This window comes from Triticum dicoccoides, chromosome 4B, assembly GCF_002162155.2.
Source record: "Triticum dicoccoides isolate Atlit2015 ecotype Zavitan chromosome 4B, WEW_v2.0, whole genome shotgun sequence".
NCBI lineage: Eukaryota > Viridiplantae > Streptophyta > Magnoliopsida > Poales > Poaceae > Triticum > Triticum dicoccoides.
The window spans coordinates 12,703,962-12,774,901 of record NC_041387.1 but is presented as its reverse complement, the minus strand read 5'-3'; the positions used below and the strand labels follow the sequence as shown (position 1 = coordinate 12,774,901).

Here is a 70,940-nt window from a genome sequence, read left to right as displayed (position 1 = left end):
TCAACGGGTCTGCAGTATTCAGATCCGAATGTACTTCGCAATTCTCTATGTCATATTGTAAATGTTGCTTCCACGTTCCACTTGAAGCTATTCCAAATGGTTGCTCCACTATACGTATCCGGTTTGCTACTCAGAGTCATTCGGATAGGTGTTAAAGCTTGCATCGACGTAACCCTTTACGCTGAACTCTTTATCACCTCCATAATCGAGAAACATTTCATTATCCCTCTAAGGATAATTTTGACCGCTGTCCAATGATCCGTTCCTGGATCATTCTTGTACCCCTTGACTGATTCATGGCAAGGCACACTTCCGGTGCGGCACACAGCATAGCATACTATAGAGCCTACGTCTGAAGCGTAGGGGACGGCCTTCGTCCTTTGTCTCTCTTCTACCATGGTCGAGCTTTAACTCTTAACTTCATACCTTACAACTCAGGCAAGAACTCCTTCTTTGACTGATCCATCTTGAACACCTTCAAGATCATGTCAAGGTATGTGCTCAGTTGAAAGTATTATTAAGCATTTTGATCTATCTTATAGATCTTGATGCTTATTGTTCAAGTAGCCTAATCCGGGTTTTCCAGTGAAAAACACTTTTCAAATAACCCTATATGCTTTCTAGAAATTCTACATCATTTCTGATCAACAATATGTTAACAACATATACTCATCAGAAATTCTATAGTGCTCCCACTCACTTCTTTGGAAATACAAGTTTCTCATAAACCTTGTATAAACCTAAAATCTTTGATCATCTTATCAAAGTGTATATTCCAACTCCGAGATGCTTACTCCAGTCCATGGAAGGATCGCTGGAGCTAGCATACCTTTTAGCATCCTAAGGATCGACAATACCTTTCTGATCGTATCACATACAACCTTTCCTTACGAAAACTGGTAAGGAAACTCGTTTTGACATCCATCTGCCAGATTTCATAAATGCAGCTAATGCTAACATGATTCCGACGGACTTAAGCATCGCTACAGATGAGAAAATCTCATCATAGTCAACTCCTTGAACTTGTGAAAAACTCTTCGCCACAAGTCGAGCTTCATAGACGGTGACATTACCGTCCACGTCCGTCTTCTTCTTAAAGATCCATTTATCTCAATGGCTTGCCGATCATTGGGCAAGTCCACCAAAGTCCATGCTTTGTTCTGATACATGGATCCTATCTCGGATTTCATGGCTTCTAACCACTTGTCGGAATTTGGGCCCACCATCGCTTCTCCATAGCTCGTAGGTTCATTGTTGTCTAGCAACATGACCTTCAAGACAGGATCACCGTACCACTCCAAAGCAGTACGCGTCCTTGTCGTCCTACGAGGTTCGGTAGTGACTTGATCCGAAGCTTCATGATCAATATCATAAGCTTCCACTTCAATTGGTGTAGGTGCCACGGGAACAACTTCCTGTGCCCTGCTACACACTAGTTGAAGTGATGGTTCAATAACCTCATCAAGTCTCCACTATCCTCCCACTCAATTCTCGAGACAAACCTTTCCTCGAGAAAGGACCCGATTCAAGAAACAATCCCTATTGCTTTCGGATCTGAATTAGGAGGTATACCCAACTGTTTTGGGTGTCCTATGAAGATGCATTTTATCCGCTTTGGGTTCGAGCTTATCAACCTGAAACTTTTTCACATAAGCGTCGCAGCCCCAAACTTTTAAGGAACGACAACTTTGGTTTCTCCAAACGGTGTCGTCTCAACGGAATTACGTGGTACCCTATTAAAGTGAGTGTGGTTGTCTCTAATGCCTAACCCATGAACGATAGTGGTAATTCGATAAGAGGCATCATGGTACGCACCATATCCAATAGGGTGCAACTATGATGTTCGGACACACCATCACACTATGGCGTTCCAGGCAGTATTAATTGTGAAACAATTTCCACAATGTCTTAATTGCGTGCCAAAGCTCGTAACTCAGATACTCATCTCTATGATCATATCATAGACATTTTATCCTCTTGTCACAATGATCTTCAACTTCACTCTGAAATTACTTGAACCATTCAATAATTCAGACTTGTGTTTCATCAAGTAAATATACTCAACATCTACTCGAATCATCTGTGAAGTGAGAACATAACGATATTCACTGCATGCCTCAGCACTCATTGGACTGCACACATCAAAATGTGTTACTTCCAACAAGTTGCTATCTTGTTCCATCTCACTGAAAACAAGGCTTTTCAGTCATCTTGCCCATGTGGTATGATTTGCATATCTCAAGTGATTCAAAATCAAGTGAGTCCAAACGATCCATCTGCATGGAGTTTCTTCATGCGTATACACCAATAGACATGATTCGCATGTCTCAAAATTTTCAAAATTGAGTGAGTCCAAAGATCCATCAACATGGAGCTTCTTCATGCGTTTTATACCATTATGACTTACATGGCAGTGCCACAAGTAAGTGGTACTATCATTACTATCTTATATCTTTTGGCATGAAAATGTGTATCACTACTATCGAGATTCAATAAACCATTCCTTTAGGTGCAAGACCATTGAAGGTATTATTCAAATAAATAGAGTAACCATTATTCTCCTTAAATGAATAACCGTATTGCGATAGACATAATCCAATCATGTCTATGCTCAACGCAAACACCAAATGACAATTATTCAGGTTTAATACTAATCTTGATGGTAGAGGGAGCGTGCGATGTTTGATCACATCAAACTTGGAAACACTTCCAACACATATCGTCAGCTCACCCTTAGCTAGTCTCCGTTTATTCCGTAGCCTTTTATTTCGAGTTACTAACACTTAGCAACCGAACCGGTATCTTAATACACTGGTGCTACTAGGAGTACTAGTAAAGTACACATTAACATAATGTATATCCAATATACTTCTATCGACCTTGCCAGCCTTCTCATCTACCAAGTATCTAGGGTAATTCCGCTCTAGTGACTGTTCCCCTTATCATAGAAGCACTTAGTTTCAGGTTTGGGTTCAACCTTGGGTTTCTTCACTAGAGCAGCAGCTGATTTGCCAGTTCATGAAGTATCCCTTCTTGCCCTTGCCCCTTTTTGAAACTAGTGGTTTCACCAACCATCAAAATTGATGCTCCTTCTTGATTTCTACTTTCGCGGTGTCAAACATTGCGAATACCTCAAGGATCATCATATCTATCCTTGATATGCTATAGTTCATCACGAAGCTCTAGCAGCTTGATGGCAATGACTTTGGAGAAACATCACTATCTCATCTGGAAGATCAACTCCCACTTGATTCAAGTGATTGTTGCACTCAGACAATCTGAGCACAAGCTCAACGATTGGGCTTTTCTCCCTTAGTTTGTGGGCTAAGAAAATCGTCGGAGGTCTTATACCTCTTGACGTGGGCACGAGCCTGAAATCCCAATTTCAGCCCTCGAAACATCTCATATGTTCCGCGACGTTTCGAAAACGTCTTTGGTGCCTCTACTCCAAACCATTTAACTGAACTATCACGTAGTTATCAAAACGTGTATGTCCGATGTTCGCAACGTCCACAAACGATGTTTGGGGTTCAGCACACTGAGCGGTGCATTAAGGACATAAGCTTTCTACTATCCGCATAATCGCTACTTTCAACTTTCAACTATATTTTCTCTAGGAACATATCTAAACAGTGGAACTAAAGCACGAGCTAACGACATAATTTGCAAAGATCTTTTGACTATGTTTAGGATAATTAAGTTCATCTAATGAACTCCCACTCAAATAGACATCCCTCTAGTTATCTAAGTGATTACATGATCCGAGTCAACTAGGCCGTGTCCGATCATCACGTGAGACGGACTAGTCATCATCGGTGAACATCTTCATGTTGATCGTATCTACTATACGACTCATGCTCGACCTTTCGGTCTCTTGTGTTCCGAGGCCATGTCTGTACATGCTAGGCTCGTCAAGTCAACCTAAGTGTTTCGCGTGTGTAAATCTGGCTTACACCCGTTGTATGTGAACGTAAGAATCTATCACACCCGATCATCACGTGGTGCTTCGAAACGACGAACTTTCGCAATGGTGCACAGTTAGGGGGAACACTTTCTTTGAAATTTTAATGAGGGATCATCTTATTTACTACCGTCATTCTAAGCAAATAAGATGTATAAACATGATAAACATCACATGCAATCAAATAGTGACATGATATGGCCAATATCATATTGCTCCTTTTGATCTCCATCTTCGGGGCTCCATGATCATCATCGTCACCGGCATGACACCATGGTCTCCATCATCATGATCTCCATCATCATGTCTCCATGAAGTTGTCTCGCCAACTTCTTACTTCTACTACTATGGCTACCGGTTAGTAATAAAGTAAAGTAATTACATGGCGTTGTTCAATGACACGCAGGTCATACAATAAATAAAGACAACTCCTATGGCTCCTGCCGGTTGGCATACTCATCGACATACAAGTCGTGATTCCTATTACAAGAACATGATCAATCTCATACATCACATATCATTCATCACATTCTTCTTGGCCATATCACATCACATAGCATACCCTGCAAAAACAAGTTAGACGTCCTCTAATTGTTGTTTGCATGTTTTACGTGGCTGCTATGGGTTTCTAGCAAGAACGTTTCTTACCTACGCAAAACCACAACATGATATGCCAATTGCTATTTACCCTTCATAAGGACCCTTTTCATCGAATCCGTTCCGACTAAAGTGGGAGAGACTGCAACCGCTAGCCACCTTATGCACCAAGTGCATGTCAGTCGGTGGAACCTGTCTCACGTAAGAGTACGTGTAAGGTCGGTCCGGGCCGCTTCATCCCACAATACCGTTGAAACAAGATTGGACTAGTAACGGTAAGCATATTAAACAAAATCAACGCCCACAACTACTTTGTGTTTTACTCGTGCAAAGAATCTACGCAATAGACCTGGCTCATGATGCCACTGTTGGGGAACGTAGCAGAAATTCAAAATTTTCCTACGTGTCACCAAGATCTATCTATGGAGAAATCAGCAACGAGGGGAAGGAGAGTGCATCTACATACCCTTGTAGATCTCTAAGCGGAAGCATTCAAGAGAACGGGGTTGAAGGAGTCGTACTTGTCGTGATCCAAATCACCGGAGATCCTAGTGCCGAACGGACGGCACCTCCGCGTTCAACACACGTACAGCCCGGTGACGTCTCCCACGCCTTGATCCAGCAAGGAGAGAGGGAGAGGTTGAGGAAGACTCCGTCCAGCAGCAGCACAATGGCGTGGTGGTGATGGAGGAGCGTGGCAATCCCGCAGGGCTTCGCCAAGCACCGCGGGAGAGGAGAAGTACTTGGGAGAGGGGGAGGGCTGCGCCAGAACATGTGGTGCGGCTGCCCTCCCACCCCCCACATATATATAGGGGCAAGGGAGAGGGGGGCCGGCCCCCTCAGATCCAATCTGAGGAGGGGGCGGCGGCCAAGGGGGGGAGGAGTGCCTCCCAAGTCAAGTGGAGGCCCTCCCCCTTAGGGTTTTCCCCTTCCCATGCGCATGGGCCTTGGGGGGGCTGGTGCCCCTGGCCCATTAAGGCTAGGGCGCCCCTCTACAGCCCATGCTACTGTATTGGACGTGGTGGAACAATTTCCGGACCTCCGGACCCCTCCGGAATCCTCCGGAACCTTCTGGAAGCTTCCCGGTACAATATCGAAAAAACCCGGACTTTTTCCGGAACCCGAACAACAACTTTCCATATATAAATCTTTACCTCCGGACCATTCCGGAACTCCTCGTGACGTCCGGGATCTCATTCGGGACTCCGAACAACATTCGGTAACCACATACAAACTTCCTTTATAACCCTAGCGTCATCGAACCTTAAGTGTGTAGACCCTACGGGTTCGGGAGACTTGTAGACATGACCGAGACGTTCTCCGGTCAATAACCAACAGCGGGATCTGGATACCTATGTTGGCTCCCACATGTTCCACGATGATCTCATCGGATGAACCACGATGTCAAGGACTCAATCAATCCCGTATACAATTTCCTTTGTCTAGCGGTATAGTACTTGCCCGAGATTCGATCGTCGGTATACCGATACCTTGTTCAATCTCGTTACCGGCAAGTCTCTTTACTCGTTCCGTAACACATCATCCCGTGATCAACCCCTTGGTCACATTGTGCACATTATGATGATGTCCTACCGAGTGGGCCCAGAGATACCTCTCCATTTACACGGAGTGACAAATCCCAGTCTCGATTCATGCCAACCCAACAGACACTTTCGGAGATACCTGTAGTGCACCTTTGTAGCCACCCAGTTACGTTGTGACGTTTGGTACACCCAAAGCATTCCTACGGTATCCGGGAGTTGCACAATCTCATGGTCTAAGGAAAAGACACTTGACATTAGAAAAGCTTTAGCATACGAACTACGATCTTTGTGCTAGGCTTAGGATTGGGTCTTGTCCATCACATCATTCTCCTAATGATGTGATCCCGTTATCAACGACATCCAATGTCCATGGTCAGGAAACCGTGACCATCTGTTGATCAACAAGCTAGTCAATTAGAGGCTTACTAGGGACATGGTGTTGTCTATGTATCCACACATGTATCTGAGTTTCCTATCAATACAATTATAGCATGGATAATAAACGATTATCATGAACAAGGAAATATAATAATAACTAATTTATTATTGCCTCTAGGGCATATTTCCAACAATATATTGTAAAGCGTCGGCCAAGCTACGATAATGGGTTGGATTGGAGACAAGCTTGCCATCCTGAGAGGAGGACTTCGAACTGGTGTCAATGGGAGTGGATACTGGCTTACAGTTAAGCATCTTGGCGCGCTCGAGGACCTCAAGTGTGTATTGCTGTTGGCAAAGAAAGAGGCCGGAGGAGTTGTTGGTGACGTTGATGCCCAAAAAATGGTGAAGAGGGCCGAGATCAGTCATAGAGAACTCGGACTTGAGCGAGTGAATGATGGAGTGGAGGGTGGTGGAGGAGCTCGCCATGACAATGATGTCATCCGCGTACACCAACAAGTAGGCGACGGAGTGGCCATGATGCATGATGAACAAGGAGGAATCACTCTTAGAGGCCCGAAATCCCAATGACAAGAGGAATGCCTGAAACCGAAGAAACCAAGTCCGTGGTGCTTGCTTGAGACCATATAATGACTTGCGAAGAAGGCAGACATGATCCGGCCTTGATGAATCCACAAAACCTGCCGGTTGTGAGCAATAAACTGTCTCATTAAGATCCCCATGGAGAACTGCATTCTTGACATCAAGTTGGTGAATTGGCCAAGACTGAGAGGTAGCAATACTGAGCACCACACGAATAGTTGTCGGCTTCACAACAGGACTGAAGGTTTCATCATAATCAACGCCAGCCTGTTGAGTGAACCCATGCACAACCCAGCGAGCTTTGTACCGTGCCAAGGAGCCATCAGTGTTGATCTTATGACGAAAGATCCACTTGCCCATGACAATGTTGACACCTGCAGGCTTAGGCACCAAAGACCACGTGAAATTATTCATTAAAGCATGATATTCATCTAACATGGCCTTGTGCCAATGGGGGTCTTTGAGGGCAGATTTGTAGGTGGGTGGGATGGGGAAAATAGAGGAGGAGTTGGCGTCCGCAAGAAACAAACGTTTGGGCATGAGATATCCTGTTTTGGCACGGGTGGACATTTTGTGTGCGTTCTGGGGTGGCTGAACGGGAACTGCATGCGGGGGTAGAGGTGGCGCGGGCGGAGTGGATGGCGCGGAGCGCGAGGAGGATCAGGTGGGGCTGGCTGGGTCACCGTCAGGCATATCGGGTGGGGATCCAAGGAAGATGCGGTCGAGGTAGGTGTGGCAGGGGAATCGAGATGGGTTGGTGGGGTTGGCGGTGATTGCGAGGAGATGGACTGGTTGCGGTTGGGAGACGGGGCCGGTATGGGGACCGAGGAGGATGGGGTGTGGGGTTGTTGCGGCGAATCTGGTGGTGGTGGGTGGGGCCCGTACGAGGTAGGCAGCGGTGGTGGATCCGAGAGATGCGATCGGGGAGATGTGGCTGCATGGGGATCGGTTGTGGACGTGTTGGCGGTGTGGCCCGTGGTGGGTGGCTGGTAGGGAAAAATTGTTTCGTCAAAAACAACGTGTCGAGAAACGATAACGCGGCGTGTGGATGGATCGTAGCACCTGTATCCTTTGTGTTCAAGTGGGTAGCCGAGGAAAACGCAAGGAGAGGAGCGAGGAGAGAGCTTATGGTCCATGGTGGCATATAGATTTGGAAAACAGAGGCAACCGACACACGCGTAGGTGAGTGTAGTCGGGATGGACGCGGTGTAGTAGGAAGAAGGGTGTGTTGGGTGAGGTTGCACTGGAGGGACGCCTGTTGAGGAGGTATGTGGCCGTATGGAGAGCTTCAACCCAAAAGGGGGTGGTAAGGTGGCTTGGATGAGAAGAGTGCACATTATGTCATTTGTGGTGCCGATGAGACGTTCCGCCTTGCCATTTTGAGGGGATGTGTGAGGGCATGAGAACCGGTAAGCAACGTCGTTGTTGGAGAAGAATGAGCGTAGAGAGGAGTTGATGAATTCGCCGCCATTATCACATTGCATGCTTTTGATGACTACATGGAATTGGGTGTGAACAAAGGTGAAGAAGCGTTGTAAAACCATGGAGGTTTCGGACTTTTGGCGCAAGGGGAAGGTCCAGGAGTAGTGGGTGTAGTCATCCAATATAACAAGATAGTATTGAAAACCGGAAAAAGCTTACAACAGGGGATGTCCACAAATCACAATGGATTAAATCAAAGGGAGCATATGTTTTGCTATGAGAGGATGAAAAAGGAAGGCATGGCTGACGCCCTAGTTGGCAAGCACTACATGGTACATGAGGAGCCTTATTACAATCACTAAGAAAATCACGAGAAATAGTGGATAGAGTGTGAGCGCCGGGATGCCCGAGACGACGATGCCATAAGTCCGAGGTGGTGGTGAGGAGTGCGGACACCCTGGTTGGATTATTGCCATAGAATGGGTAGAGGTCGCCGGTGCTAGCGGAGATCATGAGAACTTTCCGAGTGCGAAGATCCTTCACAAGAAAACCACACGGATAAAATTCAACAGAGCATGAATTATTTTTGGTAAATTTGCGATGGGTAGAGGTCGCCGGTGCTAGCGGAGATCATGAGAACTTTCCGAGTGCGAAGATCCTTCACAAGAAAACCACACGGATAAAATTCAACAGAGCATGAATTATTTTTGGTAAATTTGCGAACGGAAATAAGGCTAGTGACAACATGAGGAGAAACAAGAATATCCGTGAGGCGAAAATCGTGAGGATGGAGTGTGGTGGAACCAGTGTCCGTGACGGGAATGTGTTGCCCATTACCAACAAGTATGCTAGAAGGAACATGCTTTAATGAATGACTAGACATGGTGAAGGTACCTTGGGTGCCGGTCACGTGCGAAGAGGCTCCACTGTCCAAGTACCACTCGGGAGCAGGCTGGTTGGGGATGCCGGAGTTGCTGTAGGCGGCGTGGATCATGGCCAAGTGCTCCCAGGACGGTGGCGCGGGAGGGTAGTATGGCGTCGACGGCGGCGACGGAGGCTGGTACATGGGGTACGCCTGGGCATGCGCACCGGGGCACGGGCCAAGCACGCCAGTAGCATTGGGGGGCACCCAGCCGGCACACGGGGAGGGTAACGCCATGCCGTATGGCGCAAAGTAGCCGGTGAACGGCGACTGCAGGGGCTGGGAGGGCGAGCCATGCCCAGCGTAGTCACCGCGCCCGCGGCCACGTCCACGGCCACGGCCACGACCGCGATCACCCTCAGCGAAGCGGTCACCACGACCACGGCCAGAGGGCTGCTGGTGTTGATGAGGAGGAGCCGGGGTGCGGTCGGAGGAGCCACTGTTGTGGCCGCGGTCACCAGAGCCGCGAGCGCCTGTGCCGGAGCTGCCGCCTTGGCCACGGTCACCACCGGGGAAGGAGGCACTCTCCTTGGCGGCGCGTTGCGCCTGTGATTCCTCCGCCAGGATGACCCGGGAGAGGACCGTGTCGAAGGGGAGCCCTTGGTCGCCGAGGACGACACGAATGGTCTCGAGGCGCTTGTCGAGGCTATGTAGGAATTGGGTGGAGAGGCCAGTCTCGGTGACGGCGTGATCGATGTCGGCGAGGGCGTCGGTCTCGTAACGTATCATCTTTTACAATCGAACGGAAACACCCGAGCTTGAGAAGCGGGAGATGGCGAATCGTTGAAGAAAGAGTAGCAAGAGAGCCAAAGCAAAGGTGGTGCATGCATGGGAGAGAGGGAGTGGAGCATGGACCATGCATACCCGAGGGGTGAAGCGAAGGGCAATAGGCTCGCCCTGTCTCTGTCTCGAGGACTGGCATTCATTTCATTTGCCCGGACGCACGCATAATTTAGTACGGGTACAATCATCCACTGTTGGCCTCGAACTCGGCGCCCCGGCGCTCCCTCCCTGCGTGGCCACGAACACCCAACACCACACCAGCAGCGCCCCTGCCTCATCCGCAGTGGCCTCCCTCCCTCTCTGGCTAGATTCTACAGCACGCACGGGCACTGCGCCTGCGCGCGAGTAAAAGAGGAGGAGACCTTCTGCACGCTTGGCTCCCGCGCTGCCTCGTTCCCACCCGACACGCCTGCTAGCTACTGCGCCGCGACCAACCAAGAGTCGCAAATCGCCGGCGACGAACGAGGCCGCTCGTCGCACTCACTGGGCTCGGTCCGGACCGACGCAGGCGAGACGCAGCGTACGGCATGGGCACCACGCTAAGCCAACGCGCCGCGCCCACTTCGTCAGCGTGCCTACTGCTAGGCGGGTCCGTCCTAACACATATTGGAGACCCGATATCTCCATGAACTGTTTCGGCGTTGAAACTTCAAACTTGCTCCATCCGTGCACCGGCGTTGGCGTTGCCCAGCGTAAACAAGGATTCAAGGAAGGAAAGCACGGCGCCTACGCGTACGTGCCTCTGCGTCAGTACGATAAATGTGATGGCCAAGGCATCATCGGCCTCCTCCGATCCGAAATGGACGAGACTTGACTGCTCCCTTCCCATGCCCCATCCCCTAAAAATCGGGAGGGGAGGGGGGATGATTAGATTAGAAAAGAAAAAGGAAAAAGGACAGCCGTAGGATGAAGTGGGAGCACGGATGGGAGCATGGAAAGGGAGCAGGCAAGCCGGATCCATCCGAAATGACCTCCCGCGTGGCGTACGAATTCACTAGCACGCGACTATTATTTGCTTCCATTATTATCAGGCCAGATCACTGTCCTGCTACTTATGATGGCGGGACGACGATGAAATGACCCAAAAGAGAAACGTGATTGTTCAACATTTTTTTTTAAAAAAACTACTGTATCTATATCGATATAAAAAGACCAAGAGAGGTAGACCCAATTAATCAATCCAATGACCTAGATTGCTTCAATGGTGAGCTCTCAACATGTTGGGCGTGTAATTGATAGCATATCAACTATCAACGTCTATACTAATATCATAATTAACATGTAATTGATATCCTACCTAATATCGACGTGCACTTAATTTCATCCCTAAAATCAACGTGCATTGCACGTGCTCATCTACTAATCTAACTGAAAGGAGAGAGGGTACAAAATTCAAGCAAAACGAAATGGTGAATGCACCTACAAATTCTTTTATGTAAGGCACTCAAGATTGACATCTTTTTGAATTGTTTGGATTGCTTACCACATGCATCATGTGGTCACTCAAGATTGAGATTGTCAATATGACACCGCCTCCATTTTAAATTTACTCTGTATGAATGAGACACACATTTAATCAACGAAATAAGTAGGAGTGTATTTGATTTGCACCACCGTAAAAGAAAATCGAGGTACAGCCATCATTCCTACCTATCGAACCAATGATGGCTGGTTCTCTAATGTTATTTATTCTAGATGAGAATACATATACATAAATAACAAAAAAGGCTCATGAAAAACACATAAATAACAAATATAATCGTAAATGAGAAATACTTGATTTTTATGTCTAGTCAAATGGTTGCACAATTTGACAAAATATATACATTTCCACTTCAAACTAGTAAACTTGCACGCGGAATGCATATATCTAACGTTGGCCAGATGAGATTCACACCAGTATAAAACAAGTAGAATGACAAAAGGACATAAATGGTTTCCATAAGAAAAAGATTTGCCTTGAGATATAGCATGAATTTGCTAATCCTTTATAAGAGCACATACTAAGATTCTTTAATTGCGATGATAGTAATAAAAAAATACAAATGTACATACGAGTAGAACAAAGGGACTTCCTACAAATATTGCCATCGAATATGTATAAAATTTGTCACTATAAACAGGCATATTAAGTTGTCATCAGAAAATGTGTATAGTTTGCCATTTTGGTATAAAAAGTGTAGGCATATAGTAGCACGAATAAGTCATATGAAAACGCAACAGGAAGTTTGCCATGCTCCATGGCAAACACAAGAACATAAAAAATTGCCATGATCCATGGCAACAAACTATATAAAACCCTATACAAAATGATGGTAAAAGTTATAAAAAAGATGTTCTCTAATTCATGGCAAAAAAAAGTGTCGTCATCTATGTCAAAAACTTTATAAAAAAGTGAGCACAAAATCACATACCAAGTTTCCAATGGCAAAAAGTTTTTTTGAAACATTTAATATAAATCCCATGATTTAGAAAATCAAAGATTCCCAATTTTTCATATGACCATTACATATTTCCAATAAAGTTTTCGTGGTTTTGTGGAACAAAAGTACGAAACTTGCCATGTGGACATCTTTAAAAATCAGTAAGGTTGCCTTGATTTAGAAATAAAAAAACTAGATTTGCCATGTGAGAAAGTGGAAAAAATTGACATAATTTGGAAAAACTAAAATTCCCAAATTTTCGCTATGACATTACAATTAAAAAATCAATTGCCATGATTTAGAAAGAGCAAACTTCATAAATTTGTCATGTGACATTGCAAATTTATTTCAAAATTTTCCACCATTGTGGGGACAAAAAGAAAACTCTGAATTTTCCATGTGTGCAGTACAAACAAATTATAATAAATCCGAATATTCCATGTTTGAGTAAACTAACTTTTCTAAACTTTGCCATGCCAATGTGTCAAAAAAATGCCATGTAATTTTACATAAAAAAAGAACACATTGAACATGGCAAAAGTGTATGTCTTTGTATAAAAAATAGTTTCACATGGAAACTACTATGATCATGGCAATTAAAAAGATTCGTATTGGACACATGGCAATTAAGTGAAATTTGTTGTTTCCAAAGCAAAACCATGGCAAATTTGCGATGGGAACACGTATGAACTTGCCATCACAGAAAAAACATGGAAACTCTAAAACTCTACGGTACCAATTTAACTTGTAGGGAAACCAAGCCCCTATAGCAATGCAATTTCAAACAACCATGACTTTGAGGGAGTATAGATACGTAATTTCCTCCACAGATGTATTCGCAAAAAAAATTCCTCCACAGATGCTCTATTTTTTGTACAAAAAGAAACAAACTAGAATGAAGCTAGTGGACACATGATTGCATGCATGTGTAGGAAAAATGTTGACATGGCAAAATGTATGAAAAATGTTGACAATGCAAAAATCTCGACCATACTATAGTGGTGAGGAGGAAAAGCGGTGCTTTGTTCGCTCGGTTCAATCACTGCGCGAACGATTACAATTGATGCCGTGGCACCAGCCTTGCGCCGAGATCCGTACTATTTGATCGGATGGTAAGAAGAGTGTTCACTTTGAATCGCTAGAAAACTGACGCCATATCTTTAGTCTTCAGGAATTCTTTTCCGACAAGTTAGGCTAAATAAAAAATTCTTTTGAATTAGATCAAAAGCGGGACCATAGAGAAACGCATATCTACTCTTATCATACAAATCAAACACTCCACACAAAAGATCATGTCAAACGAAGATAACACGGTCATGATCACTAGCATGACCACAATTAAACGTTCTAATTTTTTTAAAAGTGCAATTAACTCAACTGTAGTGCTCCTCCCCGAGTCAAGACACTGCACTTCCGTCATCAAAGATCGCATCAATTACAGTTACTAGTATCACTCGTTGCAAATAAAAATTCAACAAATAAGATGATCAATTATTGTTCTCCGAGCTAGTATGCCACAGGTCCTCTCTGGCAGCGTGCCCGATTTATTTATTTTATCTCAAATAAGGGCCTCCTCTTCTCTTCCCCGTGGCCGTGGCCGTGGGAGGAGCTGCCACTTCCCCGGGGTAAAAATGGATCGGGAGACTCCGCGCCCCCCACCCGTATAAATACACAGACCCACTACCAGCAACCGCAAGCCAAGCCCGACGGCTTTCCGGCGGTTTTTGCGGCGGCCGAGTGCTCATCCGTGGGCGGTTTCCGGCGGATTTTGTGCTCTCCTCTCCTGGTTCTCCTCGGCCACCTACCTCGGCAAGCATTTCCTTGCCCACAACTGCCCTGCTAGTCTTCCACCTCGCGCCCCGCTCGACTTAAGAACGAGACTCTGGTCCCTGGCAGAGCCTGGATCGAGGCGAATGCGCTGGGAGCGGCGGCGGCCATTGTAGTTGGAGCAGCGGTCCCGGCTCGATCCGGCCGTCCGAGGACGTTGCTTTCCGGTGAGCTTTTGGCCCGTCGCTGATTATTCTTTAAAGCTACACAACAAAAGCTTGCGCGGCAGTTGCCGTCTTTTCCATGGTTGGTCCTTGGTCATGGCCTGCCTGCTCCACAGGTGCTCCGTCCGTCCGTCCGCCCGAGGGGATGCTGCGCAACAGATCGAGGAGAGCGGTTGGTGCCGGAGGCGGGGGCGGAGGAGGTCTGATGCCTCAACCTGAGCCCCTCGCCGCCGCCGCTGCTCAGTCTTCTTCTACTTCCCCGAGGCCGTACATGGCGCTGCCGCAGGCCGGGTTCCTGGACGGCGCGGAGCAGGGGCCGTCCTCCTCCATGAGCCCCACCTCCATTCTCGAGACCAAGCAGTTCTGCTGCTCCGCCCTGCCGCCCTTCCTCTCGGAGAGAAGCCTCAGGAAGGCGCACATGGAGATGGCTGCTCCGGAGCCGGCAAGCGTCGGCCTCGCCGACGTGCTCCGGGAGCACGGCGACGCCAAGGCCGGCGGCCGCAAGGTGGTGTTCGGCTCGCAGCTCAGGATCCAGGTCCCGTCCGGCAGGGCCGCAGAGCTGGTGTCCTCCCCGATAGAGTTCGGCGTCAAGAACCGGGACGCCGTGCTGTCCCCGGCCAGGAGGTTCCTGCCGGAGGTCGTGAGCTCGCCCACCGCCCGGGTGTTCGCCGCCGGCGTCGCCCCCGGGGAAGCGGCCATGTCGGAGGACTACACGTGCGTCATCTCCCGCGGCCCCAACCCGAGGACCAGGCACATCTTCGACGACTGCATAGTCGAGAGCTGCGGGGATGCGCTCGTCGACAAGGCGGACAGCGGACCGGGCGGCGACGCCGTGCCGGCGAGCGGTTCCTTGAGCTCTTGCCATGCATGCCGCAGGCAACTTGCAGGGCATGCCAATGATACCTTCATCCATCGGTGAGCTTTCTCTCTGTATGTATGCGGATCTCTTGAAAAATTTACTCGCCATTTTACTAATTTTCTTGTACCAAATATGGTTTATAGACACTGCATATATGTCGATGATTGATTGATGTGGCTGTTTCTGCTGCTTGCTCTGCTTATATAATGATAATGATATGTGCGAATGGTCTGTTCATGCTAAATATAAGATGATCTCAAAGCTTGGATATATTCATTTTGACAGCATGCGTGATCTGCTAGATGTGCATTCACATCATGGAGCAGAATGTAATTTCTGAATATACTGTCACAACTACTAGTATGCATCAGATGCAGAGTAGATGGAAGGCAAGGGAGGGATAAAATCATGCACTGACATCAAATTCTCAGTTTGTATTTACTGCTAGTATTTGACATGGAGTGCTTCATCATTGCAAGTTTTATGTATGTAATCATCAACTCGACGATTGTTGATATATACTAGCAGTATCAACATAATACATCTGCACTGTACTTCATCAAGATCATGACAGTTTTATACTATGCCAATAATATATCTTCGTGGATGGGTCTGATTCTTCTTCATTATTGGAGCTTATTTAGTAGATAGAGTAGGCCTTGTTTGGTGCGAACAAAATAAAATGTTTCCCTCCAATCCAAGGGGGTTGTTTTGATTCCGCATCATGCTTTCACGTAGAAAACTATGCAAAAGAAGCTCATTATCCTAATGTTGGGTCCCCTGGGGGATTATGTTAACAACAACTTCCTAGGGATTAAACTATTTGGCATCCTAATTGATGATGTTGCTAAATGCTAAACCAGGTCCCTGTCCCAAGCCTACTCCTGACCATGATCCGGTCCAGCTATCATCGTCATTGCAAATACAAAAACATAAAAATCGCATACTATATGCTTGCTAGTTTGACAGCCTTATGCCAAAAGATTATACTGAGTTGAGTTTGGTTTGATAGGAAAGGGATCTGTGCCATGTCTTTGTTCATGGATTGAAGTGATAAACTCGAACCTGGAGATGCGCTCAAAAACTTTTAGCCGGCCTCACGATTTCAGATGCTATCTTCTCGATCAGAGCAGTTTTATTTGTGCCCGCGCTTTGCTTTGCACAAAGAGCATAACATGAACATCAAATGCCCCCAAAAGCTATGTGCTTTTTTTTAATAACTCACTCATCAGTTGGCATTATTGGCACATTTCTGCGATATAATATAATTGGTCCTTTTCTTTCTTTCTTTCTTCAGGGGTGGCAGAGCATTCTGCAGCGACGAGTGCCGGTACCAGGAAATGATCTTCGACGAGGCGGTGGACAACCTGCGCTAGCTAGCTAAACGGGCGAGGGACGGTGTGTTTCACAAGAGAATTTCATTTCAGTGGAGGAGAAGGCATGCATGATGGCCCTGAATAACCGAGATGGGAATTATTATTTTCCATTTTTAGTTTCTTCTCGACTTTGCAAGACGTGCTGGATGATGATTTTTGGTCATGGAGAACAGAATGATTTTTGGTCTTTTGCCGCGGATTAAAAGACCTTTGCCCTCTGAATCACTGAAAGATGTTCGACGTTCTAGTTAAACGAAATGAAATTCGATGCCAGTGTTCTATCCTACCCTGTGCTGCAAATCAAATTTTGGCTATTAGATTTAGAGGTGACATGGAGGCATTTGTCCCAGAATGCACTCTGAAAGAAATTGTGTTCACTAAACTATTGGGAAAGCAAAATCATCCGCATGGCCCTTTTGACATATCCACTGGATCAATCATCAAATTTTCTGGGTCTTTTTTTCAATCACCATCAAACACTTTGCTTTGCCTTGCTTGCTTATTCATCAAAAAGGGAAGATGGAACTGAAACCAACTGCACCTTGTTCAGTGATTCAGGGGGGCCAAAAGTAGCCATCTTGAAAAAGATTCACAGGTTTGTGTGTTTTGCCATGGCCCATGCGATGGGGGCCGATCATCACTTGTACTAGTAATAAAATGAAATGCAGCAGCCCGGACCGGCATAATGAGAGCTCAACATACAGCTCCTAATCATCACACTGTTTTTGTAAAAAAATCGGTGGGTGCACTGCTGGTGCTGGGCCAAACATGATTATGAATTATGATTGTCATGCCATTATTCATGGGTGAGTGAGTTCTGCTTGTACTGCTGTTGTTGTTGGGTATCCATCTTTTCTTTGTCTTTTGGTTGCTGTTACTACTGCATTATTGGTGCTGCTGGTACTGCTTTTGACCCCCGAGGAATCATGGGCTAAGGGGTTAATCTCAGCTTTTGACCCCTGATAGGTTTTATTAACCTGGCAGGTCACTGCATCTGATTGTTCATAGGTTCTAAAGTTGAAGACTGAAGCATTTTTGTATGGGAATGTTCCCAAGCAGGTCTCTGCTGCTGATGGAACTCCTTCAGCAAACATGATCAGACTACATTACATACTGGCAATCATCACGGCTTCAGATTTGAACTTGTTATTTTTTTCTTTTATTTTTTTTTTGAGGGGGGATTTGAACTTGTTATTTACAGTGGATGCTTACACGACACAAAGTGGCGAGCGAGCGAAACATCGGGCGCGAGGATCACGCGAGCGGTGGACGAGGGTCGGACGACAAGAAGCTGTACACCGCGGCGTCCACGGCCTCGCCGGCGCCGGCGCCGGGGCGGACGATGTAGCTGCGCAGCACCCCTTCCCTGTGGAACCCGGCCTTCTCCAGCGCCCGCTGCGACCGCGCGTTCCCGACGTCCGTCACCGCCTCCAGCCTCCCCAGCCCCGGCAGATCCTCGAACACCCTCCCAACCACCTGCGCGCGTCCGTCAAGAACACACCAAGTCAGTCAACCGCCAGGCTGGACTCCCGGACCGGAGCTCCGCCGCCAGCGTTACCAGCTAGCAGTAGTGGGTTACCATCCTGATGGCGGCGGAGGCGACGCCGCGGCCCCAGTGGCCGTGCGCGAGCGCGTAGCCGAGGTTGGCCCTGTGGCCGCCGTCGTCGGGGTAGGGCCACACGGAGACCTGCCCCACGGGGCGCCCCGCCACGCAGATGGCGCGGAACCACGGGTGGCCCAGCACGGTGTCCCTGATCTGCGCCACGGCCTGCTCCCTCGTCGCGCAGAGGGGCCGCTTCAGGTGGCGCATCACGCGGTCGTCCGACGCCCACGCCATGAAGTCGTCCACGTCCGCCAGGCCCAGCGGCCGGAGCGACACCACCGGGCCCTCCGCCTCCTTTTGCCGCCGCGCGTCGCCGTCGTCAAGGTCCATCGCTCCCCGCCTGCCTCTGCTAGTGTAGTATGATTGTGATCTTTGGCGATTAAGAATTTACGTACGAGTCAATCAGAGCAGCCAACGACACCTACTCCTTATTCAATTCAAATGGTTCTGTCACTCGTAATTTTGGCGCCCGATCCGAGCGGACGACGCTGAACATGACCATGTCCCTGGGCCGGCCCTTGAGCACGACGTAGCGCCGGAGCAGGCCCTCCCTGACGAACCCGGCCTTCTCCAGCACCCGCTGCGACGCCGGGTTCTCCACGTCGGCCACCGCCTCCAGCCGCGCCAGCCACCGCCACTCCGCGAACGCCGCCGCCGCCGCGGCCATCCGCACCGCGCGCGTCGCGACGCCGCGGCCCCAGTACCCGTGCGCGACGCGGTAGCCCAGGGACGCCCTCCACGACGACGCGCCCTCCTCCTCCCCAGCGGGGCCGCAGGGCTTGACGGAGATGGATCCCACCGCCACGGCGCCGAGGCAGATGGCGCGGTACCACGGGTGCGGGAGGACGTAGTCGCGGATGTAGCGGCGGGCCTCGTCGACGCGCGCGTAGGCCTCGCGGCGCTGGAAGAGGACCACGCGCGGATCCGACGCCCACGCGAAGAGCGCCTCCGCGTCGGCCTCGGTGAACTCGCGCAGGGTGACCTCCGTCTCCGGCGCCGGCTCCCGTCGCTGGTGCTCCATGCTTCCTCTCCCCTTTGTGGCGTGGGTGTATTATTTATGTGTGGATGAGCCGGCGATCTTGACCGGACAAAGAAGCTACTCGCCGCGGTTTTGAATCGACTCCAGAGTGCTTCAGACTGACAGACGGGAAATGCATGCCCCCGGTGAATATTTTTTTAATCATTTGGTCTAGGTTGGATTTTCTGGTCCAATGGTACACTGACACGTGTGAGGGCGCTGGTTTCCACTGGTTCCTCCCTTTGTTGGTCTGATAGAAACAAGGTTACCCTCTCTAGATATATCCGTTTGACCGACAAGTAATACGGATTGGAGCCAGTATTCAATTTGTTCATATACAAAAATTGAAAATAATGATACCAAATGATTTATTAGTACTACAAATTTTGATTCAAACATAGCTACCCCACTCTTCCAAAATCTATAAAAGACCGAGAAATACGAATGAACAGAAAACTCTACATTTTGATTCTACTAGTAAGCTTGCACGTGCAACACACGTCTTCATTAACACATAAATGATACTCTTTTACATGCAACAAGGGCATACATATTGTTATTTTTACTGTTACAATTAACGTATGGAAGCGGAAATATCATTCAATTCATCTATTTCTCCACATTCTGAACATGCAAATCAGCAAATAAATCACGAAAAAACATTACAATTCAATTGCATAACACAGTAATTCATAAGTCAGAAAGTTCATGTAACATACTAAAATTACATAATCAGCTAATAGGGTTCCAAAGTAACAAGAGAGGTAAATGACATGACAAAATAACATCACATGAATTTCAGTTTTGTTGATTCATTTTTCATATCTTTAACTCAAATGTCCAATTCCCCAATATCATCCAGCAAGGCCTCCAACTCTGGTTCATCTAAGCAAGCAAAATATTTCTAAAGAAAATCTGCACCACCGCCAAATATCTCACTGGTGTCTTCTCCAATGCACCACAATCTTGACGGCACACTTGAATATGTTGCTGATTTCCTTGAAAGAAGACACACATTCTGATGCACAAGGCAAGATGCTCTGCACGTCCAGGGTCCAGCCTACAACAAATATGCTTGAACACAGCTTTCAACTTGCAAGTAGGTGGTAAAATCAAGAAAATACGAAGGTCATCCTTTTAGAAATTGGAGGTCTTCGACAAGGATTTTATAGTTTCTCTCCTCATTTTAGGTATTGTAAAGAGTGAAAATGTTACATAAGTGTTAGCGTTATATAATCCAATTCAAGTCTTAGTATCATAAAATATTTTTTGATGACCCTTAACACTTGCAAAAAACACTCACTGCCAAACATAAAATTGTTCAGATGTCTTACCAAATACCTGTAGAACTAAAAAAACAAATTCGTGGCATAAATTTCAAAATTAACAACAAAAATAATGTTGAAGAAAATGTAAGTATAATTAAAATTGAAGTGAACTTGACATAATTCAAAATCAGAACCTTTATATGGCTGGCAATGAGTCATCCTATATAGCAAAATATGAGTGTCGGACAAAATAGCTCTCATTAGGTACTCCATGAAATTAAACATCTAGAGACCACAAGTTGAATGATTATGAAATTTTGATATGTTCAGTAACAAATACCGATAAAAATCTTAATAGTTTTATAAAACTTTCAAAATAATTTTGACTGGATACTTTTTTAACCCTTTTTGTCTATGTAAAATGATTGCACCCACGTAGTCAAACTGGTCACACCTGATAAAAAAGAATTGGACAAAGTCAGACGCTAAATACAAACCAAATGACCAAAAAGGCTATTGATAAAAAAAATGAATCGGACAACACGGGATGCTATATCTGACTTGACCAAAAGGGCTAAAAACCCAACTCAAAAAAGAAAAGGAAGAAAAAAGGACACACCGAACGCCCCTCTCAGTTCTCCTCGCCTCGTCACCTACCTTCCCCACCCTTATCCCTTCACTATCTCCCTTGCTCCCTATTCCATGGTGGCCAGAAGCCCAGAACTCTCTCTCTACCTCCTCCGGCCGCCCCTCCTCTTCGTCCCACCGCTGTCGCGAGGTCTCGCCCTCTCCCCACTCTTCTCAGCTCATCCTCGTCAAATCGATCGCCGAAGTGCCCGAGGATCCGCTCGAGGTCGGCATGGTCGCTGGGCGCGGGACGAAGGCCGACGCGGAGGTGCGGAACTCGTCTCCACCAGATTGGCGGCCGTGGCAATCATCCGTTGCAACCTCCGCGCCCGGTGCTTTCATCTCCATCTCGCTCGTCGGCAGCTCCCACCACCCTGTGAGTGCGACTGAGCTGCGCCCTGCCCTGCCCAGGTGGGCCAGTAGTTCCGCGGTGGCTGGTCCCCTGCAAGTGCAAGCCGGCGCCGGTAGACGACCTATTCCCCACTTCGGCTTTCATATCTGCTTCATTTCCCACTTCTGCTAATCTGTGATTGCTATCCATTCATGTATAGTACATAACTGCATATGTAGCTCAGTAGTCTAAGTTTAAGCATGAGAGTCACTTTAGAACCTCAAGAAAAATTAGAAGTTGGGGTGATCCTATTTTCGTACTGTCTAATCTTGGAGTACGTTGTTCGATTAGACGTTCTTAGCTTCGTTGCAGCAACTGTTATGAGTGGGGATTCTAGTTAGTTGATATTCTTGAGGCAACCATGCTGCGATAAAGTTGATTGATTGTTGGATTTGAATTCTGGGTGGCTATGGGCGCTAGGGACCAAGACGGATGAGGTTGATTTGGCTTGATCCTGCCAAAGAAAAATTTCTTTTTGAAAAATGAAAACATGTTTTTAGAAGTTCAGGTTTAAGTTTCCAAATGCGAGCTTTATAGCAAATCAAAGAGGGTGGTGAGGTCATCGACAGTGACACCGGTGGTGGCCACCCCAACCACACGCCAAAAACCAGCCGCGAACAGGCAGGCATAGAGCAGGTGGTCAGCGGTCTCCAAGGTCGCCGCTCACAGGGGCACACAGCATCCGCCGCGGCGACAATACATTTCCGGGCTAGGACGTTGCGCATGTTGATGCGTTGTTGGACCAGGAGCCAATAGAAGAATTTATATCGCGAGGGGGCACGCGAGTCCTAGATGAACGCGGCGAGGGTACACAGAGCTGGAAGACAAAACCGTTTTTGCAGCCGAGCCGCGGTGGAGCCAAAGCTCATCGTTGCCGTCCCGGACGGGCGCAACCTCCTGGAGGATGGTGAGGGCGGCGAGTTCCCGTGTGCCCTCGCCTGTGAGCCGGGGGACAAGGAAGGCAGCCAGGCCACGGGCACGCACCTGCCTGACGGTGACCTCCGCGTCCACGGCAATGCGTGAGTAGGGAAGGGAACGCCGTGGCAGTGACCCCGCAGGGAAGCCAACTATCCCACCAGAAAGAGCAGCAGCACCCGTCCCCGACGTCCACGATGGTGAGAGCTCGGTAGAGAGGCAGCATTTTGTCAAGAGAGCCACGGTGCTCACCCAGGTGCAGCCACCCGTGCGCCAGGAGAGAGGGGCAGCCAGCGCACCCCTAGACTTTTCCTTTGTAGATGACGGTGGTTAGCTAAAGAAGTTTATCACCTCAAACTTTTCCTTTCTAGGAATAACTTCCCTTATTAGAAGTCCATGAACATCTCTGGCATCTTCAGTACTACTTATGGCAGCTGCACAAGTGTTATTCATGATATACTACAACCTTTTAGATATATTTCTTGTTGTCCCGAACCCCCCGTTATAACAGAAGTGCTTTTGCAGGCTTAGAAGAAATGGATATTGTAGATCATCTAAGAGTCATGGAATTTGTTCCATCCTAAATTTTTGGGACTCTGGAATAAACACAAAGATGGGGATGGGGAGGCATACCTGCCTGGCATAAACATCAACCCGAACCTTTTGAGCGTTGTACAGAAGTAATTGACAGGTTTACTTCATGATAGTCTTGGATTTGGTTTAGCCAAAATGATCAGGTACTTACTTACTTAATTTCTGAATATACCAGTTATTTGTTGAATGCATCAGTTAGACTACGGTGATACAGGAAAGCTTCTCTTTAACTGAAACAACTTAATTTTGGAGGAGGACTACCCTGTTTCCAAATCTTAGCTCCGCCATTGATTCTACCTGAATTTACTTTAGTAGTTCTTCTCTTGCAAATTTGAGCCTATATGTTTGGTTTCATATTTTTGTTTATCATGCAATACTTATCCTGCAGCCATCTAATATGCAAATTTGATAATAGAAGATGACCTCATTTATGTACAGAAAAATGCATATTCTTGGACTGGGATTTCTTCTACACTCTCTTGGACCGGGTTACAAATAGATCATACTGACTGGGTTTTATTCATTCAGTCATACAGATTTGAATACTATACTGTTAAAACAATATGATGGATGGCTCCAGTTTGATGCACTGTTAAAATTTCATGTTGAAGTCACATGAGGTAGATCTATTATGGTTTGTACAAAAATGATGCATTGATCAGCACACTGTTGTAAACATGCAAATTTGAGAGTGAAGAACATTGTTATAAAGATGCAAACTTGACAGGGATTAGGGAAGCAATGAAGTGCGCACATATATGTTAAATAGAATTTCCTGTAAAATCACGAACTGGTCGGCCCCATCACATTAACCCAATTGAATATCATGTAAAATCATACCATCTTTCCTTGGTGCGGGCAGGTGCGTTGCCTGAGGAGTTAGTCGGCGCCAACGTCGGTGGCTGCGGAAGGTGGCGATGGCGCAACAGTGGCTTGGCGGCGCCGATGTCTCACTGCCGTGTGCGTCTGAAAGATCGAGATGATTCGCGTACGTTTAGCCATTTGTTGTGAGCTGGAGGTGTTAATTGCCGTTAATTGTGGCTAATTTTCTGTACTGATAGGCTTATTTATTTGTTTTGTGGACGCGAACGCAGTAGGTGGAACTGTTCGATCTTTTTTTTTCGGGAACGTGGAACTGTTCGATGGATGGCAGAGTTTCGTCCGCTATAGTATAAATTGCTAAACGTACACAGGTGAAGGTTGGCTTTTATGTGGACGGTTAGATGCCTGATCGTGGGGTGGTAATTTATCTTGTTTGGCCTGTGTACGTTTATCCGGGTGGGCATAGTGAAGAATATGTTTGCTTGTTTAATAGTAGTAGAGATAGAGATGGACGCGAACGCAATAGGTGGAACTGTTCGATCTTTTTTTTTCGGGAACGTGGAACTGTTCGATGGATGGTAGAGTTTCGTTCGCTATAGTATAAATTGCTAAACGTACACAGGTGAAGGTTGGCTTTTATGTGGACGGTTAGATGCCTGATCGTGGGGTGGTAATTTATCTTGTTTGGCCTGTGTACGTTTATCCGGGTGGGCATAGTGAAGAATATGTTTGCTTGTTTAATAGTAGTAGAGAAAAAAACTCTGTTTTTTTTTCAAAACTGTTTAGGGACCGAGGGACCAAAGAAAGTAACTGAGGAAGTGAGTAGGCTCACACATGAAGAGAAGCTAACACAATGCTAAACTGAGGGGGCAATGAAACCAGAGAGATTGAACACAAAAGAATGAGAAAATCAACCGAAGTTCAGATTAGTGGCAAAATAAGTATATTGTCTAGGTTGATACACTAGTGCAGAATCAGCCTTTAGTCCCGGCTCACCAACCGGGACTAAAGGGTGGGGACTAAAGCCCCCGCCCCTCTAGTCCCAGTTTGTCACGGGCTTTTGCACCCTAGACGGTGACTGTGTTTGGCAGGTCGGCAAACAGGTATCCGACATGTCGATGGCCGAGTCGGGATGGATTGTGGCACTGCTTGCGGTCGGCGGCGTCATCGTCTACGTAATAAAACACTGCTGTGACCCCGACGTGCCAGTCCCACCGCCGGTCGCCGGAGTCGTCAACGCGCTGGAGGCAATAGAAGCACTTGTACACTGCGGTTCGGGCTTAGGCGGAGCAACGTCTTCACCTTCCATTTCGAGCAATGATTTTGAAGCCCGTCTTCTTGCAATCGAGCAGGTCATCAGGGGCCGGTTCCAGCCTGCAGTTCCACCTTGCATTGGTAAATATGATTTCCTTCCAGGCCCGCCCATACTTTCTGAGCTTCTTTTCTGGTTCCGTTCTGAGTAATTGACTACTTGACCAATTAAAAACTTAACATTTTCCCAATTTTAGAGTTTGACAGATTTTAGTAACTTTGGACAAGTCAAGCAATCATCACACAAATCAAGCAAGCATGCAAAGAGTATATAGGCAGTGGGAATTAAAGCATGCAACTTGCGAGAAAGTAAAGGGAAGGGTTTGGAGGATTCAAACACAGTTGGAGACACGGATGTTTTTGGCGTGGTTCCGTTAGGTGGTGCTATCGTACATCCACGTTGATGGAGACTTCAACTCACGAAAGCGCGAGTCCACGGAGGGCTCCACTCACGAAGGGTCCACGAAGAAGCAACCTTGTCTATCCCACCATGACCGTCGCCCACGAAGGACTTGCCTCACTAGCGGTAGATCTTCACGAAGTAGGCGATCTCCTTGCCCTTACAAACTCCTTGGTTCAACTCCACAATCTTTGTCAGAGGCTCCCAAGTGACACCTAGCCAATCTAGGAGACACCACTCTCCAAGAAGTAACAAATGGTGCGTTGATGATGAACTCCTTGCTCTTGTGCTTCAAATGATAGTCTCCCCAACACTCAACTCTCTCTCATAGGATTTGGATCTGGTGGAAAGAAGATTTGAGTGGAAAGCAACTCGGGAAAGGCTAGAGATCAAGATTCATATGGTAGGAATGGAATATCTTGGTCTCAACACATGAGTAGGTGGTTCTCTCTCAGAACTGGTAAGTTGGAAGTGTAGGTTTGTTCTGATGGCTCTCTCCATGAATGAAGAGGAGGTGGAGGGGTATATATAGCCTCCACACAAAATCTAACCGTTACACACAATTTACCAATGTCGGTGGGACCGAATCAACAAACTCGGTCAGACCGATTTAGTAAACCTAGTGACCGTTAGGATTTTCGGTAGGACCGATATGGTTAGGGTTAGGGCATAACGTAATCTCGGTGAGACCGATTACACAAACTCGGTGAGACCGATTTTGGTAATTAGCTAACCAGAGAGTTGGTCAGGTAAACTCGGTGGGACCGATTTGCTCTTTTCGGTGAGACCGAAATGTTACAAAAGGGAAACAGAGAGTTTACATTGCAATCTCGGTGGGACCGATCCGTCACTTCGGTTAGACCGAAACTTTACGAAGGGAAACAGAGAGATTACAATCCCATCTCGGTGAGACCGAGATCCCTATCGGTGAGACCGATTTGCCTAGAGCTACTCAGATGCCCAAATAATTTAAAAACCCAAATTTGTCTTTTTTGACGAGAGCTACTCAGATGCCCAAATAATTTAAAAACTGTTTTACAATCCAAATTTGCCTTTTTTGCCGAGAGCTACTCAAATGCCCAAATAATTTGAAAATTGGGGTGAACCTCACGCATCAAATTGTTTACCACCCAAGAAAAATTGGATTTTTTTAATTTTTCTTGCATTTATTTTGATTTTTTCTTCAACACAGGTGCAGATGAGTCTGGTCTCAGAAAAGGATTTTCGTGTCTAACCTGTCTTTTTTCCAAACCTGTTTAGGGACCAAGGGACCGAAGTTTTTTTTGATCAAAGAAGGGCTTCCCCTTCCGATTTTCATTACTGAAAACCCAGATAACATAGTTCAAACACGCGCAAGTAGCATCATCAATAAGTATCACAACCAACCAAAAGGACCAGAGCCACCAGCCAAAACGGCCAGCACCAACCCAACAAGAACAAGATCTCTCTCAGCATAGCTAGGAAACATAAAATAGAAACGAGACTAGCGACTAGTAGGACTAAAAAGCCTTGGAACAGCAGCAGAAGGAGAAGGAGTTGTAGCCATCATCCAGGGAGAAGCCTTGCCACATTGATTCGCCATCCCTGCCCAGCGGCATACACTTCACTTGCTGCCCATTCTAGTACTCTTGCCCCCAGTTCCAGCATTTTTTTTGGCGACTCCTTTGTCTGCAAAATGGACCAATCAAGCAACCATCGAACCATTGCATTTCTACTTTTCCAAATAGCCCAGAATAAAGCAGATACCCCTATCATCACCATTTTCTTGTCCTCTTTATTGAATTTATTAATCCACCCCCCAAAACACTCATTTACACTTAAAGGACTAGATTTCAGATTACAAACACACTTGACCAAATTCCACAGCACAGACGCCGCAGAGCAAGTGAACAGCAGATGATCAATAGATTCATTTTGTCCACAAAACACACATTCTTTCCTTCCTTTCCACCCTTTTTTGAGTAAAACATCCCTAGTCAGGATGCTCTTTTTATTCACTAGCCACAGGAATACCTTTATCTTAGCAGGAACTTTAATTTTCCAAAGATATTTTTGTGGAAATTTGATCCCAGACGCAATCAATTCTCTGTATAACAATTTCACAGAGAATTTTTTATCAGCAGTGAGGGTCCATTCAATTCTATCATTTCCTCCATGCATATTAATTGTTTCACATATTTTTTTAAAGCATTCCATAGTTCTAAAGTCTCTCCATGCAGAGTTCTTCTAAATTGGAAACCTTTCCATCCTTTTTGAATGGCCTCATATACAGTAATTTTATGATCAAAGCAAATATCATATATTCTAGGGTATGCATCTTTTAGGGGTTTGTCATCCACCCATATATCTTCCCAAAACCTAATGTTCTTCCCCTCCCCCAACTTCTTCTTCACAAACTTATAGAAGATATTCTTAATATTTATAAGACTGGTCCAAAACTGGGAATCCCCAGGTTTTTTTTCCATCAGAGCCAGACATTCATTCTTCCCATATTTTTTTTCAGGATGTCTTGCCACATCCCCTCCTCTATTTCCATCTTCCAGAACCATTTAGCTAATAGGGCTATGTTCATTACTTCTAAATTCAGAATCCCTAAACCACCCAATTCTTTGGGAAGGCAACACTCTTTCCAATTTACTAAATGATATTTTCTAACATTTTCATCTTCTCGCCACACCAATCTTGCTCTATAAAAATCAGCTTTTTTAATAATCCCTTTTGGTATAGCATAGAAGGACATCATAAACAAGGGGATATTAGTCAAGCAGGCTTGCACCAGAGTGATCCTCCCCGCAATCGACCCTAGCAATTTCCCCTGCCAACAGCCACATCTTTTCTCAATTTTATCAGTCACACAGTTCCAATGTGTGTTTCTGATCCTAGCCTCAGATATAGGCATCCCTAAATATCTAATAGGCAGATTTCCCATTTTGCATGTCAATATTTCCTGGTAAAGTGATTGTTTACCTTTGGCTTTACCAAACAACATCAGCTCACTCTTATGGAAGTTAATTTTTAGTCCAGACATCTGTTCAAAAGCCCCTAAAATAAATTTGAGGTTTCTGACACTAGCTTCATCATCTTTGATCAGGAAGATAGTATCATCGGCGTATTGCAACATATTAACCCCCTTGCTTTCATCATCCCCCAATACTCCCTTAACAATGTCCATTTTTAAAGCATTGTTCATTAGAATTGCAAGGGCATCAGCAGCCACATCAAATAATAATGGCGACATGGCATCTCCCTGTCTAAGCCCTTTAAACGTCTTGAAGAAAGGACCAATTTCATCATTAACTCGTATTCCTACATGCCCCCCTCTCATTGTTTCCATTATCCAATCACACCATTTATCAGGGAAGCCTTTTTGTCTAAGCATCTGAATAACAAAGGGCCACTTAATTTTGTCATAGGCTTTTTCAAAATCTACTTTAAATACCAACGCATCTTCTTTATCTTTATGAAAAGTGTGCAAAGCTTCATGAAGTATGACAACTCCCTCCATAATGTATCTCCCTTTAATGAATGCAGTCTGCGTTCTGGAAATGATAGGCGCAACACATTTTGTCAACCTATTCATCAGGACTTTTGTAATAATTTTGAAACTCACATTAAGCAGGCATATAGGCCTGAACTTTTGTATTTGCTTGGCATCATTGGTTTTAGGGACAAGGGTAATAATGCCATAGTTAATCCTGGCAATGTTAATATCTCCCCAGGCAAATCCCTCAACTAAAGCTTTAAGGTCCCACTTAACCAACTCCCAAAAATCCTGATAAAAATCAGCAGGGTATCCATCTGGTCCAGGGTTTTTGTTTCTTTTCATACCAAACACTACTTTATGAATTTCATCCAAGGAAAAAGGGGACAATAATTCCTCTTTGTCTTGGGCAGATATTTTATCCATTTCCATATCCCTCAATGATATGTCAGAATCCTCAGGATGTCCAAACAGATTTTTATAAAAGTTAGTAATATATTCCATCAGGTTATCCTTTCCTTCTATGATCCCTTCATCTTGTTCTAGGGAAATTATCCTGTTTTTTCTCCTCCTCCCATTCACTCTTGCATGATAGTATCTAGTATTTCCATCTCCATCTTTTATTTCTTTGTCTTTAAATCTCTGCAACCACTTCATTTCTTCTTGTGTCATAATTCTTTTCAGCTGCATTCTAAGCTCTTTTTGCTCAGTTCTTTCTGCAGCAGTCAGTCCCATTCTCTCTGCTCTCTTATCAATATCATCCAATTCCTTAATAATTTCTGTTTTAATTTTCCTGTACCAAGCATCCATATTTTTATTCCACCCCTTAGCTTTTTTCCTCAATTCCCTCATCCTAAATTGCCATCTGTCCAACACATCTCCGCTATACCTACGATTTCATGTTTTAAATATCAGTTCCTTAAAGCCCTCTCTCAAAAACCAACCATTTTCATATCTGAAAATATATTTGGTCAGTTGTGCTTCCCCTGTATCTAGGAACAGAGGAGTATGATCAGAGATCTCCCTAGCCCAAGCTTGTAAAATGGCAAAGGGATATTTTTCCTCCCATGCAGGACACATCAGCACCCTATCCAGCTTCTCATAAGTGGGATCCTCTTGGTTATTAGCCCAAGTGTACTATCTTCCATTCAAAGGAAGCTCTCTAAGCCCTGCTTGTTCAATAATTAAACATAAAGGACCATTATTCATTTGCCATAGGTTTGTTTTTCTCTTTATGGTTTCTGATAATGTTAAAGTCTCCTCCAACCAAACAGGGCAAAGGGTTATCATGATATAGTCTAGCTAATTCAGCAAGGAAACCAGCTTTCCCTTCCTTTTGCGCATCCCCATAAATTGTAACTAAATTCCAGTGCATTTTAATATTTTTGTCAAAGACCAAGACTCTAAGGAAATATTGTCCTTTTTCTATGTGTTCAACTTCAAACAGATCCTTATTAATGCCCACCAGGATTCCCCCTGACATTCCTCTAGGGGGATTCCAACACCAATGATAGTTTTTCCCCCCACACATATTATGCAATTCATTTTTTGTGAAATCTTGCTTGATTGTCTCAGAGATCCCCACAAAATCCAACTTATGGTCTATGACCATTTCTCTAATGTATCTTTTTTTTGTGATCTTGCCCAATGCCTCTAACATTCCAGAAAACCCCCTTCATTTTTAAGTAGATTCCTTCTAATTTCAATACTTCCTAATTTTTTCTACTTAAGAACTTCTAATCTACCTTTCTCCTCAAATACAACGTATTTCAAATTAAGAGAACTAAATAGTCTTTTTTCCTTTTTTCCTTCTCAAGACCCCAACCCCAACAGATTGCTTCACACAGCTCAACGCTGGTGAGCTTTTCCTTCCTCCTTTCTTCCCAGAGAAGAATCCCTTAAGGTTTTTAATTGTTGCTCCTTTAACTCCATATCAGAGTTTTCCAAGTCAGAGCACAAATCATCAAAAGTCACATCCCCAGTATTAATATGTACTAGAGTGTCATTATTTTCTCCCATTCCTTTTTTGCTCCAACCTCCTCATCTATTTTTTCTCTTTTAACATTCTGGAAGTACATTTCCCTTCTGGCTCTCTCCATTTTATTAATAATATCAATATTCTTATCAATCATATCAATAGAGTACCCCAAATCAATCCCCACCATAGAACTAATATGTAACAATGAAGGGTTAGCACAGTCAAAAACAGAATCCTTACCATAGTTATCCCTTTCTTCAGCTCTGATCTTAGTCATCTCTTCTATTTTCTGATCTTCTCTTCCTTTGTTCCTCAGGCTCCTCTTAATTTCCACTTCTCTCTCCTCCCCTTCTTTCTCTGTGGCCTCAGCACCATGCAGATCAATCATTTTCTCACCCAGCGTACCTATCTATTCCTGGCTGGCATTATAGTCCGTTGGTTCATTGTATTTCCCTAATTCAGTTTCACTTTTTCTGTGTTGGTTTCCCCTCTCATAATCTTCTATGTCCATGTTAGCCAGCTCCATTTCATACTGCTCCCTGTTAACAGCCTCTTGAATTAGCTTCTGGATCTCCTCTTGTTGCTGATCGATCTTAGCCTGCATAGTACACTGTTTTTCTTCACAGTCTTTGATTTTCTGCCCAGCTTTGGTCCATAATGCTTGATGTCTAGCTTTATCCTCTTCCAGAGTCTTGATCTTATTAAACATAATGTCATTCTCTTTTTGCCACTTCCTTTTCTCAGCAAGCATTTCCTCTTGCCACAGCCTCATATTTTCCTCCATTTGCATCTTCAATTTGCCCATTTTCTCATCTACCTCCTCACTCTGCTTGAGAGACAAGCATCCCAGAGAAATGTTCCTGTGATCATTTCCTTCCATCCTGGTTCTCTTCCTATTTTCAGAATCCCCATCTCCATCTTCTAAATTATGAACATTTTCATTTTTCCTCTTGTCCTCCTTGTACCAGCCAGCTTCTACCACCACCTCCACTTCAACCCCTACCCTGAACATGAGCAAATCAGGGGCAGTGATTCCCACATGTGGTGGGATTTTCTCCACATCTCTGACCCCACATTTGACCCTCACCTTTTCTTCATTGACTGTGTCCATGTCCACTTCCAGCACAGGCCCCACTGCAGCAGAAACTTCACAAATGCCCAAAAAATGTCTGAAGCAGTCAGGAACCCTACTTATTTTAACCCAGACAATATGTATTTTCCCCAGAGCCAGGTGATCCAGGGACCATGGCTGTACCTTAATGACCACCCTAGTCCCAAGCAGATTAAAGTCATTAAATTTAGCCAGTTCCACCAACTTTGCCTTATTGGGGAACCTCATCATGAAACCATTTTGTCCAAATTCTTTAACTCTCCACTGCCACCCCCAATCAAACATCTCACCCATAGCTTTTGTAAGCTCAGTTTCATTGATCTTCCCTTCCCTGACAATCACCATTCCTAAAGGGTTGGTATGCTCAGCAACAAGCACATCTTTGCAACTCTGAACCAGAAGGATCCCCAACCCTTTAGCAGCATACCCAACATATTTTGGGACTGGTTTTATTTGTTTCAGCAGATTACAATCAGTAGTGATATGATTTTCCCTACCACACACCAAACAATGTCCAACCTTACATTCCCTAGTGGAGTGTCTTGGATCTTTGCATTTGCCACAAACTTGCTTGTTGATTCTCTCCCCACCCTTCCTGCTTTCGTCCAAATTGAGCTGCCAACTGCCTTTTCCCCCCTGTTTCTTCACATCTGCTGATGGATCTTGGTCCCCTCTTCTATCAGCTTTCTGCAGGAAATTGCTCTTGTTTTCATCCCTCCTTACTGTCTCTCTATCAGGCTGATTTTCCATAGATTTTCCAACAGATCTTTCAATAATCTCCTTATCTCCTCCTTTCAGACCCTGAACTAGCTGAGACAGCAGGGAAGTCAACAGCTGCTGTTGAGTACTCTGACCTTGCCCCAACCCATCAGTCTCCTTCTCCTTCCCCACACCTGAATTCTCAGTCACATCAGTTTCCTTCTCACTTTTATCACCCATAGTCTCTGTATTCACTGTCTTGGCTTGCCATTTCAGATCTTCACCCCTATCCTCTGCGGCATAATCCTCATCCTCTCCATCTCCTCTGCCACCCCTATATCCACCACCAAATCTACCAAAGCCTCTCCCCCAATTGCTAAATCTGTCCGTCGTATTGTGTCTACCTCCTGTCCAACCTTCCCCCTGTTGTTGCTGTTGAATCTACCTCTGCCAAATCCTCCATCTCCACCACGATAAAATCTAGGGCCTCCAAAACCTCTGCCCAAATTTCCAGCCATCTCCTCTCCTGACGGCGGCGAGGTGGAAGGGGAAGGAAACCCTAGTTGATGTTGAGTCCTCTCACTCTCATCTCCTTTTATAGACGTCACCCCACCCATCCTATCCTGGGTCGTGGATTCCCCCAGCCCGTTGGGCCCCCACCATTCCAGGCCCAGCTCTAGATCCATATTCAAATCTCTTCCAACAGAGCCCCCAAAAATAATCAGGGGTCTCTCCAGTTCATCTTTTTCAACCATCTTATTTCCTTCCTCAACTGGGGTGCCAGGTGTTGGGGAACGTAGCAGAAATTCAAAATTTTCCTACGTGTCACCAAGATCTATCTATGGAGAGACCAGCAACGAGTAGAAAGAGAGTGCATCTACATACCCTTGTAGATCGCTAAGCGGAAGCGTTCAAGTGAACGGGGTTGATGGAGTCGTACTCGTCGTGATTCAAATCACCGATGATCCTAGTGCCGAACGGACGGCACCTCCGCGTTCAACACACGTACAGCCCGGTGACGTCTCCCACGCCTTGATCCAGCAAGGAGAGAGGGAGAGGTTGAGGAAGAATCTGTCCAGCAGCAGCACAACGGCGTGGTGGTGGTGGAGGAGCGTGGCAATCCTGCAGGGCTTCGCCAAGCACCGCGAGAGAGGAGGAGCACTTGGGAGAGGGAGGGTTGCGCCAGGGGCAAGGGTGAAGCTCCCATGCGCCTCCCCACTATATATAGGGGTGGAGGGGGCTGGTTTCTTGCCCTCCAAGTCCATTGGGGCGTTGGCAAAGGTGGGAGGAAAGAAATCCCATCATTTCCTTCCCCACCGATTGCTATCCCCCCTTTTTAGGGATCTTGATCTTATCCCTTTGGGATATGATCTTATTCCTTCTAAGGGGGAATCTTGGTGCGCCTTGACCAGGGGTGTGGGGCCTTTCCCCCACTATCCACGTTCATGTGGGTCCCCCCATGCAGGTGGGCCCCACTCCGGAACCTTCTAGAACCTTCCCGGTACAATCCCGAAAAATCCCGAACATTTTCCAGTGGCCAAAATAGGACTTCCCATATATAAATCTTTACCTCCGGACCATTCCGGAACTCCTCGTGACGTCCGGGATCTCATCTAGGACTCCGAACAACATTCGGTAACCACATACAAACTTCCTTTATAACCCTAGCGTCATCGAACCTTAAGTGTGTAGACCCTACGGGTTCGGGAGACATGTAGACATGACCGAGACGTTCTCCGGTCAATAACCAACAGCGGGATCTGGATACCCATGATGGCTCCCACATGTTCCACGATGATCTCATCGGATGAACCACGATGTCAACGACTTAATCAATCCCGTATTCAATTCCCTTTGTCTATCGGTATGTTACTTGCCCGAGATTCGATCGTCGGTATCCAATACCTTGTTCAATCTCGTTACCGGCAAGTCACTTTACTCGTTCCGTAACACATCATCCCGTGATCAACTCCTTGGTCACATTGCGCATATGATGATGTCCTACCGAGTGGGCCCAGAGATACCTCTCCGTTTACACGGAGTGACAAATCCCAGTCTCGATCCGTATAAAACAATAGATACTTTCGGAGATACCTGTAGTGCACCTTTATAGTCACCCAGTTACGTTGTGACGTTTGATACACCCAAAGCACTCCTACGGTATCCAGGAGTTACACGCTCTCATGGTCGAAGGAAGAGATACTTGACATTGGCAAAGCTCTAGCAAATGAACTACACGATCTTTTGTGCTAGTCTTAGGATTGGGTCTTGTCCATCACATCATTCTCCTAATGATGTGATCCCGTTATCAACGACATCCAATGTCCATAGCCAGGAAACCATGACTATCTGTTGATCACAACGAGCTAGTCAACTAGAGGCTCACTAGGGACATATTGTGGTCTATGTATTCACACGTGTATTACGATTTCTGGATAATATAGTTATAGCATGAATAAAAGACAATTATCATGAACAAGGAAATATAATAATAATACTTTTATTATTGCCTCTAGGGCATATTTCCAACAGTCTCCCACTTGCACTAGAGTCAATAATCTAGTTCACATCGCCATGTGATTAACACTCACAGGTCACATCACCATGTGACTAATACCCAAGAGTTTACTAGAGTCAGTAGTCTAGTTCACATCACTATGTGATTAACACTCAATGAGTTTTATGTTTGATCATGTTGCTTGTGAGAGAGGTTTTAGTCAACGGGTCTGAACCTTTCAGATCCGTGTGTGCTTTACAAATCTCTATGTCATCTCCTAGATGCAGCTACCACGCTCTATTTGGAGCTATTCCAAACAACTGATCTACTTGGAGCTATTCTAAATTATTGCTCCATTATATGTATCCGGTCTCTCTACTCAGAGCTATCCGGATAGGTGTCAAGCTTGCATCGTCGTAACCTTTACGACGAACTCTTTTACCACCTCCATAATCGAGAAAATTCCTTAGTCCACTAGTTACTAAGGATAACTTTGACCGCTGTCCTGTGAGCCATTCTTGGATCACTCTTGTACCCCTTGACTGACTCATGGCAAGGCACACTTCAGGTGCGGTACACAGCATAGCATACTGAAGAGCCTAAGTCTTAAGCATAGGGGACGACCTTCGTCCTTTCTCTCTATTCTGCCGTGGTCGAGCTTTAAGTCTTAACTTCGTACCTTACAACTCAGGCAAGAACTCCTTCTTTGACTGGTCCATCTTGAACACCTTCAAGATCATGTCAAGGTATGTGCTCATTTGAAAGTATTATTAAGCATTTTGATCTATCCTTATAGATCTTGATGCTCAATGTTCAAGTAGCTTAATCCAGGCTTTCCATTGAAAAACACTTTCAAAATAACCCTATATGCTTTCCAGAAATTCTACGTCATTTCTGATCAACAATATGTCAACAACATATACTCATCAGAAATTCTATAGTGCTCCCACTCACTTCTTTGGAAATACAAGTTTCTCATAAACTTTGTACAAACCCAAAAATTTTTTGATCATCATCAAAGCATACATTCCAACTCCGAGATGCTCACTCCAGTCCTTAGAAGGATTGCTGGAGCTTTGCATACTTATTAGCATCTTTCGGGATTGACAAAACCTTCCGGTTGTATCACATACAACCTTTCCTCATTAAAATCGTCGAGGAAACAATGTTTTGACATCCTATCTGCAAGATTTCATAAATAATGCAGTAATCGCTAATATAATTCCAACAGACTCTTAGCATCGCTACGAGTGAGAAAATCTCATCGTAGTCAACTCCTTGAACTTGTCGGAAAACATCTTAACGACAAGTCGAGCTTTCTTAATGGTGACATTTACCATCATTGTCCGTCTTCCTTTTGAAATCCATCTGTACTCATTAGCCTTACGACCATCGAGCCGTTCTGCCAAAGTCTACACTTTGTTTTCATACATGGATCCTCTCTCGGATTTTATGGCCTCAAGCCATTTATTGGAATCCGGGCCCACCATCACTTCTCCATAGCTCGTAGGTTCATTGTTGTCTAGCAACATGACCTTCAAGACAGGATTACGTACCACTCTGAAGTAGTACGCATCCTTGTCATCCTACGAGGTTTGGGAGTGACTTGATCCGAAGTTTCATGATCAATATCATAAGCTTCCACTTCAATTGGTGTAGGTGCCATAGGAACAACTCCCTGTGCCCTGTCACACACTAGTTGAAGAGACGGTTCAATAACCTCATCAAGTCTCCACCATCCTCCCACTCAATTCTTTCGAGAGAAACTTTTCCTCGAGAAAGGACCCGATTCTAGAAACAATCCATATTGCTTTCGGATCTGAATTAGGAGGTATACCCAACTGTTTTGGGTTTCCTATGAAGATGCATTTTATCCGCTTTGGGTTCGAGCTTATCAACCTGAAACTTTTTCATATAAGCGTCGCAGCCCCAAACTTTTAAGAAACGACAACTTAGGTTTCTCTAAACCATAATTCATACGGTGTCATCTCATCAGAATTACGTGGTGCCCTATTTAAAGTGAATGTGGTTCTCTCTAATGCCTAACCCATGAACGATAGTGGTAATTCTATAAGAGACATCATGGTACGCACCATATCCAATAGGGTGCAACTATGATGTTCGGACACACCATCACATTATGGTGTTCCAGGCGGTATTAATTGCGAAACAATTTCCACAATGTCTTAATTGTGTGCCAAAACTCGTAACTCAGATATTCATCTCTATGATCATATCATAGACATTTTATCCTCTTGTCACAATGTTCTGCTACTTCACTCTGAAATTACTTGAACCATTCAATAATTCAGACTTGTGTTTCATCAAGTAAATATACTCAACATTTACTCGAATCATCTGTGAAGTAAGAACATAATGATATTCACTGCATGCCTCAGCACTCATTCGACTGCACACATCAAAATGTGTTACTTCCAACAAGTTGCTATCTTGTTCCATCTTACTGAAAATGAGGCTTTTCAGTCATCTTGCCCATGTGGTATGATTTGCATATCTCAAGTGATTCAAAATCAAGTGAGTCCGAACGATCCATTTGCATGGAGTTTCTTCATGCATATACACCAATAGACATGGTTCGCATGTCTCAAACTTTTCAAAAACGAGTGAGTCCAAAGATCCATCAACATGGAGCTTCTTCATGCGTTTTATACCATTATGACTTACATGGCAGTGCCACAAGTAAGTGGTACTATCATTACTATTTTATATCTTTTGGCATGAAAATGTGTATCACTACGATCGAGATTCAATAAACCATTCCTTTAGGTGCAAGACCATTGAAGGTATTATTCAAAAATAGAGTAACCATTATTCTCCTTAAATGAATAACCGTATTGCGATAGACATAATCCAATCATGTCTATGCTCAACGCAAACACCAATCTCGGTGGTAGAGGGAGCGTGTGATGCTTGATCATATCAACCTTGGAAACACTTCCAACATATATCGTCAGCTCACCTTTAGCTAGTCTCCGTTTATTCCGTAGCTTTTATTTCGAGTTACTAACACTTAGCAACCGAACCGGTATCCAATACCCTGGTGCTACTAGGAGTACTAGTAAAGTACACATTAACATAATGTATATCCAATATACTTCTATCGACCTTGCCAGCCTTCTCATCTACAAAGTATCTAGGGTAATGCTGCTCCAGTGGTTGTTCCCCTTATTATAGAAGCACTTAGTCTCGGGTTTGGGTTCAACCTTGGGTTTCTTCACTAGAGCAGCAGCTGAATTGCCGTTTCATGAAGTGTCCCTTTGTTCCCTTGCCCTTCTTGAAACTAGTGGTTTCACCAACCATCAACAATTGATGCTCCTTCTTGATTTCTACTTTCGCGGTGTCAAACATCATGAATATTTCAAGGATCATCATATCTATCCCTGATATGTTATAGTTAATCACGAAGCTCTAGCAGCTTGGTGGCAATGACTTTGGGGAAACATCACTATCTCATCTGGAGGATCAACTCCCACTCGATTCAAGTGATTGTTGTGCTCAGACAATCTGAGCACAAGCTCAACGGTTGAGCTTTTCTCCCTTAGTTTGCAGGCTAAAAAAATCGTCGGAGGTCTTATACCTCTTGACGTGGGCACGAGTCTGAAATCCCAATTTCAGCCCTCGAAACATCTCATATGTTCCGCGACGTTTCGAAAACGTCTTTGGTGCATCTACTTAAACCATTTAATTGAACTATCACGTAGTTATCAAAACGTGTATGTCCGATGTTCGCAACATCGACAAACGACGTTGGGGTTCAGCACACTGAGCGGTGCATTAAGGACATAAGCTTTCTACTGATCGCATAATCGCTACTATCAACTTTCAACTATATTTTCTCTAGGAACATATCTAAACAGTGGAACTAAAGCGCGAGCTTACGACATAATTTGCAAAAGGTCTTTTGACTATGTTCAGGATAATTAAGTTCATCTTATGAACTCCCACTTAGATAGACATCCCTCTGGTCATCTAAGTGATCACATGATCCGAGTCAACTAGGCCGTGTCCGATCATCACGTGAGACGGACTAGTCATCATCGGTGAACATCTTCATGTTGATCGTATCTACCATACGACTCATGCTCGACCTTTCGGTCTCCGTGTTCCGAGGCCATGTCTGCACATGCTAGGCTCGTCAAGTTAACCCTAAGTGTTTTCGCTGTGTAAAACTGTCTTACACGCGTTGTATGTGAACGCAAGAATCCATCACACCCGATCATCACGTGGTGCTTAGAAGCGACGAACTGTAGCAACGGTGCACAGTTAGGGGAGAACACTTCTTGAAATTTTGTAAGGGATCATCTTATTTACTACCGTCGTCCTAAGCAAACAAGATGCATAAACATGATAAACATCACATGCAATCAAATAGTGACATGATATGGCCAATATCATTTTGCTCCTTTTGATCTTCATCTTCGGGGCTCCATGATCATCATCGTCACCGGCACGACACCATGATCTCCATCATCATGATCTCCATCATCGTGTCTTCATGAAGTTGTCACACCAACGACTACTTCTACTTCTATGACTAACGCGTTTAGCAATAAAGTAAAGTAGTTTACATGGCGTTCTTCAATGACACGCAGGTCATACAATAAATAAAGACAACTCCTATGGCTCCTGCCGGTTGTCATACTCATCGACATGCAAGTCGTGAATCCTATTACAAGAACATAATCAATCTCATACATCACATATTATTCATCACATTCTTCTTGGCCATATCACATCACATAGCATACCCTGCAAAAACAAGTTAGACGTCCTCTAATTGTTGTTGCATGTTTTACGTGGCTGCTATGGGTTTCTAGCAAGAACGTTTCTTACCTACGCAAGACCACAACGTGATATGCCAATTGCTATTTACCCTTCATAAGGACCCTTTTCATCGAATCCGTTCCGACTAAAGTGGGAGAGACTGGCACCCGCTAGCCACCTTATGCACCAAGTGCATGTCAATCGGTGGAACCTGTCTCACGTAAGAGTACGTGTAAGGTCGGTCCGGGCCGCTTCATCCCACAATACCGTCGAAACAAGATTGGACTAGTAACGGTAAGCATATTGAACAACATCAACGCCCACAACTACTTTGTGTTCTACTCGTGCAAAGAATCTACGCAATAGACCTAGCTCATGATGCCACTGTTGGGGTACGTAGCAGAAATTCAAAATTTTCCTACGTGTCACCAAGATCTATCTATGGAGAAACCAGCTACGAGTAGAAGGAGAGTGCATCTACATACCCTTGTAGATCGCTAAGCAGAAGCGTTCAAGTGAACGGGGTTGATGAAGTCGTACTCGTCGTGATTCAAATCACCAATGATCAAGTGCCGAACGCACGGCACCTCCGCGTTCAACACACGTACAGCCCGGTGACGTATCCCACGCCTTGATCCAGCAAGGAGAGAGGGAGAGGTTGAGGAAGACTCCATCCAGCAGCAACACAACGGCGTGGTGGTGGTGGAGGAGTGTGGCAATCCTGCAGGGCTTCGCCAAGCACCACGGGAGAAGAGGAGTACTTGGGAGAGGGGGAGGGCTGCGCCAGAACTTTGTGTGTAGCTCCCATGCGCCTCCCCACTATATATAGGGGTGGAGGGGCTGGTTTCTTGCCCTCCAAGTCCATTGGGGCGTTGGCCAAGGTGGGAGGAAAGAAATCTCATTATTTCCTTCCCCACCGATTGTTATCCCCCCTTTTTAGGGATCTTGATCTTATCCCTTCGGGATATGATCTTATTCCTTCTAAGGGGGGATCTTGGTGCGCCTTGACCAGGGGTGTGGGGCCTTGCCCCCACTACCCACGTCCATGTGGGTCCCCCCATGCAGGTGGGCCCCACTCCGGAACCTTCTAGAACCTTCCCGGTACAATACCGAAAAATCCCGAACATTTTCCGGTGGCCAAAATAGGACTTCCCATATATATAAATCTTTACCTCCGGACCATTCCGGAACTCCTCGTGACGTCCGGGATCTCATCCGGGACTCCGAACAACATTCGGTAACCACATACAAACTTCCTTTATAACCCTAGCGTCATCGAACCTTAAGTGTGTAGACCCTACGGGTTCGGGAGACATGTAGACATGACCGAGACGTTCTCCGGTCAATAACCAACAGCGGGATCTGGATACCCATGATGGCTCCCACATGTTCCACGATGATCTCATCGGATGAACCACGATGTCAAGGACTTAATCAATCCCGTATTCAATTCCCTTTGTCTATCGGTATGTTACTTGCCCGAGATTCGATCGTCGGTATCCAATACCTTGTTCAATCTCGTTACCGGCAAGTCACTTACTCGTTCCGTAACACATCATCTCGTGATCAACTCCTTGGTCACATTGCGCATATGATGATGTCCTACCGAGTGGGCCCAGAGATACCTCTCCGTTTACACGGAGTGACAAATCCCAGTCTCGATCCGCATAAAATAATAGATACTTTCGGAGATACCTGTAGTGCACCTTTATAGTCACCTAGTTACGTTGTGACGTTTGATACACCCAAAGCACTCCTACGGTATCCAGGAGTTACACGCTCTCATGGTCGAAGGAAGAGATACTTGACATTGGCAAAGCTCTAGCAAATGAACTACACGATCTTTTGTGCTAGTCTTAGGATTGGGTCTTGTCCATCACATCATTCTCCTAATGATGTGATCCCGTTATCAACGACATCCAATGTCCATAGCCAGGAAACCATGACTATCTGTTGATCACAACGAGCTAGTCAACTAGAGGCTCACTAGGGACATATTGTGGTCTATGTATTCACACGTGTATTACGATTTCCGGATAATACAGTTATAGCATGAATAAAAGACAATTATCATGAACAAGGAAATATAATAATAATACTTTTATTATTGCCTCCAGGGCATATTTCCAACACCAGGAGCCCCAATTGGAATTTCATGGATCACTACATCTCCAAAATCAAGACCTACTAATTCATACCAAGGCGGAATAGGGTATATAGCACCTTTTTTCATATGTTCATAGACAATTCATGCATCCATTCTATCACGTCTGACATTATTAACCACAAATTTATTCCCAATCCCCTCTATATTCTTTCTACGAGACTCATCCCCTACCTTCTCACAAAATCCATTGCAGTCATCTGCATTCTGGGATTTCAACCCAATTTTTTCTTTGCTTTTGTGTCAGGGCCTAATTTCCCCTTTGTTTCTTCCCATTCTAGCATTACCCACCTCAATCGAAATGGTAGAGACTAGGTATTTGGGATTTGGAAACATACCTTTGGCGAGGGAAGTGGAATCCCCCTCTTCCTCCGCCTCAGAGTCCTCACCGGCCAGCAACCAGAAGCGGTTCCCAGCCGGCGAGCACCCTACTAGCGGCGGGAGAGGGCAAGGAGGCGAGGCGAGCGCCTCGGAAAGCGAGGGGAGCGGCGAGGAAGTGAAGTCGTCGTCCTCCTGCGCCTTGGCGTCGCCATCACCACCATCTCTTCCTCTGCGTCCTCCTCGATCTCGATCGAAAGCCACCGGGAGCCTGGAGCCGGAATCCCCACCACCACCTCCTGCGGGGGCATCTGCGGCTGCAACGGCGGCGGTGCCCTCGGCTGGATCAGGCGATAGCGGAGGGAGCGAAACACCCTCCACTTCTCCCGCTGCATCGGATCCAGAGATTCCGCTTCCAACATCGCCCAGAGGAGCACTCCCATCGCCGGCTGTCGATCGTAGTTGGGGAAGCAGCGAAGGATCTCCTCCCCCCTGAGCTTGTCTCGCACCATCCCGGAGGCGTCGTTGAGGGCCTTCGCCGTCGGGAACCACCGATCGATCTCTTGAAGTCTCCCCATCAGCACCTCGTCGCCGTCCGCCAGCGCCCACATCTGTTGCTGGCGCGTCGTCATCGAACCCTAGCTCTGTGGGCAGCGCGTCGCGGCGGCGATTTTGGATCGGATCTGCGAGAGTGGAAGTGGTGGAGGAAGTGGAGACGAGCCGGTGCGTCGGCCTGATAACCCCTCTCCCCACACCCCTGTCGCCATTAACCTCCTCGGGAACCGCCACCAGAGCGCCCCACCCGTCAGCCGCCGCAAAACGCGCCAAGTGGCAAGGGAAAGCCACCATCCGTCCCTCCCTGATCTCCTCATCATCTGGCCAGCTTCGTGCATCGACCACCACATCCTCACCGTCGACGAGCTCCAGCCGCCTCCCCCGCCGGCGAATCGCACCCGGTCGGAAGATTAACAGCGCCGAGCCGAGGTTGGGAACGTAGTCGCACCGAACGCGCAGGTCGCTCGCAGCGTGGGCATTGCACGGGAGCGTGGCGCACGAGAAGCGTGCATCGCACGGGAGCGCGCGTCACACGGAATGCATCCTTTCTCCTGCACGGCTTGACTTGTCGCCGGCATCCCAAGGGACCGAAGTAACCAAGGAAGCGAGGAGGCTCACAAATGAAGAGAAGCTAACACAGTCCTAAACTGAGTGGACAATGAGACCAGAGAGACTGAACACAAAAGAATGAGAAAAATCAACCGAAGGTCTGAGTACTGACAAAATAAGTAAATTGTCTAGGTTGATAGATATAACCCTACCATATCTATCTACGGGCACATACAATTATATTAACTTGACGCTACTTTCAAATCAATAGACAACATATTATAAGGATAATGGGAAAAAAAAGGTGAGGAGGTTGGGTTAAAAACTAGAGCCATAGGCAAGGAAAAACATGAAAGATAGATACTAGAAGAAATATGAGATATGCATAATCAAATTGAAGAATAGGAGAATATTTGCTTAACATTGAACAACATGTAACTTGTAATAAAGCGGTATGAAACAACGCGAAGAATAATGAAGGACCAGGGATGAATTAACAACGTGTTAGAGAAGAATCAAGATTAGTTTGTATGCTCATGCATACCATTTATGATATAAATGCTGGACTGGACAAAGATTGGATGAACTTAATAAAGTATTCAAGAATTGAGGAGTAGGGGATTAATAGGCTAATCGGCAAGTTAACCCATTAATCGGATGATTTATTAGTTTATTGGCTACTCGGTGACCCTAAGAGTAGGGATTAAACGACAAGTTAAATGGTTAATCGGACGAACTCTTGAACGGGGGTATAATACAATAGCGCGGTTTACCAATACTACAGATGATTGGCATGACATTGTTCGCTTCCTTAAATATTACTGCATCGACAATATGTTACAACTTTATAGGAAAAAAACAGAAAATCTCTGTCATTGCAACTTACACCAGGTTAAGAAAAGTTGGGGCACCTATTTCAGACTGACGCCACTTACTGAGTTATCAGAACCAAAGATATGCAGGACCGGGCACATATTGCCTCAATTTGTGTCCATAAACTATAAGGATTTAATGGAGTTTATATGATATGCAACAGCTCTGCTATGTCCTAGGCAGAAAGACTTGTTTATGGACACCGGCATTTTGTTCTTGATAATCATTGGCTGTAAATGAACAAAGCAAGAGCTATGGGAAAAAGAGTACAGTACAAAGATCACCAAAGTATATGCTCGAAAGCTTCAGGGCTGGCTTGCAGTAATGCATCCCGCGACATGCTAGATCTAGATGTCCTCCCTAACGAGGTCGAGGACGCACTCGACGTTGGCGGCGGGTTGGTCAAAGATCCTACCTAAAAATGTTGATGCATAAAAAGAAAAATTTGTTTGTGAAACTAAAAGATACTACTACTTTGAAAGAAAGCACGGTGTTGATCTAATTTAGTTTTAGTTTTTCTAACCACGAGCTTTTCAGATGTCATTTGACCATGAAAATTTGCACGCTAGTTCATCCAAGCATCTTGGATTTTTTACCTACTTCTTTTTTTGAAACAAGAAGTTTTTATCTACTTTTTTTTAGGGAAAGAAGTTTTTATATACTGTTCACCGAGGCTCATCTCTGGATTACCGTTGAATCGCGCATAAGTTACCCAGCCCATTTACATTGGGCCTCACGGAGTGCTTGGATTCGCATTCGCTAATTCCTAAAAAAAAAGGAAGGAAAAAAAAACACAAACCCCAGAGGCAGCCAGATCCAGCGAGAACCTAACCCAAACCAGAGCTCCGGCGGTGGCCATGGATCCCCTGGCCGTGCTCCGGGACTACGCCGCCCGCGGCGACCTGGACAAGATCATCTTCAACGGCGACGACGTCCTCTTCGGCGACGACTACACCTTCCCGGCGAACGCCCCCACCGCCTTCACCTCCAAGCAGTCCGGCCGCCCCTACCCGCTCTCCGCCGCCGTCTTCCTCGCCCAGCACAACGACCTCAAGCACACTGACTTCCTCCAGGCCGCCCGCCTCCGCCGGATCCCGCCCGTCTCCCTCCCCGACCGCAAGACCTTCCTCGACTTCCTCCACTTCGGGGACAGCTCCCTCCCTTCCGCCGAGCCCCTCCTCCCCTCCTCCTTCGCGCAGGACGCCCCGCCCCCGCCCCCGCCGCCGGAGGACGAGGAGGGGGAGGGCCCCGACGCCGACGACGCCTCCACCGCCCACGTCCGCGCCGTCGAGCGGCCCCTCAAGGACCGCAACGCCCTCCTCGACGCCCGCGGCCGCGACTTCCTCGCCATCTACCACGCCGCGCTGCGCCGCGAGGAGGACCGCCTGCGCAACAAGGACGCCGCGCCCTCCGCCGCCGGCCGTGGGCACGAGCCCTCCTCAACCGCCGCGGTGTCCCTCTCCAACCCCAAGCTCGACAAGCACGGGCTCGGCGACGGCTTCGTGCCCATCATACTGGTGCCCAGCGCGTCGCAGACGCTCATCACCATCTACAACGTCAGGGACTTCCTCGAGGACTTCGTCTTCGTGCCCAGCGACGACAAGATGCGGGCCATGAAGGGGAGCCCCAAGCCCGAGTGCGTCACCCTGCACAAGAAGCACGTCCGCGGGGCTGCCGGTCCGGTGGCGTTCGAGGTCAGGGACAAGCCGGCATCGCTCAAGGCCGACGACTGGGCGCGGGTCGTCGCCGTGTTTGTGCTCGGAAAAGAGTGGCAGTTCAAGGACTGGCCCTTCAAGGGCCATGTCGACATCTTCAACAAAGGTTTGCCACTCTAGTTACTGCTTGCCTGCTTGTAGTATATCTGCGATTTGTTGTGTTTGCATCTCCGGGAGCTCCGTTAGTTTTTGCTCAATGACTGTAGAAATAATCACATCACATCGGTGATTCAAGATTTTCGTACTGAGAGGTTCATAGTGATCGCTGAATTGTCCATCGACATTGCAGGATAGGGTTGTGCTGTACCGGGAGGGAGTACACTTTGAGTACTTACTTTGTTAACCCAATTGGGTTAAAATGATGCTTGTTTTTGGCATTGACATTGACTGTCGAGCAGGAAATCACTGCCGCTATGACTAACCAAATCATACCCGTTTGCCTGCACCTTTTATCTCTGTTCCTAACAAAGCCTCCCACTAAACTTGGTCAAAAATTTATGGTATTTGTAATGCAACATGGAACATTAGATTGCTCTGTTTCTCTTTTCAGCACAGCAAGTCGATACCATCTGTGGCCTAACATTTTAAACTTTTCTCTCAGTTATTGGGTTCTTTGTACGCTTTGAAGATGATAGTGTGGATTCAGCAAAAGTGGTCAAACAGTGGAATGTCAAAATCATATCTGTGAGTGGGAGGAATTTTCCATATTCTTTTTTGGTTATTGTAGTCAAATTCTATCTTGCTCCCACTTACAGCTACTTATTGTGTTACTAACCTATGGCGCAGATAAGCAAGAATAAAAGGCATCAAGACAGACCGGCTGCTCTCGAGGTGTGGGATCGGCTGGACGAATTTGTGCGGGCACGCTCATAGGTGAAACCTCGTGTGTATCTAACCATGTGATCTTTTAACCTGTCCCTTCCATCTTGTACTTCATACGGGCAAAACCTTGAATTCCTGGTGAATTTAATAACCGGGTTTTGTAGGATTGGCTATCATGTGTTTTCTTGAAGTTCAACTGTCGTTGCAGTAACCTTAGTGATACATGTGTGTTTACTGAAGGTTCAGTTTTGTTCTTTGTGCTATGGTCTTGTCAAGCATTTGGTGACCTAGAGTATGGTGCAGGGGTAGTCCTGCAGGCAATTAGGATGAAGGCTTCACCTCAAATATGCATGATGATATCAAATTGTGCTATTCAAGTTAATTTTATAACAAGGAAGCCATCATAGTGTGTAACTTCCTTTACTGTAATGTTTTAATAATTCACACTGGTAGTTTTAGTTGTTGGCTTCTTGCTATTTCTATATTTATTGTTAGAAGAATCCAGAAATGGTATCAACTACTAGCATCTTGACATTGTTATTTTGATTGATTTGGGATTCACATATTTCTATATATTGTTAAATACAATGCTCGAGGATTTGCTAAGTGTAGCCTTTTCAGTTCTACAATGCTCATAGTAGGTTTTGCCTTTATGCAAGTTAAACTGTTCCAACTTCTTGCCAGAAGTGGGCCTGTAATGTCATCATTTGAGCTTACATGTAGTAATTTTTATGGTCTGTCAGACATATCCCTGATAATGAGATAATGAGCCTGTGGCGGCAACTGGGCTAGGATATATAGTTGAACTAGACCATGATGACGCGCTTTGCCGCACCGTTCATTTCGGTTATAGAACTATGTTAATTTACATGATCCGGTCTATAATAGTCACAATGCATACATAGGTTAAATTTGCATGAACCGGTCCAAGACATAGGACTAAGGCTTTACTTCAAATATTAGGCATGCAAATTTGAAACCTTGAGGGTACCCTCTGACCCTCTTTAGTTCAACTAAATGAACTAAATTATCAGAATCTAGTTCATTTGGTTGAACTAAGTAGGATTGAAGGGTACCCTAAAAAAAAGGGCAACCTGGTGCATGTAGCTCCCGCTTGCGCAGGGTCCAGGGAAGGGTCCGACCACTTTGGGTCTATAGTACGCAGCCTTTCCCTACATTTCTGTAAGAGGCTGTTTCCAGGACTTGAACCCATGACCTCATGGTCACAAGGCAGCAGCTTTACTACTGCGCCAAGGCTCATTGAAGGGTACCCTAATGGCTCCAAATTTGCATCCCAATCAAATATGCATGATGGTATCAGATTGTCCTGTTCAAGTTAATTTTTTAGCATGAGAAGCCATCATAGTATGTAACTTCCTTTATGTCATGTTTCAGTAATTCACAGGTATTTTTAGCTGTTGGTTTCTTGCTATTGCTATATTAATTATTAGAAGAATCCAGAAATGGTTATCATCAACTACTAGCATCTGGACATTGTTATGTTAATCGATTTGGGATTCACATGTGTCACTATATATTTTGGATACAATGCTCAAGGATTTACAAGTGTACCTTTTCAGTTCTACTGTGCTCATAGTAGGTTTTGCTTTTATGCAAGTTAAACTGTTCCAACTTCTTGCATTTAGTAAATTTTTATGGTCCATCAGGCGTATCCTCGATAATGAGCCGGTGGTGGCAACTGGGCTAGGATAAACTGTATATATTTAAATCATTCTTCATATTCTATTGGTTAACTGTTAGCTTTCTACCACCCTGTATTTTTGTAAGGATATTAACCTTACCTGTTTCGAGTTAGTGATGATTACTTTTTCTTATATTTTGAATGAATTTTATCAAGTGTTTTTCATGGCCTCATCCCTTGGTGACATTTTCTTCTGATTTCGTTTTCAGTCGCTGTTATGACTCAAATACTCAAATACCATGTTGGGTGATGGAAGTGGACTTATGCTGGCTGAGTTGTCGACAAGCAGAACAAGCACCCCTATATCCCAGCCTTCGTATTTCAGGTGCCGGTCGATGGCGGAATGAGATGCCAGGAACCTACCTTCCTTCTGCATTCATGATGATTTGCATCTTATGTGCATTTCGGTTGCTAAGCTATGATGTAGTCTATCCAATCTGACATATTAACTGTAGACTGGTGACATGGTGCTAGGCTACTTCATCCGCAGCATTGTCGGAGATGGTGTCATCATCTTTTCACCATTTCCTTGTGTGGATATTGGGGATTAGGGAAGCTAGGGGTTATCCACGAAAGGAACATTGTCTGATTCCATTGTTGTAACCAACGCGAGCCATCAGGATCTGAAACCCTAGAACATTTTGCTTTGCTTCAAACACATAAACTGTAGTATCTTCACTGCAACATGGTGTAACACGGGCGCGGCCTGAATCTACACCGCATCGTATGGTACATCGATACTTTCGCTGGGGTTACGGTAATGGCTATGGGGGCTTACACAAACATGGCCGAAACATAGGCAAGAAACACACTGATGAGCACGGTGGCAGCGGCGGAGCTTGGCGCCCCTGCTGCGTGCAGCAGTTCTGGGAGCTTTGATATCCCCTGTGAATCGGTGCTTGATCCAGCGCCTTGGGGGGCAACCTGTCCCGTCTTCGTGGCAGCAGCCTGAGAATCGTCACCTGCTGCCGGTGGAGCTTCAGTCGCACCGGCACTCTCCGGCGTCGATGATGTTGTGGCTGCAGGCTCAGGCTCGGTGGGAGTGGCCGCCGGAGGTGCCGCTTCTGGAGACGCGGCCTTTGCGGTTGGCGTCGTCGAGTCGTCGGTCGAATTGCTCGCGCCAAAGACATCTGCACCATCATCATCAGATTTCCGTCAATGAAACCCCTGTCAATGGTGTGTTGTAGTACTCCCTCCGTCCGGAAATATTTGTCGGAGGAATGTATGTATACTTGTCGGAGGAATGTATGTATCTAGATGTATTTTTATTTTAGATACATCCATTTTTATGATAAGTATTTTCGGACGGAGGGAGTATGTAGTAGTGGTGAAAGGAAGGGAGGAGATGAGGGACGCACCATCGCACGGGTCGGTGGGCAGGTTGCACACGTTGGGGATGATGCCCTGGACCTGGCCGAGGACGAGGCCGAAAGGGCTGGGCGCGAGCTTGGACATGGCGCACAGGCAGGGGCCCTGGGACTGGAAGAAGGCCTGGAGCTGCGAGCAGCACGATGGCAGCGCCGCCGAGCCGGCGCCGAAGACGTAGCCGATGCACGGGGAGAGGCTGATCGGCACCGGCGCGCAGGTGGGCATCGTCATCGTCGTCGGCTGCACCGTCGTCATCTGTGCCGAGCACAGCGCCGCCGTCGCGACGAGGACAACCACCCCGAGCACGCGCCGGGTCATCTTGGATGGTTCTTGATGGAATGGAATGGAATGTACTGGATCGGATTGGATTGGATTCGACGTGGGGAAGACGATGGAAGCGGCAGGGTTTATGTATACAAGAAACTGTTGGGAAAAGCTGGGAAACTGTGGCCGGGTGGATGAGCCGGTCTATCTAACTGCCGGTCCTGTGGCTTTTCGAGGCTCGCCGGTGAACTGACCGGAGAATGTCGCGCTCGCTGCCGGCTCTCTGTGACTGTGAGAGGTCTATCCTACCGGGCCGCTTTCCTGCAGAATGTGCTTTGATCAGCTCGGCTTGGACGGTTGGTCACCAACCCGATTGCCTCTCATGCTCGCCTGGTGAGCCAAAACAGAGCCTCTAGCTCTAGTAGTACCCAGTGACTTTTTTTTTGTGTGCGTGGGCAAAACCAAGTACCCAGTGTGGGCCCCACCTGCCCTAAACGTTCAAATATTCTCCAAAAAAAGACCCAGATATGTTATAAAGAGATTTCATAAGAACTCCAATCGTCATTATTGAACCCATGAATCGATTTAAAACGTGACACATTAGTCAGATAAACATAGTTTACAATTATGCAAGGCTTGCACGTGGACTCCATCTGTCATAATCGTGCTCACTGGCAAAGATTAAATAGCGAGGATGGTTATGGATTTGTAGAAAATGGCAGTGCACTAGTCTTTCGCCACATGGTGCGACCCTATCAATCCTGCATCGCTAGCTGTCTGGCGCACCGAAGGCCTACAATAGGTGGCGGCACTAGGAGGTGTCGTGAGTTGGTGGTATACCTGACCATAAGTGGGGCTAGGCCTAATAAAGCCCGCAGTAGAAAACTTAGGCCCATACCTGGCCCGGCCCGACCGTCAGGCCTGGCCCATAAAAGGAAAAGCCCGGTCGTCTTCCCTAAAATGCAAAAAGTCAAGCCCAAGCCCGGCCCGTCCCCCGGCCTAGATTTCAGGCCCATGCTCAGCCCATCGAGCCTCAGGTCTCTTTCCTAAAACGCAAAAAAGTCAAGCCCAAGCCCGGCCCAACCTTCGGGCTCAAATTTTAGGCCCAGGCCCAACCCACGGGCAAGACCGGGTCGGGTCGGACTGGCCGGCCCGGGTATCCCGTGGCCAGGTATAGTTGGTGGTGAGTGGTGACCATTGTCGGCATTTTCCCGGCGAATGTACTCCGCGGATTGGCACAAGAGCCATATATGTCATGGCCTCTGGGTTCAACATGCACGACATCATACGTTTTACTACAACTCCTGGTTTTAATTTCGCAAAGGGTTTGGGCTCCTCTGAAATTTGAATTGGGCAGAAACTCATCTAATTTTGCCCCAAAAATCTGTTTAAACCTAGTTCAGATTCAGGTTCCACCAAATTTGGTTCACTTTAAATTTTGGAGAACCCTCCTGTTCCATGGAGGTTCTACCTTTGCCAAAGGTGTCTTTCCATCTGTTTTTATATTATACTTTCTCCCTTTTTATCCACATATTAGCTTTGTCTTAAGTCAAAGATTGTAAACTATTTCCGCACACACACAAAAAAAAGATTGTAAACTATGACCAAATTTATATTTTTTGTGTTAACATCTACAATGCCAAATAATAATATTCCATTCATTATTTAATATATTGTCATAAAATGCATATTTCTTATTGTTAATGCTTATATTGTCTTCTATAAATAAACTTGATTAAACTTTATAAAGTTTGACTTAGGACTAAACTAATATGCAGAGTAAAAAAGAACACAGAGGAATTACTTTTGTAGAATCCGTCACGAATTTCGACGGGATTTAGAGCAAAGAACATGTTTCAAGTCTATCACGAACCCAGGTGTATCACGCAATGCTGTTTCGTGGCTTGTCGGGCTGACTTGCTTTGTGTGATGAACCATACCCAGCTCCGTGAGACGTTGGAGGAAGCCACCAAGTGGAATTAATTCCTCGTTACAAAAGCTAGCACTATATATACATCGCACCACCAAGTGACAACTCTGGTGTGCACTGGGGATAATAATAACCGATAAAAACAAGTCACACCTCTGATGTGCAGTGGAGCAAATCAGTGACAGACTCATCACTGGTAACAGGCGGCACATCCATCTAGTCGAGTCACGAACTCACAACATGCCCCGGCAGGAATCACATGACGATATCAGAGAACATAAGCAGCTAGGAACGAGGCAGCCATGGCCAGGACGACGACGGCAGCGGAGGTCCCCTTGCACTCAACGGCAGCCGCCGAATCAACCGTCCCCGGAACCGACTTCACCCCACCACCGGAAGGCGTGCCAGCCGGGTCCGCATCAGCCGGACCGGTCACCGGCGCAGCAGCCGCAGCATCAGTAGGTGTTCCCGTCGACGACGACGGCGCCGGAGCAGAGCTGGTGGTCCCTGTCACAGCTGCACACACACACACACAGCAACAGAAGTGGTTAGTCACTCTCACTCCACTTCAGTATGTCGCTGGCATGGCAGCATGCGCGTACCGGAGCAGGCGTTGGGGGGCAGGTCGCAGGCGGTGGGGAGCAGGCCACCGACCACGGACCCGAGCTGGGATGGCACGGCGGACACGGCGGCGCAGAGGCACGGCGCCTGCGACTGGAACAGGGCCCGCATCTGGACGCAGCACGCGTCGGACGGCGACGAGGAGTTGCCGATGAAGTAGCTCACGCACGGCGACAGCGAGGCCTGCACCGGCGGGCAGCTCGGCACGCTCACGCCCGGGCTGGGCACGGCCGGCGGCTGCTGCTGCGCCGTGGACGCCGCCCATGTGACGGCCAGCACGGCGAGCCCCAGGCTCAGCGCGGACGAGAACGAGAGGCCGCCGCTCCGGCTTCGGGCCATCGGCGGGTGGATGGATGATCGGAGTGAACTGGCCGGGCTTTCTGGTGCACTGTGCGATCGGCCGGTGGACGTGCCGTCGTGCCGTGGCTCGTGGTTCATTTATAGGTGCTCGGATGCTTTGTTGGACGAACGACCGGTGGCCCGGTAGCGACGGGCAGATCGACTGCCCTATCTAATCTAACGTCCAAAAGTGGAGTAGCTTGCACTTTGCCACTGCTTTTCCAGAGATGTCACCGTGTTGGTGGGAAAACTCGGATGAACTCGACACTGCTAGCTGAGACGGATCGTGCATCAGAGTCTCTCTCCTTTTTTGAAAGGAGATAATAATAATGCTTTAAAAAAAATTGAAAACACCCAAAGTGCAACTTAAATCTGATTAATATCAAGCAAACACAAAACCAATACAATGCACAGACAACTGGATGAAGAACGACTAGTAAAAGATAAACGGAAATGTTAACGCCCACACGTGTGGGCGTTGACCATCTCGACCACACGCATCCATCATCGTCCAGTACTATATGCACGAATCTTGACACAATCTGACTGATTTTTCTGTGCCACGTAGGACAAGGCGTGTGTGTGGTGTGTGACATAGTTCGCCCACACATCTGTTTTACCACACGGAGGGGCCAGTGTGTGAGCGTTTAGCAGTTCACCCACACACCAGTTTTCAGTCACGCACAAGGGCTGGTGTGTGGGCATTTGCCATCTCGCCCACACGCCCGTCTCCTCTCCCACACGTAAGCTGCTAGTTGCCATGTGTTTTTGCAGCGCACATGGCAACTGCCTCTAGTGTGCTTTATAAGCAGGTGTCAACTCTCTTTTTTTATCCGAGTTGCCATGTGTTTTTGCAGGGTACACGGCAACTGCCTAGTGTGCACGTAAGCAGATGTCAACTGTCTTTTACCGAGTTGCCATGATGTTTTTGCATGGTACATGGCAACTGCCCCAACGTGCACGTACATGGCAACTGCCCTAACGTGCACGTAAACAGATGGCAACTCTTCCTTTTTACATGGCAACTGCCCTAGCATGCTTGTGAGCACATGGCAACTCTCTCAACTGCCTAGTGTTAGTATGTGGCAACTCCTAAAGTTATGAAATCATGGCAACTACATTAGATCAGACCATACATGGCAACTGCAGTTGAGCAACCATGGCAACTGCAGTTGTCCGACATGGCAACCGTAGTTCAGCGACATGGCAACTGCAGATAAACGAACATGGACGAGGGTCTGGACCATGGCAACTGCGGGCGCGCGGTGGGCGTCACGCGTCGCGTGCGGGACCAGAAGGGTACGAGGCCTGACATACGGACGTGTGGGCGTTATCAACTTCGCCCACACGCACGTGTGTGAGAGGGTTCAGGAGGGAAAAAAAGATGTGTGTGGGCATTAGTTGTTTTGCCCACACGTAGATGTGTGGGCTGGTTGCTGTCCATGCCACACGAGGCGTGTGGCACAACTACCTGATACACCACACGTGTGGCAGTTATCGAGATCTTTAATCGGTACTGTACTAATGAAGAAGGGATTACATCGTCGCAAAATAATTTGGACCTCTTCGTTCACTGCTGTGTGACTCAAGGTCGTGCTACAAGATTTGGGAGGAAAAAAGCGTGTTGTTATTTCATCCAAAACTCATGGACATGCATGGCTCTTTTTGTTGGCACGTCGGCGTGTATGCCTCAGTCCTAGGCTCATGGTCGAATTCTATTCTTTGAGCTTCAATTCAAAAATGTGCACATTTCAATCTGAATCTTCCACCTTTTACTTTTTGAGCTTTCGCCATTCGCCTCAGCCTTTGTATCTCATGGAGCAACCTAGCAGAGCATTAAAAAAAAGAGGTAAAAGCACCCCAAGTACCTTAACTTGCATGGAATGTGATGATTTAGTACCAAACTTGCAAAATGCAACTCCACCATACCCCAACTTGCACTGGATGTGATGATTTGGTCCCCGGCCTATCACAGCTCGACAAGTGGCAGCCAGGTGGCTGGACCGGTCTTCGCCCGCACTTTTGCAAGAAACACCCTGCCATCTTCTTTAATTAACCCGCATTACTGGATGTTAAGTGCAGTTAACTGCATATCTCCCTGTGGCTGGCGCTGTGCCATCGGACCTGCCGACCACGATGCAGGAGCTCTGGGACGACGCGCTCACCCCCAACGCCACGCTCCGGCGGCTCATTGCCGTATGGTTCTCCCGTCGGTACACCCACTTCAAGAAGCGCTCGGCTGACTACCACGGCCGCGCCGCCGACCTTGTCCACGGTCTCCGCGCCACGACCGTCCCGAGGAGGCATCCCTTCACTAGAGAAATGACTACAGGACTCCATTCTTAGGGAGATGAGGGATGGGCATGAGCTAGTTATGCCAGCTAATGAAACATCAGTGATATTGCGTGCAAGTAATGTCCAGCTTCAGCAAATTCTTTAGTCTTGACACAACGAAAGACAGATCAGTATTTGTCACTCCTGAGCACTTGCTCAGGCTCAACTCTCTTAAAGAGACACAAGAAATTCCAATGTATTTTAGTCCATCAGCCATGAACTTGCAGCCTTCCAATTTCAGGGTCTGCAATTTAGGAAGCATTTGGAAGCATCTTTCCATAGATGGAGTAACCTGCCAAAAAGAAGAATGTAAAACAAACTGGAGAAGGTCAGGTTATGCCTAGATGATGCTACTACAGTTAGATACTTACATTACAGCAGTACGACAGATTCAATTCCAAGAGATTTGGCACTGCCTCCACAACTGATGAAACTCCCGCATGAGTGACATTCCGACAGGTTGACATATCGAGCACCTGCAAGAGTAGAAGTGTTATTTTCAAGTTTATTGACCACAATACTTGGGAAACTTTGTTGAGTGCCTACACATGTTCTTATGTAACTACTTGTTCTACATCGACATGTATGGATGTGCCAAACATTCTATATTAACTGCAAATGCAGCGCTAGTATCCTAGCGACATTAAATTATAAAATCTACACAAAGAGTTGATGAACCTAATAGTGATCAAATGAAGGTGACATGACACACAACACTAACACACGAGACAAAATGGTCTAGTTTGATGATTACCCGTAGTGATTTGCTGCATTCATTCTCAAGACCACTAAGGGCATCATCATCTATTCCAACACATCCCACCAGTGCCAACACCTTAAGATTGGGTAGCTTCATGATGGCTGGAAGGCAGTCTTTGGAGATCTGCAATGCAAGATAAGTATTTATTAGTCCAACGAAATTAGTGTGTTTCTCTATTTGGCACCTCAACAGAAAGTAGCCTATTACTTATTCCCATCCTCAAAAGGTATTTTCTACTGCAGTAGTCCAATTCTTTGATAGGAAAAATCAAGTCACTGCGATAGTCCAATTCCATGAGCATTTCTTGCAAAAGAAAATATAAACAGAGTTGCTAAAAACATCAAACCGTTGTGCTAATATCTCCTACAAAGATCGAAAGGGAAAACTGCCAAACCGTATGGAGAAATTCACGTGAGAGACATGTACATCTAAACTTTCCAAGAAAGCACCAAAATCAACTTTTTTTCTCATTAATTAAAGTGTTTCTCGAATCAAGAAACGCATGAACGGGGAACCCCAAGCCATAACTCCTTTCATCCAAGAAATGGAATAGGGCGCGATGGAGAGAGATCAAGAAGAAGCATGGCTCACCATGGTGTAGGAAAGATGCAGGGTCCTGAGTTTCTTGCACTTGAGGGCGAGGAGCTGGACCCCCAAATCCGTGATCCCGAGGCACCAGTTGAGCGTGAGCTCCCGCAGGTCCGGGCAGCCGACGGCGATGCAGCCGAGCCCCATGTCCGTCATGGGCTTGCTGCACGAAAGGCAGAGCCTCTGCAGGTGAAAGTGCAATCATGCCCTTAATCATATTTTGATGTTGATGACAACACATATGCTAGGGACTAATCATGTTTATCAAGTATATCTCAGGATTATGTCTCAAGGACCGTGTGCATGGATCATGACTAGGGACAAAAAGCATATAGCTCAAGAATGGAGATACAAGATATTGACTTCATTTATGGTTTGTTCTTGAGTATAGGGATCCCGCACTATTAAGAGGGGATCGTTGGATCTAGTGAAAAATTTGCTCAAAAGCCACCTTTTCTATACCCTGCCTTCGGACGTCTCGTGTTCTACGGACGTCCGGTCCCTCTTGATTGCCCGGACGTCCGGCCACTTCCGGACGTCCGGTGTTTCACAACAGAAGCATTTCTACGGATGTCCGGAACTCTCCGAACGTCCGACACTTTCACAACAGAAGCATTTTTATGGACGTCCGGACTCTCCGGTCGTCCGTGCTCCGGATGTTCGGCCCAGCTCGGACGTCCGTATCCTATACACTAGGTTGTAGCTCACATTTTCACAGCGGCCGGTCGTCCGATGACTGTCGGACGTCCAGACCTATTTGTACCTCCGGACGTCCGACGTTCTCCGGACGTCCGGCCCATCCTGTACCCCAAACGGTCACTTTTACCCACCACCTATATATATACCTTTCCCTTCCACAGGATAGGGTTGACCATTCACCTTGAGCCTATCAAGAACACTCCTCACTCTCTCTCTCTCATTCATCCACACCAAATCCTAGATTCCCAAGTGTTCTAGGAGCATTTGAGAGAAATTCTCCAATCAAGTGATAGATCCACTCCTTACCCTTCTTTGCACCAAAGGAATTCGTGACTTGAGCAAGTTTTGAGCTTTTCCCCATCGTTCTTGTTACTCTTGGAGGTTGGAGACTCCTAGGCGGTAGGAGTCATTCGGAGAGGAATCGAACTTTGTGATTACCCTCGGAAAAGTTTGTGAGGGTTTGGAGACCACCCCAAGGTCTACCACTAGTGGTTGAGAAACACCTCTGTGGTGTTGTCTCAAAGGGAGAATAGGGTGAGCCTTCGTGGCGTTGGTGTGCCTTCGTGGTAACATCCACCTCTCTAACGGTGACTAGCTTCCCTCTAAGGAAGTGAACATCGGCATACATCCTCGTCTCCCGGAGTTGCGGTTATTCCTAACCCTAACTCTCTACTTGTGGTTACTTGTCTCTTTACACTTACGTACATTATATTGTGCTTGCCTACTTACGTGTTTGTGTTGTTTTCTTAGTACTTTGTGCTCACGTGCAATTGTTAGGCTCATCTTCATATTCCGCATTATTGCCTAAAATTGCCAAGTAATAATTAAAATTTGTAATTATACCTATTCACCCTCCCTCTAGGTCCATCTCGATCCTTTCATTTGGTATCAGAGCCTCGTGCTCTATTCTTGTGGCTTAACCGCCCTAGAGCGAGATGAACCCAGATAGGACTCCCCTGGTTGTAGATCCTAAGGATAAAGGCGAGGTTTCTTCTGAAGTCAAGTTCTTTACGTCTCAGGATCTAGAACGAGCCCTTGCTAAGCAAAAAGAGGAGCATGATGCTTCTCTTGAGGCCTTGGTCCAACTGAGATTAGCCACGTTGTCCGCGGTGCTTGCACCACACTCAAGTGGTGTGGGTTCGAGGCCAACCATGCCTACATCATCACTTGGTCAACAACCTCCTAGCAATGAACACGCTAGTGTTCCTTGGCTTTACGCAATACCTCAGGTTGAGAAACCAAGATATAATCCTCAAGGCAAACCTCCTTTACTTAGTGCTACTTCTGATTTTGCTTTGTGGAGAGTTGCTATGCAGGATCATCTTCGACATGGAAACGATGAGATGCTGGAGATCATAGAGTATGGCTATCATGTGGTTGATCCAAAGAACCCCACACCAAGAGAAATATATGACAAGAACCTCAATGACACGACAATCATGTGTATAAGGAGAGGTATGGGTGAAAAGCAAAGGAGACCGTTCATACACATCACAAGTGCCAAGGAACTATGGGAAAGTATTATACGATCCAGGACTGGCACTTCTACCCTCCGAAGTGCTCAATATGAAATTGCCAAGGGGCAATTGCAAAACTTTTGTATGAAAAAAGGTGAAACCCCCAATCAACTCCTTGAGCGTCTCATGACTCTCACTGTGGATATTGAGTCATGTGAGTGTGACAAGACATAAGATGGATTCAACATGACTAAGAGGTTTCTTGTGGATAAGTTGCTTCATGATCTTGCTCCATATCATCATCAAATGGTGTGGGACATAAGACAACACCATACCTTCAAGTAAATGACCACTGATGACATCATATCCACCTTCCAACTATTTGAAGAGTCAAAGGCTAATGCCACAAAACATCTTGCCATGCATGGTTCCCCATCATCAAAGATCAATCTTGCATTGAAGGCCAAGCAAGTATGTGAAGATGAGCAAAGTGAAGAAGAAGAAGAAGAAGATGATGATGAAGATGGTGATGAGATTGAATCCGACGAGGGCCCTTCGTATGAAGACATGGCTCTTTTTGTCAAGAAGTTTAGCGCGGGAAAATTCAAGGGAATATTTCAAAAGAAGAAAGTAAGAAAATGCTACAACTGTGAAGAAACCAATCACTTCTCCAACGAGTGCCCTTATGAGAAGAGAGAAGATAAACCAAGGTTTCCCTAGACATTTTCCAAGAAGAAGTTGCCAAATCCTTTGAACTCCAAGCTCAAGAAGAGAGATGGAAAGGCAATGGTTGCTCAAGAAGAATTTGATCCGGATGATGTTAGTGGTGTTGCCGGAGTTGCTCAAGACTCTCAAAACACGTTGAGGTTAGTAAACAAGAGTGGTGACGTGGTCACCTACAACTACATGAAAGATTACAAGGGCAACGCTCACAAGTGCCTAATGGCAAAGGCCATGGTTGAAGAAGGAGAGGACCAAAGCTCTTCTGACAAGGTCAAGGTAACTCCACGATCAAATCCTCCTCTTTTCACACCTTCTACTCCTAGTGATGAGTATCTTGATGCGGAGGATAGCTATGAGGATGATGATCTAGATGATCCTATGATTGCTAAACTTAATAAGTTCATGTGCTCCCTCAAAGGAAAGAAACTCACTATGTTTCGTATGCTTATGGAGATGGTGAGTAAGCACACCATCACCATTAAGGAACTCGAAACCCTCGTCACCGAGGAAAAGGAAAAGTGTGAAATCCTTGAGCGGAAAGTCCAATATGAGGAAGCATGAAATGATGAACTATGCTTAAAAATTGGTGCAAATATTGATGTTCACACTAATGATCTTGCCTCCTTGAAAAAGGCTATTGACTCTTGCGAAGAGTTAATGAATGATAAAAGTAAGCTTGTGAAGTCTCATACTTCTCTATCTAAGGATTGTGAGCTTCTATCCGTGTCTCTCAAGACTAAGGAAGGAGAGCTCACCTTTCTTAGAAAGAGTTTTGAGACGCTCAAACTTACTTATCTTGAAACTCTAGCCAAGGCTTACTCTTCCCCTATTATAAATGTTGATGCTTGTACTACTAACTCTAGTAGTGATCTAGCATCTATTCTTGAGGAAAATCGTTTTCTCAAGGCTCAAATTGAGAAAGGTCTCATGACATGTGCTCAAGGGCAAAAGAATCTTGATGAGATTTTGAGCCAACACAATGAGGTGTTTGCCAAAGAGGGACTTGGGTTTGACCCGAGCACAAGCAAGAAGAAGACATCCTCTCACAAGTGCACAACTCCTCTAAAAGAAACATTTGTAAGAGAAGGGCACAAGGAGAAAGGTAAGGTTGTGAGTGGGAAGGCCACAAGGGGCATGCCCACTCTCAACAAGCCTAAAGAGTTCATGCCTCCTTCCTATGTACTTCGTAAGACTAAGGATGGAGAAGTCTTTGCAAAATTTGTTGGTCATCGAAATGCATTCGGTTCTATGCTATTTGGGTCCCTAAGACTCTTGTAACTAACTTGAGAGGTCCCATTGCAAAATGGGTGCCTCTAACCAAGTTCTAATTGTGTGTAGGTAAGCTTCTCCGGTGGAGTGAAATGGGTGATTGATAGTGGATGTACAAATCATATGACCGGAGATAGAAAATTGCTCTACGGTTTCATGGAAGCTATTCAACCATTCATGAGCATTATGTTTGGTGGAGGTTCAAAAGGACATGTACTCGGGTTGGGCAAGGTGGCCATCACAAACAACATGTCTCTTGCAAATGTTATGCTTGTCCAATCCCTTAAATACCACTTGCTTTCTGTTCGCCAATTGGCTTCTGTTGGTTATGATACACTCTTTGGACTAACGGATGTGAAAGTCTTTAAGAGAGATACTCTTGAAGTGGCTTTTGTTGGAGAGTTGGATGGCAACCTTTACACGGTTGATTTCTCGAAAGAGAGCACATTCCATGCAACTTGTCTAATGGCCAAGGCTGACAAGGGGTGGCTATGGCATCGCCGGCTAGCCCATGTCGGCATGAGAAATCTTCAAGATCTCTTAAAGGGGAATCACATCCTTGGACTAACCAATGTCTCTTTTGAGAAAGATCGTGTGTGTAGTGCATGCATAGCCGGGAAGCAACATCAATCAAAGCACCCACCCAAGAACATATTATCTACTTCAAGGCCCCTGGAGCTCCTTCATGTGGATCTTTTTGGGCCTCCTTCATGGGATAGTCTTGGTGGGAAAAAGTATGGGCTTGTCATTGTTGATGATTACTCAAGATATACATGGGTGTTCTTCCTCAAGTCCAAGGATGAAACGAAGATCACCTTCATTGATTTTGCCAAGCAAGCCCAAGGCAAGTTTGACAAAGAAATCCGGGCAATAAGAAGTGACAATGGCTCTGAGTTCAAGAACTATACCTTGGAAGAATTTCTTAGTGATGAAGGGATTGAGCATCAATACTCATCTTCATACACTCCTCAGCAAAATGGTGTAGCCGAAAGGAAGAACTGTACACTTGTAGAGATGGCAAGGTCCATGTTGGATGAATACAAGTCACCACATAGTTTTTGGGCCGAAGCTGTCAATACCGCATGCCATGCATCAAACCGGCTTTTCCTCCGCACTATATTGGAAAAGACTCCATATGAGCTTCTAACTGGAAACAAGCCAAATGTCAGGTACTTTCGTGTATTTGGGTGCAAATGTTTCATCCTCAACAAAAGAGAAAGGTTAGAAAAATTTCAATCCAAAACAATTGAGGGTATATTTGTTGGCTATGGATCAAACTCTCACGCCTGTAGAGTCTACAACAAATCCAATGGATGTGTTGTAGAAACTTGTGACGTGGTGTTTGATGAATTTAATGGCTCCCATGGGGAGCAAGTTGATCTAAGTGATGTAGGTGAAGAAGATTCTTCTCAAGACATTTTGACCATGGGTGTTGGTGCACTTCTTCCTATGGAACAAGAACCTCATGATGATGAAGAAGAAGATGGAGGTCTCACACATCATCAAACTACTTCAACATCCATACCACCACAAGCTCCTATTGTTCCACCGATATCCTTAGCCCAAGTTGAAGAGGATGATCAAGTCTCTCTTAATGATAATCATCAAGAACAAGATCATCATTAAGAGCAAGAACAAGAAAGTCCAATCATTGATGATGAGCCTCAACAAATGCAATATGAACAAGAAGATCTTCCTCCACACGTGAATGCTCCATATGTTGAAGATGTGGATGATGGACATGAAGTTGAACCTAGTGAAACCCTCACCTCCATCATGCCTCGAGTGGCTGGTCGTGTTGATGTTGACAAAATCCTCACCGGCATCTCGGAAGGTAGAGTCACTTGTAAACATTTGACAAACTTTTGTGCTCACTTCTCGTTTGTGTCTAGTATTGAGCCACTCAAGGTACAAGAGGCATTGATGGACAATGATTGGCTAGTTGCTATGCAAGAAGAGTTGAACAGTTTTGAACGCAACCAAGTGTGGTCATTAGTCAAGAGGCCATCTACCGAGCACAACGTCATTGGAACAAAATGGATTTTCAAGAACAAGTAAGATGAAAATGGTGTAATCATCCGCAAGAAGGCAAGGTTAGTGGCACAAGGGTACTCACAAGTTGAAGGTTTGGACTTTGGTGAGACCTTTGCCCCCGTTGCTCGTCTTGAATCCATTCGCATCTTACTTGCCTATGCCGCTTTCAATGGTTTTACATTACATCAAATGGATGTGAAGAGTGCTTTCCTTAACGGTCCTCTACAAGAAGAAGTATATGTGTCACAACCACCCGGGTTCGTTGATCCCTTTCACAAAGACTATGTGTATAAACTTCATAAGGCTTTGTATGGCCTCAAACAAGCACCTCGTGCTTGGTATGATCATCTGAAGAAGTTTTTACTCGATGATGGTTTTGTGAGAGGGGTGATCGATCCCACTCTTTTTACTAAGAGGGACAAGGGTGATTTGATCCTATGCCAAATCTATGTAGATGACATCATTTTTGGTTCTCCTAACATTCATTTGTGCAAGAAGTTTGCGGCTTCAATGACCAAGAATTTTGAAATGTCACTCAATTCGGATTTGAAGTTCTTTCTCGGATTTCAAATTCAACAATTTCAAGAAGGAATTTTCTTATCTCAAGCAAAGTACCTCAAGGATATTCTAGAAAAGTTTGGTATGTCTGATGCTAGTCCATGCAAGACACCCATGGCAACCAAAATTACTCTCACCGAAGACACAAATGGTACTCCTTTCGACCCATCTACTTACCGCTCTATGATTGGTTCATTGCTTTATCTTTGTGCATCTAGACCAGACATCATGTTTAGTGTATGCATGTGTGCTAGATTTCAAGCTTTCCCTATGGAAAGTCATCATAAGGTGGTTAAGCATATTCTTAGATACCTTGTTCACACCCCAAAGTTGGGCCTCTGGTACCCCAAGGATGCTAAGTTTGATCTCATTGGGTACACGGATGCGGATTGGGATGGAGACAAAGTGGATCGTAAGTCCACATCCGGTGCATGTCAGTTTCTTGGACGACCCTTGGTAAGTTGGTCCTCGAAGAAACAAAATTGTATTGCTCTCTCTACCGTAGAAGCTCAATACATTGCTGCCGCTAGTTGTGCAACTCAGTTGTTATGGATGAGGCAAACTTTGAAGGATTACGGTATCACCTATAGAAATGTGCCTCTTCTGTGTGATAATGAAAGTGCCATCAATATTGCTGAGAACCCCAAAGATCATCTCCGCACCAAACACATTGATATTAGGTATCATTTCTTGAGAGATCATGTTGAAAAGGGTGATATTCACATTGATCACATTGGCATAGATTTTCAACTAGCAGATATCTTCACCAAACCTTTAGATGAAGCAAGGTTCTGTCGACTTAGGCGTGAACTTGGTATCTTGGAGCTTGACAACATTATGTGAAATCTAGTACCCATTCATGCATGAATCTAATGTCTTGTCATGATGTAGGCATATACTTAGGGGGAGACCTTCAATTCATGAATCTTCTCACCCTACTTAATGCATAAAAAGAACCAACACTCTCAAAGTAACCATGGGTCTAGACCTATGCTGCTTTAACATGATGGAGTAGTGACTATGCACTCAAAGTTCAAATCTTTCCATGTCATGTCATGTCTACTCATACATTGTGGCATTAGCCACCACTTGTAGTATATGGCTATGATTGAGTGAGGTAGGGTATTAGTTCTACATAAATAATTTTTTTTACCGTGGACGAAAATTGTCTTCTCCTCATCATGATCAGCACTTGCACCTTGCCTCATGTCAAACTTCTGGCGTCGGATGTCCGTAGGTTCCGGACGTCCGTGTGGTTCTTCAATGCCGATCGTCCGTAGGCATCCGGACGTCCGTAAATTCTTCTCTCATTACCATCGACCGGTCGTCCGGCCTCTCCGGACGTCCGTGAAATCCTCTTTGGTTCCTTTAGTTGGCCTAGACGCCAAAACGTCGGACATCCATAAGTCCCCGGACGTCCGTAATAAACCTTTTGTTACAATCTGTCCAGTCGTCTGAGGCCGTCGGTCGTCCGTAAAATCATCCCTGTCATCCTCTATTTTCTGTTTGTCCCGACTCCGGTCATCCGTACCCCCCCGGTCGTCCGGACGCCTATTCGACTCCGGTCGTCCGTAGGCTCCGGACGTCCGGACGTTTTTACTGGCCACTATATATATTGCGCGGTAGGGTTCTCAACTGTCCACATCTTCTATCCGCGATTTCCCCACCGCCGCCGCTGATGAAGTCATGTACCTGGGGTAGGGTCATGGACCTGTCCAAGGCACCCTCCCCCAGGACATCTTTAGAAGAAGCCGTCTTCCAGTCGACCTAGAGGGACTCCACTCGACTGACTGGAAGACACTCGACGCGCTTGAAGACACTCGACCATGAAGACCCACTCGACTACCAGGAGTTCAAGATCTAATCTGTATCCAAACGGTCTGTAATTAAGTAGTCTTTATGATCATGATGACACTTTATGTAGGGCGTTACCAGTAACGCCAGGCCTTAATGTACTTTAAAACCTCCGCTGCGTGGGCTGGCTGGGGTCTTGGCATCTTCTATATAAGCCACCCCCCTCCACTGGCAGAAGGGTTCGCACCCCTGTAACTCTCACACATATAATCCAGTCGACCACCTCCGGGCACCGAGACGTAGGGCTGTTACTTCCTCCGAGAAGGGCATGAACTCGTAAAACTCTTGTGTGCACAACTACTCCATAGCTAGGATCTTGCCTCTCCTTAGTACCCCCCTACACTATTGTCAGACTTAGAACCACGACAGTTGGCGCCCACCGTGGGGCAGTTGTCTTAGCGACTTATTGGAGAAGTTGCAATTTTCCTGATTCCCATCATCATGGTTTCAGGCGGAGTTTTGGTTGAGGGCCGCGAGATCCGTCTCGGCGCGCTCACGTTCATCGCCGACGACTCTGCTTGGCTGCAGGAGGCTCCGCGCGACGTCGACGCGCTCCCAGTCCGCGGGGCTACGCACTTTCGAGCGTGCGTCCGCGGCGTCCTTCTGCGGCAACCGTCGACCCAGTATCGGCCGGTTTTTGTGTCATCCTCTCTCCCAGCTTCCCGCCGGCGTAAGCGCTCCGGTCGGTCGAGGCTTTAGCAGTGGGTGAGGCACGCGGTGGCTCACCAGTCGACCACCGCCCAAGTCGCGACAATCGAGCCCGACGAATCTCTCTACGGCCTGTTCGACCTGTCGACTGGTTCCGCAGAGACTGCATCCGAGTGCGACAGCAGTGATCCGGCGGCGGAGGTCCTGATGGTCAATGGACCGCATGTTCCCCCCGGCTTTCCCGGTGCCGAGGGAGGCAAGGCGAAGGCGATCCGTTGCACGTCCATGAGGAATACCTCCCCGAACCCCTCAATTCACAACAGAGGGAAGAGCTTCGTCGCCGGAACATGGATGCGCTTCACACTCCAATTGTTGGAGAAACCCCTGAGGCTCGCGCCTTGGAGGACGCGCGCTTGGCCAACCTGGCTGAGCGCACTCGACTGGAGAACCTTCAGCGGGCACTCGACGAGCATGCGCGGCAACGGATTCCAGACTCCAGTCGACGCCAGCTCTTTCCACCTCCGACTCAGGTATATCGAACTCCGATTCAGAATTTAGCAGCTGCAGCCCGTATAGCAGAATCGATTCAGCCTTCCCAGTCAGAGGCTGGCAGAGGCTTGATGCAGATCAGAGATTTGCTCCGGGCAGCAGGAGATCAGAATTCAACTATATCGCAGTCGTGGAACAGGATTCACAGCAGATCCGTGGCAGCGAATACAGTCCACTCGGCTCATAGCCCCAGATCGCCCCCGAGGCATGAAGGGCGTGGTGACCGACACGATCAGTATAGGAACCATGAACAGTATGATCACCGATTCGATCGCAACGATCGACGTCGAGTGCCTACTCCTCCCCCCAAGGGGTGGATCTTATGTGCCCAGCACAGTGGAGGGCGAAGATTCCCAGTCGACCCCAGGGAACTAGGATTTGATGCGAGGTCCATCATCGTTCAAGGTCTGGTCGACCGGAACAGAGCCCACAGAGAGGGTAACGACAGAGATGTACCCACCAGCAGCCGAGTGCATGTCTCTGGACCAGAGTGTTTCAGCAGAGTCATCAGAGCCGCGGTGATTCCTCCCAACTTCAGGTTGGCGACTGGAGTCAGCAAGTTCAACGGTGAGTCTAATCCCGATACTTGGCTTGAGGACTACCGAGTGGCTGTTCAGATCGGCGGCGGAAATGACGAGGTGGCTATGAAGCATCTGCCTCTTATGTTGGAAGGGTCAGCCAGAGCATGGCTGAATCAATTGACACCCAGCAACATTTACACGTGGGAGGACCTCTCCCGAGTGTTTGTCAGAACGTTCGAAGGAACATGCAAGCGACCGACAGGACTGACAGAGCTGCAATCTTGTGTGCAGAAGTCGAATGAGGCTTTGAGGGATTACATCCAGAGATGGATCACACTGCATCACACAGTAGAGAATGTATCTGATCACCAGGCAGTCTACGCCTTCAAGGAGGGCGTAAAATACAGAGAGCTAAGCCTGAAATTCGGTCGAACCGGAGACATGTCTCTGAGTCGAATGATGGAAATAGCCACCAAATATGCCAATGGTGAAGAAGAGGATCGGCTCCGGAGCGGCAAGCATAAGTCAGTCGCCCAGGAAACCGGAGGAGGGAACTCCAGTCGGAAGCAGAAGCGGAAAGCCGAGCCAGCTGATCCTGGAGAAGCCTTGGCCGTGACTCAGGGGAAGTTCAAAGGAAAGCCCAAGGGGCCTTGGAACCCCAAAAAAGTAAAGGATAAAGAAGGAAACGACATGATGGATTTACCGTGTCATATCCACACGAAGAAAGATGAAGAGGGTAACTTCATTTACCCGAAGCATACCACTCGACAGTGTCGACTCCTGATACAGCAGTTCCAAGGAAAGCAGCACAAGGATAAGGAAAAAGAGTCGGACAAAGTCGAGGACAAAGAGGACAGTGACGAAGAATATCCGCAGGTCAATTCCACCCTGATGATTTTTGCTAACGTTGAGAGCAAAAACCGACTGAAAGTTATAAATCGAGAGGTGAATATGGCTGCTCCGGCAACACCCAATTATCTGAAGTGGTCTCAAACCGCCATTACATTCAACCAGTCTGATCACCCGACGCACATAGCCACCCCTGGGAGGCAAGCTCTGATGGTCGACCCAGTCGTTGAGGGCACTCGACTGACTAAAGTGTTGATGGATGGCGGCAGTAGTTTGAATATACTGTACGCTGAGACGCTGAAAGGGATGGGCATTCCGATGTCCAGACTCAGCACAAGCAACATGAGTTTCTATGGAGTCATTCCTGGCAAGAAGGCCGCGTCACTCGGCCAGATTGCTCTTGATGTGGTTTTTGGCGATTCAAAGAATTTCCGCAAGGAGAAGCTGACATTTGAGGTTGTGGATTTCCAGAGTGCCTACCATGCTATTTTGGGCAGGCCAGCTTATGCACGTTTTATGGCCCGACCATGTTACGTGTACCTCAAACTAAAGATGCCTGGCCTTAAAGGCATGATCACTGTCACTGGTAACCGCAAGAAGGCAGAAGAGTGCTTCCAGAAAGGCTCAAAGATCGCCGATGCTCAGATGGTGGCAGAAGAGTGGCAGGAACACCAGAGGAATGCGGACCCGAGTGATTTGTTGCGAGCCAAAAAGCCTGCTACGGAATCAGCGTTCCAGTCGTCCTGTGAGACAAAACCAGTTCACATCCACCCGACCGACCCCAACGCTGCTCCAACTCATATCTCCACAACACTCGACCCCAAATAGGAGGAAGCGCTCATCCAGTTCCTCCGTGAGAACTGGGACATCTTTGCATGGAAACCTTCTAACACCGGGTGTACCCAGGGGACTGGCTGAGCACCTCTGCGAGTCGATTCAAAGGCAAAACCTGTGAAGGAACATCGGCGACGGTCCGCCGTCCAGAAAAGGAAGGCTATTGGCAAAGAAGTGGCTCGGCTCCTAGCAGCAGAGTTTATCCAAGAGATTTACCACTCCGAGTGGCTCGCCAATGTCGTCATGGTCCCCAAAAAGGAAAATTCGCTTCGCATGTGCATTGATTTTAAGCATATCAATCAGGCCTACCCGAAAGATCATTTTCCTCTTCCCCGCATTGACCAAATAGTCGACTCGACTGCGGGATGTGAGCAACTGTCTTTTTTGGACGCTTATTCTGGGTACCATCAGATCCGTCTGTTTGGACCCGATGAGATCAAAACAACTTTCATCACCCCATCCGGGTGCTTCTGTTATGTCACCATGCCATTCGGCCTCAAGAATGCCGGAGCCACGTTCATGAGGATGATTCAGAAGTGTTTGCTCACTCAAATCAGTTGGAATGTGGAAGCATACATGGATGACATTGTGGTCAAGTCACGGAAAGGTTCCGACCTGCTGACTGACCTTGCTGAAACATTTGCCAACCTCAGGAGGTACGATATCAAGCTTAACCCATCCAAGTGCACATTCAGAGTTCCTGGTGGAAAGTTACTCGGTTTTCTTGTTTCCGAACGAGGAATCGATGCAAACCCAGAGAAAGTGGGCACTATACTCCGAATGAAACGACTTGTGCGTGTGCACGATGTTCAGAAGCTTACTGGTTGCTTGGCCGCTTTAAGTCGATTCATCTCTCGTCTCGGTGAGAAGGCATTGCCTCTTTACCGACTGATGAAGAAGTCAGACAAGTTTGAGTGGACTCCTGAAGCTGAAGCAACATTTACAGAGTTAAAAACCCTGCTTTCCACCCAGCCGGTGCTTGCTGCCCCGATCAGCAAAGAGCCTTTGCTGCTTTACATTGCAGCCACAGGACAAGTCGTCAGTACTGTACTTACGGTCGAGCGAGAAGAAGAAGGGAAAGCCTTCAAAGTTCAGCGCCCAATATATTACATTTCCGAAGTCCTGACCCCATCAAAGCAACGATACCCTCATTATCAGAAGCTTGTATATGGGATTTATATGACCACGAAGAAAGTTGCTCACTACTTCTCTGACCATATCATCACAGTCGTCAGCGACGCCCCCTTATCAGAGATTCTGCACAACAGAGATGCAACTGGCCGAGTGGCAAAATGGGCGATTGAACTTCTTCCCCTGGATATCAGATTTGAGGCAAAGAAAGCTATCAAGTCTCAAGCAATAGCAGATTTCCTCGCCGAGTGGACTGAACAACAGTTACCGACTCAAGTTCACTCGGAGCACTGGACTATGTTTTTCGATGGCTCTAAAATGCTGAATGGTTCCGGTGCCGGGGTAGTGTTGGTTTCCCCCCGAGGAGATAAGCTCAGATATGTACTCCAGATTCACTTTGATTCCTCCAACAATGAAGCAGAATACGAAGCACTCTTGTATGGGTTGCGTATGGCCATTTCACTCGGCGTCCGTCGCCTCATGGTCTACGGCGACTCGGATTTAGTGGTTAACCAAGTGATGAAGGAGTGGGACGTCAAAAGCCCAGCCATGA

General features: G+C 46.5%; 5 protein-coding genes and 1 long non-coding RNA gene across 11 annotated transcripts; 3 read left to right on the top strand and 3 right to left on the bottom strand.

The window, feature by feature from the left end:
- The first annotated feature begins 14,216 nt into the window (after positions 1-14,216).
- Positions 14,217-17,143, top strand: LOC119294584 (FCS-Like Zinc finger 8-like). 2 transcript variants are annotated; one of them, XM_037572797.1, is made up of 3 exons: positions 14,217-14,627; positions 14,741-15,539; positions 16,781-17,143. In XM_037572797.1, exons 2-3 carry the CDS (start codon positions 14,770-14,772, stop codon positions 16,857-16,859), a joined length of 849 nt encoding a protein of 282 aa, XP_037428694.1. In that variant the 5' UTR covers positions 14,217-14,627; positions 14,741-14,769; the 3' UTR covers positions 16,860-17,143. The 2 variants fall into 2 exon arrangements, with proteins under 2 accessions (XP_037428694.1, XP_037428693.1); XM_037572796.1 differs by having other exon boundaries at positions 14,217-15,539.
- Positions 17,144-17,752: 609 nt separating this feature from the next.
- LOC119292424 lies at positions 17,753-19,483 on the bottom strand. Its single transcript, XM_037571269.1, has 3 exons — positions 18,888-19,483; positions 18,439-18,811; positions 17,753-18,335 (listed from the first exon to the last, which is right to left on the bottom strand). The coding sequence occupies exons 1-3, from the start codon at positions 19,481-19,483 to the stop codon at positions 18,114-18,116; spliced, it is 1,191 nt and encodes a 396-aa protein (XP_037427166.1). The 3' UTR covers positions 17,753-18,113.
- Positions 19,484-21,363: 1,880 nt separating this feature from the next.
- Positions 21,364-24,485, top strand: LOC119294585. 3 transcript variants are annotated; one of them, XR_005143480.1, is made up of 3 exons: positions 21,364-21,839; positions 23,207-23,418; positions 24,138-24,485. It is a non-coding gene; the product is annotated as an uncharacterized LOC119294585 (long non-coding RNA). The 3 variants fall into 3 exon arrangements; XR_005143481.1 differs by having other exon boundaries at positions 23,714-24,485; XR_005143479.1 differs by having other exon boundaries at positions 23,207-24,485.
- A 21,108-nt stretch (positions 24,486-45,593) lies between these two features.
- LOC119294582 (protein CDC73 homolog) lies at positions 45,594-49,741 on the top strand. Of its 3 annotated transcripts, none has more exons than XM_037572794.1 (4): positions 45,594-46,639; positions 47,135-47,217; positions 47,320-47,416; positions 49,267-49,741. In XM_037572794.1, exons 1-3 carry the CDS (start codon positions 45,676-45,678, stop codon positions 47,404-47,406), a joined length of 1,134 nt encoding a protein of 377 aa, XP_037428691.1. In that variant the 5' UTR covers positions 45,594-45,675; the 3' UTR covers positions 47,407-47,416; positions 49,267-49,741. The 3 variants fall into 3 exon arrangements, with proteins under 3 accessions (XP_037428691.1, XP_037428688.1, XP_037428690.1); XM_037572793.1 differs by having other exon boundaries at positions 45,595-46,639; positions 47,320-47,406; XM_037572791.1 differs by lacking the exons at positions 47,320-47,416; positions 49,267-49,741 and having other exon boundaries at positions 47,135-47,307.
- On the bottom strand, positions 49,711-50,799 carry LOC119294583. Its single transcript, XM_037572795.1, has 2 exons — positions 50,416-50,799; positions 49,711-50,187 (listed from the first exon to the last, which is right to left on the bottom strand). Exons 1-2 carry the CDS (start codon positions 50,741-50,743, stop codon positions 49,832-49,834), a joined length of 684 nt encoding a protein of 227 aa, XP_037428692.1. The 5' UTR covers positions 50,744-50,799; the 3' UTR covers positions 49,711-49,831.
- Positions 50,800-52,645: 1,846 nt separating this feature from the next.
- LOC119292422 (non-specific lipid-transfer protein-like protein At5g64080) lies at positions 52,646-53,678 on the bottom strand. The gene is made up of 2 exons (XM_037571268.1): positions 53,222-53,678; positions 52,646-53,135 (listed from the first exon to the last, which is right to left on the bottom strand). The coding sequence occupies exons 1-2, from the start codon at positions 53,676-53,678 to the stop codon at positions 52,888-52,890; spliced, it is 705 nt and encodes a 234-aa protein (XP_037427165.1). The 3' UTR covers positions 52,646-52,887.
- Positions 53,679-70,940: the final 17,262 nt, after the last annotated feature.

Excerpts from the sequence above, each read along its gene's own strand:
- LOC119294584 (XM_037572796.1), top strand. The coding sequence starts at position 14,704 with ATGGTTGGTCCTTGGTCATGGCCTGCCTGCTCCACAGGTGCTCCGTCC. Across the intron at positions 15,540-16,780 it reads AATGATACCTTCATCCATCG|GGGTGGCAGAGCATTCTGCA; the intron begins GTGAGCTTTCTC and ends TTCTTTCTTCAG.
- LOC119292422 (XM_037571268.1), bottom strand. The coding sequence starts at position 53,678 with ATGAACCACGAGCCACGGCACGACGGCACGTCCACCGGCCGATCGCAC. Across the intron at positions 53,136-53,221 it reads GCCCCCCAACGCCTGCTCCG|CTGTGACAGGGACCACCAGC; the intron begins GTACGCGCATGC and ends GTGTGTGTGCAG.
- LOC119294583 (XM_037572795.1), bottom strand. The coding sequence starts at position 50,743 with ATGACCCGGCGCGTGCTCGGGGTGGTTGTCCTCGTCGCGACGGCGGCG. Across the intron at positions 50,188-50,415 it reads GCCCACCGACCCGTGCGATG|ATGTCTTTGGCGCGAGCAAT; the intron begins GTGCGTCCCTCA and ends ATGATGGTGCAG.
- LOC119292424 (XM_037571269.1), bottom strand. The coding sequence starts at position 19,483 with ATGGAGCACCAGCGACGGGAGCCGGCGCCGGAGACGGAGGTCACCCTG. Across the intron at positions 18,812-18,887 it reads CCATTTGAATTGAATAAGGA|CAGAGGCAGGCGGGGAGCGA; the intron begins GTAGGTGTCGTT and ends ATACTACACTAG. Across the intron at positions 18,336-18,438 it reads CCTCCGCCGCCATCAGGATG|GTGGTTGGGAGGGTGTTCGA; the intron begins GTAACCCACTAC and ends GGACGCGCGCAG.
- LOC119294582 (XM_037572791.1), top strand. The coding sequence starts at position 45,676 with ATGGATCCCCTGGCCGTGCTCCGGGACTACGCCGCCCGCGGCGACCTG. Across the intron at positions 46,640-47,134 it reads TGTCGACATCTTCAACAAAG|TTATTGGGTTCTTTGTACGC; the intron begins GTTTGCCACTCT and ends CTTTTCTCTCAG.